Source organism: Camellia sinensis, chromosome 6, assembly GCF_055761805.1.
Source record: "Camellia sinensis isolate YWXY chromosome 6, ASM5576180v1, whole genome shotgun sequence".
NCBI classification, from domain to species: domain Eukaryota; kingdom Viridiplantae; phylum Streptophyta; class Magnoliopsida; order Ericales; family Theaceae; genus Camellia; species Camellia sinensis.
The window spans coordinates 12,602,174-12,674,262 of NC_138966.1; the positions used below are offsets into that span (position 1 = coordinate 12,602,174).

Consider the following 72,089-nt stretch of genomic DNA (forward strand, 5'->3'; position numbering starts at 1 on the left):
AGAAGAGGTAAGGAAGACAAATGAAGAAGAGCAATAGCAGTTTCAGTTATGTGACGATGTTTTCTTTCAACAATTCCATTTTCTACTTGAGTGTATGAACAACTAAGTTGGTGAATAATGCCATTAGATGAAAGATAAGAATCCATTTGCTTGTTTACAAATTCAAAACCACCATCAGTACATAAAATTTGAATGGAAATAGAAAATTGAGTAGCAACATAGGCTTTAAATTGCAAAAAATTTGAATAAACTGTCACGCCCCAAAATTTAGACAATTAAATATTAAAATATGACTAAATCCCAATCAATATTCCATCATCCAAATCTTAGAGGTGAAAAAATAAAATAAACTAAATGCCAACCAAACCATCAGCCATAATTTCATAACTAACCAATACCTCCAACATTAAAGTAACAATACGTAGTCAAAATAACTTAAATAATGCACGATTACAAACCATGCCAAATTATCCCAATACTAAAGTCATAAAAAAATAATAAATACATAAACTAATATCAATCCTAAGCTCAAGAAAACAAAAGAAGTCCAAACGACAAGTCCAACAACTATAGTAATTCCACGTCACCACCGTAGCCCCAACTAATCCTGCAAAGGAAGCTCGACTGCGCTCAAACAGAACGCACCCGAGTTGCCACAAGGCAAAACGGGTCAGTATATAGGTACACTGGTATGAGTACAAGATTAACACCCACGTGTCCACTAGACACAAACAAAAATATATTTAATCCTTGTTACGGGACAAGACAAATAGTTCCATTTGCACCGAGACGAATGAGTAGTTTCTCGAGATACGGTGGCATTTAGTTTCTTGCCCGAACACAACGAAATCTAAATTGCGTATAAAAAAAATAAAAATAAAAATATGGTGAGTCAGCCCTACAAAAAAATTAGTAAGACCCACCATCCTGCAAAAAAAAATAAAGTTAGTATAATTTAATCATAAGCAACTTACTAAAGAAGTATGAAAATGCATTGTTTCATGCTTAAATAATTTGAATTGACTAAAACTCAAAGAATAAAAGTTGCACAGAATCAAATTTCCTAAAAGACTACGTGAACGAATTTAACAGAAACTGAACAGGTTGAGAGAAAAACTTGATAGAAGAACCTAGACGGAATTCAATCGAAAAATCTGAAGCTGAAAACGAATAAAAACTGCCCTAAGATGATTTGTTTTGGAAAAGTTCAAAACATGAAAAGTGTGCAAAATAACGTTTTACTTTAATTTACATGAAACCAAGAAAAATGAGCTCGTTTCGTGGGTTAAAATAGCCTCTAAAATCTGCATTACTAAAATGAATCAAAACTACAAAAATCAAGATTATCCGATTATAAGTTTTAATCGATCTTTATAATAAATAGTTAAAACACAAAAGTTGTCTGGAATCATGTATATATGCCTCTGCTCAAATTTCATAATTTATCGAGGTCGTTTACTATTGTTCAACATGTACAAATCAATACAATTCCTACTATGACAATAAACTCGTAATTAAATTCTTTGTACCTTAACTCTACCACTTCGGCCTCCACTTCCGGCCTACACATATATCCCACGTGCCTCCCATATATCTAACACCGCTCCGAAGCCAAACTTGCACGGGGATATCGTCCCGAGTTTAACTCACACTCCCCGGATGGTTAGGATATACGTACACGCGTAAATCAAAGCACTCGTCTACTCATGAGAACGAGGCAACAATATTATATACACAACATCCCACTCATGAGAATAAACATAACAATGTCAAGCCTAAGACATTCAAATAAATCTCATAATCTTCACTTTTTTTTCATACGCTCTTTCTCACCAATACTCAAATAAAACAACAATCCATGGAGTCATGATGGAGTGTAAAGAATTTATATATGGGTTCCTAATTTATTTTAATTTCATATAACCATGAGTGTGATTACAACCATAAAATAAATCCATATAAAAACCCTAAGCCTTGCATACACAACTAATCAAAATAATTAAAATCAATCAATCATCTAAAAATCCTAAACCTTACATACACAACTAATCAAAATAATTAAAATCAATCAATCATCTAAAAATCATAAACCTTACATACACAACTAATCAAAATAATTAAAATCAATCTATCATCTTTATGTAAATACAAAATCAAACTAACATCAAATAAATAAAAACAAATAAATAAAAACAACAAATTAAACATAAATCAAAGAAAGTGGGTTTTGTACTCACAATATTTTTTAAAGATCAAAAAGTTATTTGAAGAATTAATGAAGTCACCAAAATAAAACCTAATCTTTTTTTTCTTTCCTCTTCTCTCTCCCGCCGTTCCTCTCTCTGTTTTGATTGATCGATCTCTCTCTTACGACTTTCTCTGCTATCTCCCACCGCACCTAGCCCTCTTTTCCTTTTTTTTTTTTTTTTTTTTTTGTTCTGTGTTTTTTCTTATTAGCATCAGCCACTTATATATGCTTAACCTAACTTAAGATTATATTTTATTTTATAATACATATAACCTATTTGACTATTATATTTATATTATAAAAATAGAACTTAAATATAATATATATAAATATAAATATGATATATATTTTATCAATATATAAATATTCTTCTTTTTTTTAAAACCATATAAATATATCAATATTCAAATTAATTACCCATAATTAAATAACACGTTAAATTAATTAAATACCACATTAAATTCTCATGGATCCACATAATTAATAAAGCCAAACATAAAATAAAGTAGTAGTAATAATAATAATAATAATAATAATAATAATAATAATAATAATAATAATAATAATAATAATGAATTACGAAAACTCTAGGTTACTACAATTTATACATCTCAAAAGAATCTCGTCCCGAGATTCGATAGAAAGGAGTACTAAACAAAAAGCTCCGGGTGCACACGCCGAACTTTCTCTTCTAACTTCCAAGTGATATCATTCTCATCCTCGCTCCATTACACTTTAACCAAGTTCACTTTCTTGCGTCGTAACTGCTTTACATCCCGATCTAAAATAGTAACCGGTCACACCACATACGTGAGATCATCATTAATCTCCAACACTTTTGGTGATACTACTTGGGAAGGGTCTTGTACACACTTCCGCAATAAAGATACATGGAACACATTGTGAATCATAGCTAAAGCAGGTGGTAGAGCTAATTTGTAAGCCACATTACCAATCCTCTCGGTGATCTCGTATGGTCCCACAAATCTAGGTGCCAACTTTTCTTTCTTTCCAAACCGCATGATACCCTTCATCGGCGAAACCTTCAAAAATACAAAATCTCCAACATTCAACTCAACCCCATTACGTTTTCTATCAGCGTAACTCTTCTGACGGCTTTGTGCAGTCTTAATACGTTCTCGAATAATGTTTACCTTCTCCATGGTCTTTCTCACCAACTTTGGCCCTAACAATTGTGCATTTCCTATCTTCATCCAACAAGCAGGTGATCGACATGGCCTTCCATACAAAGCCTCAAAAGGTGTCATCCCGATACTGGAGTGATAGCTATTATTATAAGCAAACTTCACCAATAGCAAGTGTTCTTCCCAACTACCACCAAGATCGAGGACACAATCTCTCAACATATCCTCCAAGATCTGATTTACCCGCTCAGTTTGCCCATCTGTTTGAGGATGATAAGCCGTGCTCAAGTCTAAACTAGCACCCAAAGCATGCTGAAAACTTTCTCAAAACTCTGCAACAAACAATGGATCACGATCCGAAACTATAGAAACTGGTGCGCCATGAAGTCGCACCGCCTCCCGAATATACAACCTAGCCAGTTTATCCGCAGTTCGGTGAACACTGATTGGAATAAAATGAGCAGACTTAGTGAGTCGATCCACTATCACCCAAATAGATTCATTGCCTCGCTTAGACCACGGCAATCCATCCACTATCATCCTCGATTATGGATGATGTCCAAACGGTCGTTGGTGTTCTGCCTTAACCTGTTGGCACACATAACATCGAGAAACATACTCTCCTACGTCTTTCTTTATACCTTCCCACCAAAACGTCCTCTTCAGGTCGTGATACATCTTAGTCCCACCAGGGTGAATGGTATATCGGGACCTATGGACATCATCCATAATCTATTTCCTCAATTCAACAATGTTAGGTACACACAACTTGCCCTTGAATCGCAATGCCCCATTTGAGTCCACAGACTAATCAGTAGGACAATCATCGATTAAATCCACTACAAGGTCACCGAGCTTGCTGACGAGAAACCCATCTAAATTCTGCATTTGACGAACTTTACCCAGTAACGTCAGCTGCACGGTCAAACTACCAATGTATGCCCTCTCAACACTCTCTATTGGTTGAACATCATACATCGAAATTAACTCCAAGGACTTCCATTCCTGAATCATCAAAGAAGTTATAATCCCATGTTGTCGACTAAGTGCATCAGCGACCATATTTCCTTTCCCCAAGTGGTAAAGGATCTTGAAATCATAACTACTGACGAGTTCAATCCACCTCTGTTGCCTCATGTTCAACTCTTTTTAAAAAAAGAGATATTTGAGGCTCTTGTGATCCGTGTACAACTCAAAGTGCTCCCCAAACAAGTAGTGCTGCCACACTTTCAACGCAAAAACAACTGCTGCCAACTCTAAGTCATGAGTAGGGTATCGTCTCTTATGAGGTTTTAATTGTCGAGAAGCATAAGATGCAACCTTCTGATGCTGCATCAACACACATTCCAACCCAGTTCCACTCGCATCAATAAACACTACTAACTTTTTCCCTTATACCGGTATAGTTAACACCAGAGCTATAGTTAACCGTTACTTTAACTCCTGGAAAGCTTTCTCACAATCATCTGTCCATAAGAACTTCATATTCTTGCGAGTCAACTTGGTCATGGGTGCTATAATAGTGGAAAACTTCTCTATAAATCTCCTGTAATAACCGGCTAGTCCTAAAAAACTTCTCACCTCTGTAGGGTTCATAGGCTGCTTTCATTCTTTGGCTATAACAACTTTTTCAAAATCTACTGTTATCCCCTAATTGGACACAACATGCCCTAAAAAGCGAACTTCTTTCTCCCAAAAGTGACACTTACTGAACTTAGCGTATAACTGCTGCTCCCTTAAAGTCTGCAACACGACTTTCAAGTGTTCTCTGTGCTCTTCCTCATTCTTAGAATACACTAGGATATCATCTATGAAGATAATCACAAACTTATCTAGATATGGTTGAAAAATTCTGTTCATCAAGTCCATGAAATAGGCAGAAGCATTGGTCAAACCAAAAGGCATTACAAGAAATTTGTACAACCCATACCGGGTCCGAAAAGTAGTAAACGGTATACTTTCCGTTGACACACCCATCTGATGGTAACCCGTTCTGAGATCAAACTGAGAGAACATGACTGCCCCCTTCAACTGATCAAACAAGTCATCAATTCTAGATAACGGATACTTGTTCTTGATAGTCACCTTGTTCAGCTCTCTGTAATCTATGCACATGTAGAGAGTGCCATCTTTCTTGGAGACAAAGATCGCGGGTGCTCCCCACGGGGAGTTACTTGAACGAATGAATCCTTTATGAAGCATCTCTTCCAGTTGCTTCTTCATCTCCACAAGCTTTTTAGGTGCCATTCTGTATGCCGCCTTAGAAATTGGTGCAGTTCCCGACACTAAGTCAATGCGAAATTCTACTACCCGTCGAGGAGGAGGTCCAAGTATCTCCTGGAATACATCCTCAAACTCACGCACCACATCTACTTTACTAATATCCTGCTTAGGGATTTCTACCGAGTATAGAAAACTCATCATCACCAACTCTTCTCCATCGCTAGAATTATGGGTAAGCCATGGCATATCAGGAATATTTATATTTACAGTCCTTCTAGTACAATTTAGAGTCATAAAGTATTTTCACAGCCAATCCATACCCAAATAATTGTAAACCCTTCAAACCCTAGCACAATTAGGTTTGCATGCAAGACTCTACCCGCAAAGTCAATCTCAAAATCTTTACACATCTCATAAAGAGTAACTACCCCTCCTAAGGGGTCTCAACACGAATAGGTCTAGACAAGGAGGTAGTTACGATATATTCTCTTTCTACAAACTGTCTAGATATAAAAGAATGAGAGGCACCAGTATCAAAAAGTACTCTAATGGATTCTTGAAAGAGATTAAAAGTACCTTGCACTTTGTCAGTTCCTGGCATCACTGCAAATGCCCTAGTTGGAGCTGCCTGACCCTGTCGCGCCTGCTGTCTCTGAGGGCAATCCTTGATTACATGTCCCAACTGCTAACACCCAAAACACTTCCTATTAATCGGTTGAGGTACTACTGGTCTGATAGGTGGGAACCCCTCTAACTGAGGTACGGGAGGACAACAACCCAACTGTGGCACTTGCTGCCGCTGTCTTTGATAACCCTGTGGGGGCGGACCACCCTGTCTTTGATAATAGCACACCTGGTGCTGGAAATTGCCCTGAGGCCGAAAATTACCCTGAGGTTTGAAATTTCCCTAACTACCCTGTTGTTGTGGCCTCTGAAACTGTTGACCCCTATGCCTTTGATCATAGGGTCGGTATCTGTTCCCATCCCGCTGCTGGAAGTGACTCCCTCTAGAAGTCTCTCCGACCTTGGCCTTCCCTTTTTTAAACTGATTCTCCTTTTCTTCATACTTTAGTGCCAAGTTAAGAACTCTGTCAAACGGTTCAGCATCAAAGGGAATAAGGGACTTAGACAGGTAATGATTCAATCCTTTAATAAACTTCTCATTCTTCTTCTTCTACATGTCGACCAAGTAAGGGGCATAATGAGACAACTCGTTAAACTTGGTGACATACTCAATCACTGTTCTACCCTCTTGAGTCAACTTCAAAAATTCATCACTTAATTGAGACTAAATAGCAGCAGGAACAAACTTCTGGTCAAAACGAGTCTTGAAATCTGCCCAAGTCGAAGTTGTTAAATCTAGACCCTCCTTCCACGAGTTCCATCAAAATAGGGCTGCTCCCTCAAGCTGATGTGTCGCCAACTCCTATTTTTGGACCTCGGTGAGCTACATACGACCAAACACTATCTCACATTTCTGAACCCAAGCGTCAGCTACAATGGGTCCTCCATCTCCAGAGAATTTTTGACCTCCCAAAGAACCAAAATCTTTGTTTCTCTTCGCAAATGGATCTCCCTACTGACTTTGATTATTGTTCTGCACAATCTGAAGTAATTGATCCATCATCTCCCCCACATTAATCTGCACTGTATTGGTTGCCTCGGTAGCAGTCGCCGCTGCTGCTATCGTCGCGTTAGCAGTTGTGTCACGACCCGAACCCGCCCCCATGGGTTAAGGACATAACCGGCCAATAATCCTGAGATTATCTACGGCCTCAATCCAAACCAGACATAACTCATCAGAGTAAAAGGGCCAAACAGAAGCAAAATTTAAAACTTTGTCCATAGAGCTGTGCTTACATGGCACGTCATAACAAACCATACATATACATATTAATAACTCACATCAGAAAATACAGTGACATAAAGTTCTGACTAGACAGGATCATTCAAGCCTAAGTCAGCCAATCAAAACTATATATAAACGTGTCCAAAGTCCTCGCCAACATGACAAAATAACACAGGATAGCAAAAGGGCGAAGACGAGTCTCGTGTGTGAGACGTAAGGGCTGACTCTTCAAAACCTTGGTTGTTCCACACAAACTTCACTGAGGCTGGGTTTGGACCTCCCTTGGCTCTCCTACAGACACATGAATGAGCGTGAGCAAAAGCCCAATGAATAATATCAAATAAAGAAGTTACACAAATGGTATTTAGAACAACGTACTTCAAACGGCCTTGGGCCCAATTCGTATTTCTATCTAGCTCATATACAAATATAGGTCAAGTGACTGCGGTTCCAAACACATCATACGGTCTCGGGCCCAATTCATTCGTATCATTTATGTCGAGCGGCCTCTGGCCCATTCATTTGTATCATACGGCCTCTGGCCCATTCATTCAAGTCATACGGCCTCTAGCCCATTCATTCATGTCATACGGCCTCTAGCCCATTCACTCATGTCATACGGCCTCTGGCCCATTCATTTATGTCATACGGCCTCTGGCCCTTCCATTCTTTCATTCGTGTCAAACTGGCCTTTGGCCCATTCATTCTATCATTCGTGTCAAACTGGCCTTTGGCCCATTCTTTTGGCATAGCAAACATTTGTCCAGCATTCAAATTAACGAACTTATAAGACTTACACAAAAGTAAGCAATTGGACAAACAACATATTTCAAATATCTTTATTAAGATATTACTCATAGTGATCGACTGAATGATTTGCCTTAGAGCTCGACCCTACACATTCCATGAACACAATGGGTCACAAACAATTCAATTCGTTCTTAATTCACATATTCCTCTTTAGGCTTCTTTCTTATTCTTTTAACTCATTTACAATGCTTAATGCATGTCTAAGAGTACTTAGAAGCGAAAGAGAACAGAAAACGAAGCACAAAAGGCATTTTCAAAATTTCAGAAACGGGTTCCCCCACTCGAGCATGGACTTCCCCGCTTGAGCGGACCAATAAGGTCTAAAAAAGTAAAGGTTACCTCACTTTTACGCTCGAGCGTGAAGTCGGACGCTCGAGCTAAAGGTCATCCTACATAGCTCCCCGCTCGAGCGTGGACTTCCCCACTCGAGCGTGAGCGGACATCATATCTGCAAAATATTTTGGGAGCTCGTATATCCCGCTCGAGCGGTGGTTCCCCCGCTCGAGCGAACATCATAAATTCTGGGTTTTTCAGAATTGTTCCTCAAATCCAAATTTGACCTCCAAAGGTCCAAAACCCATAATTTTGGTTCCCAAACATGCAAATACATTATATATCATGAGTACACAAATAATATGAGGCCAATTACTCAAAATCATGGTTAAATTCTTCAAAATCAATCAACATTTTTATATAATCATGGCTCATGCTTTCAAACCTCATATGAGTTCCATATCTTCAATAATCAAACATGCATGCAATCTTTTAATTCCAATTCCATTTCAAATGGATCAAGGGATGCTTATACACATGAAATTCATCCAAATCATGCTTGCATGTATGATCCTACAACTTAATTTTTCATGATTAACAAACTACATGATAGATCATACAATCCTTGTTTATTTATGATAATTCTATGCATGCATGTACATTCTAGCTTCATTTTCAACTAAATCTTTGCCATGAGCTACCAAATCGCTTGAATTCACAAAATCACAAGTTTAACTCATGAATTAGGGGTTTATTACTCACCTAGGAGCTTCAAACACTCAAGATCTTGGAGTTTAACTTCACATTTCCAAGCCTTGAGCCAACCTTGTACAATTCTCCCCCTTTCTCTCTCTATAGCCGGCCTCTCTCTCTCACTAAAGTGTAAACTCAGATTTTTGAACTCAAAACAAATGAGTGTGATTGCAAGTTGGCCTATTAATAGGCTCCTTTAATCAAATCACTTAAGATTAAGTAATGATGCTTTAATTAGCCATTATAAATCTGATTATTTTGATCCAAATCAATTTTCAATTAAATTTTACCGTAGACTCTAAAAATTACGCTAATCATAATGGCGTAGTCAATTTCGGTTTCTGTGGCCGATAAGGCCTTCAATTTAAATTCCAAAGCAGATAATCAAACAAATATTCCTACGGTGAAAAGATAGAAATTCAAAACCACATATCAAACACATAATCACATTCATAATAAGGACCAATTAGCATAATACGGAACAGGGTTATCACAAGTTGTTTCTTCCCCTGTGCAATTAGGCTCAACGCTTCTCAAATTATACCTTTCAGCCATCACCTTCAAGTTAAACACACAAAAAGAATTCGTTCATAACTGTTTAGAATAAACTCAACCACCAAACTAAACTAGCTAATCCATGATTCCACAATTCGAGGATCACCTAAACTCTCACAAGTCTAGGGTAACCTAGAGCTCTGATACCAAACTGTACTCACAATATTTTTTTAAGATCAAAAAATTATTTGAAGAATTAATGGAGTCACCAAAACAAAACCTAATCTTTTTTTTTTCTTTCCTCTTCTCTCTCTCGCTATCCTTCTCTCTGTTTTGATTGATCGATCTCTCTCTTACGATTTTCTCTACTATCTCTCGCCGCACCTAGCCCTATTTTTCTTTTCTTTTTTTTGTTCTGTGTTTTTTCTTATTAACATCAGCCACTTATATATGCTTAACCTAACTTAGGATTATATTTTATTTTATAATACATATAACCTATTTGACTATTATATTTATATTATAAAAATAGAACTTAAATATAATATATATAAATATAAATATGATATATATTTTATCAATATATAAATACTCCACTTTTTTTTTTAAACCATATAAATATATCAATATTCAAATATACCAAATAGAACTTAAATATAATATATATAAACGTAAATATGATATATATTATTATCAATATATATTTTTTTATCTTGATTTATATTTAATTCGTTATTTTTATTTATTTATTTATTTCTATTTATTTGATGTTGAATTGATTTCGTATTTTTATGTAGATGATTGATCGATTTTAATTATTTTGATTAGTTGTGTATGTAAGGTTTAGGGTTTTTAGATGATTGATTGATTTTAATTATTTTGTTTAATTGTGTATGTAAGGTTTAGGGTTATTAGTTAATTGATTGATTTTAATCATTTTAATTAGTTGTGTATGCCATGTTTAGCGTTTTTATATGGATTTATTTTATGGTTGTAATCACACTCATGGTTATATGAAATTAAAATTAATTAGGAACCCATAGACAAATTCCTTATACTCCACCATGACTCCATGAATTGTTGTTTTGTTTGAATATTGGTATGAAAGAGTGTATAAAAAAAAAGTGAGGATTATGAAATTTATTTGAATACCTTAGGCTTGGCATTGTTATGTTCGTTCTCATGAGTGAGATATTTTGTTTATGTATATTGTTGCCTCGTTCTCATGAGTAGACGAGTGCTTTGATTTACGCACGTACGTATATGCTATCCATCCGGGGAGTGTGGGTCAAACTCGGGACGATATCCCCATGCCAGTTTGGCTTCGGAGCGGTGTTAGGTATACGGGAGGCACATGGGATATATGTGTAGGCCGGAAGTGATGGGTCAAAGTGGTGGAGTTAAGGTACAAAGAATTTAATTATGAGTTTATTGGTATAGTGTGAATTGTATTGATTTGTATATCTTGAAAAATAGTAAATGACCTCGATAAATTATGAAATTTGAGAAGAGGTATGTATACGTGATTCTAGACAACTTTTGTATTTTAACTTCTTATTAAAAAGATCGATTAGAACTTATAATCGGATGATGTTGATTATAGTAGTTTTAATTCATTTTGGCAATGCAAATTTTAGAGACTATTTTAACCCACGAAACGAGCTCAATTTTATTAGTTTCACATAAAATGAAGTAAAATATTATTCTGAACACTTTTTATATTTTGAACGTTTCCAAAAAAATTCATCTTACAGCAGTTTATTTTCGTTTTCAATTCTAGATTTTTCGATTGAATTTCAGTTAGGATTTTATATTAAGTTTTTTTCTCAACCTGTTTAGTATTTACTAAATTCATTGGAGAAACCCCTTAGTAAATTTGATTCTGTACAACTTTTGTTATTTGAGTTTTGGTCAATTCGAATTATTTAAGCATGAAACGGTACATTTTTATACTTCTTCAGCAAGTTGCTTATGATTAAATTATACTAACTTTATTTTTTTTTGCAGAATAGTGGGTCTTACTAATTTTTTTATGCATGGCTGACTCAACATATTTTTATTTTTATTTTGTTTATTTTATAATCAATTTATCTTTCATTGTGTACAAGAAAGAAACTAAATGTCACCGTATATCGAGAAACTACCCATTCGTCTCGGTGCGATTGGAACTACTTGTCTTGTCCCGTAACAAGAAGTAAATGTATTTTTGTTTGTGTCTAGTGGACACGTGGGTGTTAAATCTTGTACTCATACCAGTATACCTGTATACTGACCCGTTTTATCTTTTGGCAACTCGAGTGCGTTTTGTTTGAGCGCAGCCGAGCTTCCTTTACAGGATTAGTTGAGACTATGGTGGTGACAAGAAATAACTATGATCGTAGGACATGTCATTTGGACTTCTTTTGTTTTCTTGAACTTAGGGTTGATATTGGTTTTATGTATTTATTATTTTTATTATTATTATGACCTTGGTATTTGATAATTTGGTATGATTTATAACCTTACATTATTTAAGTTGTTTTGACTAGTTGTTGCTACCTTAATGTTGAGGTATTGGTTAGTTATGAAATTATGGTAGATGGTTTGGTTGGCGTTTAGTTTTTTTTGTTTCGTCTCTAGGATTTGGATGATGGAATATTGATTGGGGTTTAGTCCTAATTTAATATTTAATTATCCAAATGTTGGGGTGTGACAGTTATTTCTTGAGCTTAGGGTTGATATTAGTTTATGTATTTATTATTTTTTTATGACTTTAGTATTGGGATAATTTGGCATGGTTTGTAATCGTACATTATTTAAGTTATTTTGACTACGTATTGTTTCTTTAATGTTGGAGGTATTGGTTAGTTATGAAATTATGGTTGATGGTTTGGTTGGCGCTTAGTTTTTTAGTTTTTTTTTTTTTGTTTCACCTCTAGGATTTGGATGATGGAATATTGATTGGGATTTAGTCCTATTTTAATATTTAATTGTCTAAATTTTTGGGGCGTGACATAAACCTTACTCTTGTAGTGTAGAGGATAAACCCAAGTGAATTGACTGAAATCATCAACAAAGAGTACATAATATCTAAAACCATTAGGTGAGGCATCAAAAGGAGCCTACAAATCACTATGCACTAAAGAAAAAGGTGCATTAACAAAGGAACTTGAAAGCCTAAAAGGCAATCTAGGAACTTTGGGCACACTACAATGTGTACAAGTCATGGTATTATTAGACTTAACACTAATAGGTAAACGTTTGCTAATATGATAAAAATTCAAAGAGGAAGGGTGTCCCAATCTTTGATGCCAATTATGAGGAGAAATAGAAGTAATGTATTGATTAGCAGCTTTAATATCGTCTTGTGAAGAAGACCTAGGTGAAGACTCAGTGAACTAATAAAGGCCATGAAGATTGGAACCTCCATGAAGAACCTAATTCTTGTGCTTGTCCTGAATCACAAAGGATCAAAGGAAACAACACAATTATGATCTTTAGTTAATTGTTGAACACATAACAAATTAGAGGAGATTTATATTGTAGTATTTTGGGGATTGGGCATATATATATACACATATATACTTGCATAAATAATTAATTTAATTTAATTAATTAATCATACATATTATATATATATATATATATAGCTTGTAGTGCTTGTGTGATTGTGTAACAGTACTGTTGCAAATAAGCAAGAAAGTTGATGCTCTGATTTAGTTAATGGGTTGCTGGAGTTAATAAAGGGTTGCTAGAGGTGGTAGGTGTTGTGTGGGTTGTGATCATGTGTGGTAGAGCTCTAAGATTTTGGTACACCTTAGTGACTTTTGGGTTTAATAGGTGAGTTTTTATTTTGAGGAATACTTATTTTAAGATTTTTTGATGTGTAGATAAGTCTTTCTTATTATTATTATTATTTAATTCAAAGTATGAGTGATTATTTCTTCACATTGTGTTTAGAGACTATACATTTTGGAATTCAGGTGAGTAGTTGCATGATGACGGCACTATACATTGTGTTTAGGGTATTTGTTATCTTTTCATTTTGGAATTCGGTTCATCGAGGTCTCAAAAGATTTGGCTGTACCATCACTTCTTGGATTTTTCATTTGCTATAGGTAAACAGAGCATTAATAAACACAAACAAATAGTTCTTTACAGTGTTCAATTTCAATTCATTTCATTTCAATGTCAATGTATATTGGTTCAGATATGTTCACTTGATATCACACACTCACACATGCATATATAATGTCCCTAATTCTTACTAGGACATCCTATAGCTCATATGGACTCGTGTGTGTGGTAGAACACGTGCTCTGATACCACTCTGTCACGACCGAAACCCGCCCCTATAGGTTTAGTGCCGTAACCGGTAAGTAATCCTGGGATTACCAAAAGCCTCTGAACAAATTAAACAATATACCGGGGCTAGCGAAAGCAAATATATACATACAATGTCCATAGAGTTGTGTAGATATACATGGAACAGAAATTTAAAACTTTATATACATATCAGTAACGTCATATATACATTAGTCTTACGTCACCACGTTACCGATAAACCAAAAGTCGAGTTCAGACTTAAACAAAAGAAATACAAAAGTCATAATGAAGATCATAAAAGTTGACCACATCATGGTTCGGGAACCTCCTCTGGAGGCACTGTGGTTGACTGACCAAAAATAACTCTCCAGGCAGCAGCTTAGGCCTGGTCACGCACCTGCTCACCTACATACATAAATAATACAGTGAACTGGAGCTTAGTGAATAATAATAGAGTAAAGGTTTTAATGAATGATGTCCATAGCAAATTTAGAAATCAAAATTCAAATTCAAAAACAGATTCATATTCATATTTGTGTTTAGAGTTCATATATTCCATATAAACATACGTGGTACATCCATTAGCACTAACAAATCCGATAACTCATAAAGCAACAGCCATATAGGCATTCCGATGACACATGTGCACAGAGACGTTTTCAAAGACCCATAAAGGGACGACCATAAAAGCATTCCGATGACTCATAAAGGGACGCATATCATATGGTGTTAAGGATGCCACGAATACATTTCAGAAACTTGGACAATCATTCATTCATATACAAAACAGAGCATTTCGGAAAACTGATCATTTCATATCATAATGTTCAAAAAATACAAAATATTGAACATAGCTTTACAGAGTTATTACTCACAGATAGCTCTAATAGCAGATCAGACGAATCAAACAGCTAAGGCACGCAACCTACACAAACACATTATTAATACACATTGAAACACAAATTCAGAAAATACTTAACTTATTTATTTTCTATCTTGGTGTGTTTCTAATCCTTATCCTCATTATTGTGTCTTAATTAAGGCTTAGGAATACCTAAGATGCAATGAGGGTTCCAAAATATGAGTTGTAACACTTAGTTAGATTTTCAAAAATGGGGCAGTCCGCTCGAGTGTAACATCAGTCGCTCGAGCAGTCTGCAAAGTTTGTAAAGTCCTGGTTACATGATTTTTACGCTCGACCGTCGCTTGAGCCAAGGACTGAGTAAACAAAGTCTCCGCTCAAGTGCAACTTCAATCGGTCGAGCGATCTGTAAAACTCTGCAAAACTTCTAGGAGCATGAATTTTATGCTCGAGCCAACTTTTGTTCACTCGAGCTAAGGTGCAAAACAAAGGGTGGTCACTCAAGCACAGCTTTGGTCACTCGAGCGGTGATGCAGAAATCTAGAATTTTCAAATTGCAATTCTGAGTTCAAAACCCTATTCCAAAGCATCAAAACACATCATGTTGGACCAAAACGTAGTAAACTTTGAGAAACTCATGGTACATGATGAAGTACAAACTATTTCGCAAAATCAAGCCCAAAAGCTTTGCAAATTACATCAAAATCAAACTTGAAACTTTAAAAATATAACATGTATGACTTCATATGAACTTCAATCTTCCAAAACATGATCAAATAAGGTAAAATGATGGAAAAGAGGATGAACTCTCAAAACGAAGTTCAAATTGTTGCATGCATGAGAGAGTTCTTAGAAAACATGCTCAAAATGCAATGAAATGCACATGCATGCATGAATTGATTCTCAATTCCATTCTTTAGCTCAATTCTCATGTTAATTCACCTATTTCACTTGATTCCAAGCATTAACCAACTAAATTACAAAACTAGAGGCTAAAATTCTTACCTAAAGTTTTCAATTCTTTAAGGTTTAGAGATCATCTTAAGCAATTTTCCAAGTCTCCTAGCAAATTTCCTTCCAAACCCCAAGCTTGATCTCAATTCTCTTAGTCTCTCACTCTCTCACGTTTTTCTCCTCAATGGATGATGAAATGAGAGTGTATCTATGGTTTCTAGAATTCTTTGGCCTTATATAGGCTCAATTAGTGGAACTTAATTAACTTGAATTAAAGATAACTAATTGGGCTAATTTTATTCTAATTATTCGATTCCGAATCAGATTTCAAGTAGACCTACCATAAATTCTAAAATTTCCAAACAACACATAACCCAAGTCAATTTTATGATCAGATGCCGATAAGGCCTTCAATTCGCATAATGAAATAGAAACATAGACAGATATTTCTACAACAAATAGATATAAATGCAAATAACATATAACACATGTAATTAACGTAGAATTTCATCTTAATTACGTATTAGGCCTTCTTAATCAAAGATTATAAGCTAATCACAAGTCAGGGTTGTTACAGTCTTCCCTCTTAAAGAGTTTGGCCCTTCAAACTCGAATTACCTTCGTTTTGGAAGAATATTGGATCCAAAAGGAATAAATCAAGATATATCTTCCTCATCTCTTCTTCGGTCTCCCATATTGCATAAGTTCTTCTATGATTTTGCCAATTAACCTTCACCAATGGAATCTCCTTGTTTATCAATCCCTTGATCTTGCACTTTACAATTTGGATTGGTCATTTTTCATATGTGTAGTTATCCTTCAAAAGCACATGAGTTGGTTCAATAACATGATGTGGATCCCGTAAATATTCCCGAAGCATAGAAATATAAAACACATTATGCATTTGCTCCATAACCGGAAGTAGAGCCACTTAGTAAGTCACAGGGTTGATTCTCTCAATAATTTATATAACCTAATGTATCATGGTGCCAACTTTCTTTTTATCCCAAATCGAGTTTTCACTTTCATTAAAGTCACTTTGATTAACACATTATCACTGATTTCATATTCTCTATCTCTCCTCTGAACATCCGCATAACTCTTTTGGCGACTTTGGACAATTTTAAACTGTTGATGAATTAGTTTCGCTTTTTCAGTTGCTTCTTGCACAAGTTCTAGTCCCAACAACGGTCTATCGCCTACTTCGGCCCAGCGCCTACTTCGGCCCAGCAAATCGGAGATCGGCATTTTGTACCATACAACACTTCATAAGGAGCCATTCCAACACTTGAGTGATAGCTGTTGTTGTACACAAACTCGGCCAAAGGCAAATAGGTTTCCCAATTTCCTTAGATATCCAATACACACATTCTGATCATATCTTCTAAAGTCTATATCGTTCTTTTTGATTGGCTATCTATCTGTGGGTGATAAGCACTACTCAATCTCAATTCAGTCTTCAAAGCTTGTTGCAAACTCTATCAGAATCTTAAAGTGAACTTAGGATCTCTGTCAGATACAATAGATACTGATACACTATGCAATCTCACAATCTCATTTATATAAATGTTAGCCAATTTTTCCGCATTATAAAGAGTTTTCACAAATAAAAAGTGAGCAGACTTAGTTAAACAATCAATAATGACCCAAATAGAATCCATACCTCGAGAAGAGCGAGGCAATCCAACAATAAAGTACATCGTAATATGCTCCCATTTCCATTCCAGTATTGGAAACGGCTGAAGTAATCTAGCAGGTCGTTGATGTTCAGTTTTTACTTATTGGCAGTGCAAACTTTAGCTACAAAATCAGCAATACACTTCTTCATTCCAGGCTACTAGAAATTTTGTTTCAAGTCATGGTACATCTTTGTATTCTCCGGGTGCATAGCAAATTTGGAGTTATGAGTTTCAGTCATGATACGCTTCCTCAATTCAGAACAATCCGATACACAAAGTCTTCCTTGAAATTTCAAAACGTCGTCTTCAAACACAAATCTGGGCCTCGATTTTGAACCAATCTCATCAACCATCTTTTTCATAAATTCATCTTGTAATTGTTTTTCTTTAACTTCCGCAACTATGGTCAGTTAGAAATGACAGCTAGAACTCCACCATGTTCACGCATAACCACTTCAATTTCATTTCTTTCTAGATCACACAACAATTCTTTCTGGCTAGTGAGAAAACATGACAAATTCCCAGTAGACTTTCAGCTCAAAGCATCTGCAATTGTATTTGCCTTCCCCAAGTGGTACAGAATTTGTAAGCATAATTTTTAATTAATTCAAGCCATCTTCTTTGTCTCATGTTTAATTCTTACTGAGTAAAGAAATATTTCAGGCTTTTATGGTCAGTACACATTTCACAAGTCACTCCATACAAATAATGGCGCCAGATTCTCAAAGCAAAAACCACAGCTGCGAGTTCAAGGTCATGAGTTGGATAATTCTTCTCATATAGTCTGAGTTGTCGTGAAGTATATGCAATTACCTTCCCATTCTGCATTAACACACATCCCAAGCCTTTGTATGATGCATCACTGTAAATCTGAAACCCATTTGTTCCATTAAGTAGAGTCAAAATTGATGCAGTCACCAGTCTAGTCTTCAATTCTTGAAAGGCGGACTCTCTTTGATCATTCCAATCAAATGGTATATTCTTCTGTGTCAACTATGTCAATGGCATGGCAAGTTTGGATAAGTCCTTTACAAATCTACGGTAGTAACCAACAAGTCCCAGAAAACTTCTAACTTCAGTCACAGTGGTTGGTCTAGGCTAGTCCACAATAGCTTCAATTTTCTGTGGGTCTACTGATATGCCATCCTTGTTGATTACATGCCCCATAAATGTCACACAATCAAGCCAGAATTCGCATTTGGAAAATTTTGCATAAAGTTTCTTTTCTCTTAGGGTCTGTAACACAACTCTCAGATGTTTTTTATGTTCTTCCCTGCTTTTAGAATAAATCAATATATCATCAATGAACACAACAACAAACTCATCAAGAAATTGTTTAAACATTCTATTCATTAGGTCCTTGAAGGCAGTTGGTGCATTTGTTACCCTAAATGGCATTACCAAAAACTCATAATGCCCATATCTAGTCCGAAAAGTGGTTTTCTCTATATCTTCTACTTTAACTTTCAATTGGTGGTATCGGGATCTAAGGTCAATTTTTGAAAAGACTTGGGCTCCCTGGAGTTGGTCAAACAAATCATCTATTCGGGGGCAGTGAATATTTATTCTTAATGGTCACTTTGTTCAATTCACGGTAGTCAATACATAGTCTCAAAGACTCATCTTTCTTCTTGACAATTAGGACGGGAGCACCCCAAGGTGAAGTGCTCGGTCAAATAAACTTCTTGTCTATCAATTCTTGAAGTTGGACTTTCAATTCTTTTAATTCAGAGGTTGATATTCTGCATGGGATTTTAGAAATAGGCTGTGTCCCAGGCATTACATCAATGGTGAATTCAATTTCTCTATCTATCAGATTTCCTAGCAAATCATTAGGGAACACATTAGAAAATTCATTGACTACAGGATGTTTTTGACATTAGCATTATCAGTAGTCATATTCAGAACATAACACAAATAACCCCGGCAACCCTTTCTTAACAATTTAGTAGCCTTCATAGAAGAACGGAGGAGGGACTATATCATTCCCACATAACATAAACTCAGACAAATTGGGTGGTCGAAATACAACAAATTTATTCACACAATCGATGGTAACACAATATTTGGTCAACCAATCCATACCCAAAATACAATCAAAATGAGTAATGTCCAAGGGCAGCAAATCAACATATAAGAATACATCCCCAACCATGATGTCATACGCAGGATACACATAAGCACATAACATAGAGCCTCCAGATGGTGTAGATATAGAAAGCAAATAATTCAGAGATTCTAAAGGTCTAGTACACTTTCGGGAAAAAGCATGCGATACAAATGAATAAGTGGATCCTGAATCTATCAACACATATGTGTTTTGAGCACAAATAGGGAGTATACTTGACACCACTGATTCGGTGTTCTGCACATCACCGAGCACAAGTACAAATACTCGTCCCTGCCTTAAGGTTTCTTTCCCAGTGTTAGCTCTTGTATTTGTTCTTGATGCAAAAGTGGATCCAGCCGAACTTGCTACTGGACGGTTAACATTTTCAGACCCGACAGGATAATCTCTCATCGTGTGGCTAGTTTTACCACACCTAAAACAGGCACCCCGTTGCTCGATAACAAATACCCTTATGTTTCCTACCACATTCTGGGCAAGTTGGTGTAGATCCACTACTCTGACTTGAGCTGCTAGTAGATCTCGTGTTTTGCTTCTTGTTCGTAACAAATGAACGACCCTTTCTGAACTTGTACCATCTTTTTCCTTTCTATTTAGTTATTGGAGCTTTTGTTTGTTTTATTATAGCCAAGTTGGCTTCAGCCATTAGAACTCTATCAAGCACATCCATATATTTAGGCAATTTTAAGACACCGACCAAATCAAACACGTCTAAATCCAGCTCTCCTTAAATTTTTCAAGCTTACTTATAATCTGTGTCTAACATGTGTGGGGCAATACGGGCTAATTCAGTAAACTTGGCCTCATACTCGGCCACTAACATATTGCCTTGCTTGAGTTCTTGGAATTTGGACACCTTGTGATCTCGAAAGCACTAGGGAAAGTACTTTTCGTAGAAAATCGCTTTGAATTGATCCCAGGTCATGGCCCTATTGTCATTGCGGATAAGCATCCACCAACGATGAGCTTCTTCCTTTAAAGTACAAGTAGCCAACAATACCTTTTGAGTTTCGGAGCACGAAAACACCTCAAATAATTTTTCAGTTTTTAGTATCCATGTTTCAGCCTTTAAAGGTTCAATTCCACCCAAGAAAGTCATGGCTTCATTTTATTGAATTTCTAAGTCAAGCTAATGATGTCATTGTTTACGGGTTCTACTTGGATTGGAAGGGGCAGAGGAAGCAAAGGTTGTTGTCTTTGTCATTGCATCATTGCTTCTGTTAAAGTTTCAAGCATTCGTTCCATTCAGTTCATCCGGGTCTCGGACGATTCGGTTGTACCATCACTTCTTGGATTTTCCATTTACTATAGGTAAACAGAGTACTAATAAACACAAGCAGATAATTCTTTACAGTGTTCAATTTCAGTTCATTTCATTTTAGTGTCAATGTATATTGGTTTCGATATGTTCACTTAATATCACACACTCCTACATGAAAATGTAATGTCTCTAATTCTTACTAGGACATCCTATAGCTCATATGGACTCGTGTGTGTGGTAGAACACATGCTCTGATACCATTCTGTCACGACCTAAACCTGTCCTTATAGGTTTAGTGCCGTAATCGACCAGTAATCCTATGATTACCAAAGGCCTCTAAACAAATTAAACAATATACAGAGGCTATCGAAAGAAAATACAAACATACAATGTCCATAGAGCTGTGTAGATATACATGGGACAGAAATTTAAAAATTTATATACATATTAGTGACGTTATGTATACATTAGTCTTACGTCACCACGTGATAGATAAACCCAAAGTCGAGTTCAGACTTAAACATAAGAAATACAAAAGTCATAACGAAGTTCATAAAAGTTGACCACATCATGGTTTGGGAACCTCCTCGGAAGGCACTGTGGTTGGCTGAGCAAAAACAACTTTCCAGGCAGTAGCTTAGGCCTAGTCACGCGCCTGTTCACCTACATACATAAGTAACACAGTGAGCTGGAGCTCAGTGAATAATAATAGAGTAAAGGTTTTAATGAATGATGTTCATAACAAATTTAGAAATCAGACTTCAAATTCAGAAACAGATTCATATTATATTCGTGTTCAGAGTTCACATATTCCATATGATCATACGTGGTACATCCATTAGCGCTAACAAATCCGATCACCCATAAAGGGACGGCCATATAGGCATTCCGATGACTCGTATGCACAAAGACGTTTTTGATGACCCATAAAGAAACGACCATAAAGGCATTCCGATGACCGATATGGTGCTAAGGATGCCACGGATACAGTTCAAAAAGTTGGATTCATTCATACAAAATAGAGCATTTTAGAAAACTAAACAGTTAAGGCACGCGACCTATACAAACACATCGTTAATACACATTGAAACATACATTCGGAAAATACTTAACTTATTTCTTTTCTATCTTGGTGTGTTTCTAATTCTTATCTTCATTATTGTGTCTTAATTAAGGCTTAGAAATGCCTAAGATGCAATGAGAATGCCAAAATATGAGATGCAACACTAAGTCAAAATTTCAAAAACAAGGCAGTTCGCTCGAGTGTAACATCAGTCGCTCGAGCGGTTTGCAAAGTTTGCAAAAGTACTGGTTGTATGATTTTTACGCTCAACAGATGGTCGACAGTCGCTCGAGCCAAAGACTGAGTATATAGGGTCTCCGCTCTAGGGCAACTTTGGTAGCTCGAGCGATCTTTAAAACTCTACAAAACTTCTGGGAGCATGAATTTTATACTCAAGCCAACTTTTGTTCGCTCGAGCTAAGGAGCAAAATAAAGGGTGGTTGCTCGAGTGCAGCTTTGGATGCTCGAGCGGTGATGCAGAATTCTGAAATTTCCAAATTGCAGTTCTGAGTTCAAAATCTGATTCCAAAGCATCAAAACACATCATTTTGGGTTAAAACTTAGTAAAACATTAACAAACTCATGGTACATGATGAAGTACAGACTATTTCGCAAAATCATGCCCCAAAGCTTTGCCAATTACACCAAAATTAAACTTGAAACTTTAAAAATATAACATGTATGACTTGAAATGAACTTCAATCTTTGAAAACATGATCAAATAAGGTAAAATGATAGAAAAGAGGATGAATTCTCAAAACTAAGTTCAAATTGTTGTATGCATGAGAGAGTTCTTAGAAAACATGCTCAAAATGCAATGAAATGCACATGCATACATGAATTGATTCTCAATTCCATTCTTTAGCTCAATTCTCATTTTAATTCACCTATTTCACTTGATTCCAAGCATTAACTAACCAAATTACAAAACTAGAGGCTAAAATTCTTACCTAAAGTTCTCGATTCTTTAAGGTTTAGAGATAATCTTGAGCAATTCTCTAGGTCTCGTAGCAAATTTCCTTCTAAATCCCAAGCTTGATCTCAATTCTCTTAGTCTTTCACTCTTTCACGTTTTTCTCCTCAAGAGATGGTGAAATGAGAGTGTATCTATGGTTTCTAGAATTCTTTGGCATTATATAGGCTCAATAAGTGGAACTTAATTAACTTGAGTTAAAGATAACTAATTGGGCTTATTTTATTTAATTGTTTGGTTCCAAATCAAATTTCAAGTAAACCTACCATAAATTTCTAAAATTTCCAAATAACACATAACCCAAGTCAATTTCGTGATCAAATACCAATAAGGTCTTCAATTCGCATAATGAAACAGAAACATAGACAGATCTTTCTACAACAGACAGATATAAATGTGAATAACATATAACACATAAAATTAACGTAGAATTTCATCTTAATTACTTATTAGGCCTTCTTAATCAAAGATTATAAGCTAATCACAGGACGGGGTTGTTACAGTTTTTGTATTGGCTGCCCCTTTCTTAGTGTATGTTTTGCACAGCCTGAATGACAAGTGTGTGAACTGATCAAAGTTGAATGATAATTAGTGCCTTAACTGCTGCTGTCACAATTTATGTCTTCATTAGTGATAGACAGCTATGTGTGTGTGTTTTGGTACTTTTTTTTTTTTTTTTTTCTTTCCAGTTTTTAGTTTAGGGATGGACACAACAATAAAAGCAAGAATGTCAATTTTTGAGTCTTCACTGTATTGTTTTGACCAATTTGAATTTGGAGTGACAAATTGTGTGTGCAATTCACAATCATTTCCCAACTTCTGTGTCTTCATTGGTGATGGACTGCTATGTGTGTATGCTTTGGTGCTTGTTCTTTTCACTTTTCAATTCAAGGATGGACACACAGTGAAAGCAAGAATGTAACTTTAGTGCCTTTATTGTATTGTTTTGCCCAATTTGAATTTGGAGTGACAATTATGGTGACAAATTGTGTGTGTGAGTCACAATCCTTTCCCAACTTCTGTGTGTTTCCTCTGTCTATGTGTGAGTTACAAAACACAAAATAATAGATACAACATCAATAGGTCACCAAACACACAATTTTCATCTCAAAATCATATTTTTCCTCTCAAAATCATATTTTTCCATTAACAATAATTCACCTATTACATATGATTCATAAACAAAATACAGACTCCATTCATTCTTACATTACCATATAACTTGTAACTTTACATTACAAACCATATTCCTACAACCAACCATGACATAACCAAGCAAATCCATAATTTCCTCTCTCTTCCAGTCCTTCTCTTCAGTTGTGCTTCCATCTTATTCAACTTCTTCAACAAACCAGGAATGATCTGCATTGCCTGATCGCACATGGGTGGGTCTACCCAAGTAAACTGATTACAACCATTGTTAGGGGAACTAAGAAATCTCCTCCCAGGATTTGCATCAGTCCATGATGTGTGTATCAACCTTCTTCTTTCACAAACATTACAAAACATCTCATCCACACCGCTTGCGTTCCATCTCTCTTGATTTCTTGAGCTTCGATTGGTTCTCATTTCTTCTTTTCCACTGATTTCGTTGATGCTCTTTTTTTTTTTTCCTTCTATTTTGCATTGGTCCCTGTTTTTGTGGGTTTAAGGGAATACAAAGAGAAGATTAGGTTTAGCCAGTATAGGGGGCCACGTCACCCATTCCGTCCACTTCCTTAATGAAAATAGATGGCAGGGGTGAAATTAATAGGAATTTACATAGTATGGGGGTAAAATTGAAAATACTAAAAGTCTGGGATGTAATTGAAAATCATGTCAAAGTATAGAGGTAAAAATGATTTTTTCTCTTTTGTTAAATAAGAATTTTTGACAATGGGGTATTTGCAATTTTCTAAACTTCAGGGGACAATTTGTATTTTAAACAAACCTAAAGGTGTGTATTTATAATTTAGTTTTTTTTTTTCAAAAAAAAAAAATTCAAAATCAGGATAATGAAGGATAATTTTCTTGTGTCCAATACATACCATATGCAACCCTACCACAAAATTACGTTAGTTTATATGAACTTACATAAGTAATCTCACAAAAATGCGCAAGTTGAACACAAATTCGCATAATCACGCAAGTTTTTACAAACTTGCGCGAATTTTTGTTTAACTTGCACATTTTTATAAAATTACATATGTAAGTTCATGAAAACTTACGTAATTCCGGTGCACATTACACACGCCACACCCATGGCCGAACACTACTTCCACGGTCGAACATCCAAAACTCCATACCCAAAACTCTCATGGCCGAACACCACTTCCACCGAAACTCCATGTGCGAAGAAAACGCCCATACTCGAGCACCAAGATCCACCGCCAAACTCCTTCCATGTATTGACCACTCATCGAACTTCTATGCATGAAGAAAACACCCATACTCGAGCACCAAGACCTACCAAATGGAGACTGAGAGGGTAATTTTGATGAAAATTGGGCCGAGCTATGGGATGGACATTATGGCCCAAAGTACGAAGGGTTGGGTAAAAAGACTGTAAAATTACTCCGGCCCAAGAGAGGTAAAAGATTACTCCGGCCCAGTAGAAATGTAAAGTTATTTCGGTCCGGAAGCAACTTGGAGTTAGGCCGGTTTTAGAGTTAGTCCGGTCATAACGTATTGTGGTTAGAACAGTCAGAACCTTGCTACTCGGTAGCCCGATCTGAACACGCCATGGATTGAACATGAAAGGACTGAGATAAGGAGTAAAGGGAAGAACCGAACTAAGTATAGTCCGGCCTACTCTGCGGCTCAGCATAGCCAAGATTGCTTCGGTCATGATGGAGTTCGGCCATGGTAATAACCATCTCACTTGGTTTAAGCAGTGAGGGGGGTGTTGGAGGATAAGGATTATCCTTCAGGAGGTTAAATCCTAGGAGGACTCTGTGTGGAGGAATAGAAGTCCTACTAGGATTGTGCCACGCGAAACCTATAAAAGCTCACAAACATCACCTTGGAAGAGGTAACACACAACTTTGCTTTCTGAATACACAGAGCTTTTGTCTATTTGTCAAGTTTACTGACTTAGACATCGGAGAGGTTTCTGGCACACACCCGCCGGCTAGCTCACGTTTGTGTTTTCAGGTAATAAAGCGACGACATACGGAGGAGAGTAGACTTGGTCAACAGGATTATACGAGAAGATTTATTTCTTTCCCGTACAGAGACCCAACATGCTTTGAGACCGCCAGAGAACCCCAAAGAATGTCCATGAACGCGCATCCAAACTAAAGAACAAAACAACATCATAAACAAATCTAGAGATTAGATTGGAAGAGGATATGGTGCAAAACTATGGAGGGTTCAAGTTTATAAAGAAGAAAAAAAATGCGCACACACAACAAGTAGCTAGGCCAGTTGACTGCCATGGTTGACGGCGACTGGCCGACCAGTATGAGGCCTGGAGTACAGGTTTTTAGAGAGAGAAAGTTGTGAAAGAGAGAGAGAGAGTTTGAGGCTTGGGTAGCTCTTTGGGCATGAATTTGAAGAAACTTTGAGGCTTAAATGTTTGAGAACTCATATGAAACTTTAGAAAAATGATATTTTATTGAATTTTCATACAAAATCTAATACCTGAATTTTCATTACAACATTATCTACACTTTTTTAGACTATGGGGTTGTGAAAATACCATCCTGAAGAGTAGATATCACCCTTGATTGGGTGTCATAGGTTTTTTTTACCGTTAATCTTTTTTAAGGAAAATGATTGGTGGCCCTAAAAAAGTTGACCCTAATACCCCTAATTTCCATTTTTGAAAACTGTTTTTTTTTTTCTTTCTTTTTTCCTTTTTTTTTTTTTTTTTTTTTTACCTAAAATGACATTTCGGGGCATTCGAGCCCCGAAGTCTCGGGCCCTCAATCAGCGCTGCTTTTTTAATTGCACTTCTTCACAAGGCACTGCGAAAATGTCAAGGAACAATTATTGATCATTCCAAAAATTGAATCAACATAGTAAAAATGTGCATAAGGTTACAATGGACAAAACTCGATAGTGCTTGAATAAAATAGTTTTGGATAAATTACACTGACATCTCTTGAGGTTTATGTTTAATATAGATTACTCCTCACGTTTGAAAAATTACACTTATTCTCTGTCAGATTAAAATGACATATTTGCTACTTAACCTTTATACATATAAAATAATAAAATAATACTGATATTTTGTTCATGTCATTTTAAGGAAAATAACAATCATTTTCTTTAGTTTAACTCACAAAAAAATTGAGTTTTTTTTTTTTATTTTTCATGTTTTTTAATTTTTATTGAATTTTTTTAATATTTTAAACAATTTTTTTTATTTTGTAGATACACTTAATCTAGATATACTTAAAAAGTATAATATTTTGTGATTTTTTTTTTAAATTCACCAAATACAAAAAATATAAAACTACAAAAAATTAGTAATACTGCAATAAATGTGAATGACGGTGTTTGGTAATAGTATAATGAATGTGGGTAAATAGATGTGAAAGAAAAGTGATGGTGGAAATAAAAATGAAAAATTCTATTCATATATAAAAATTTATACAAAAAATATCATAAAAATATTGTGATAGTGATATTGTAAATATAAATCATGTTTATGATGTGTTTTGTTTTAAAGTAAAATGTCACTATTAAACTATATTATTGTGTTTGAAAATTTTATATAAAATTTATATTTATATATCACTACTCAATAAGAATATATTCAGTTAAAATTTAATGATAAAAAGTTATAGAATATAGTCATAATGATAGGAAGAAAAAATAATGGAAAAAATGACAAAATGGTTATTTAGAAAATTTTAGGGCATGACATTAGCAATCCATAGGGTAATTTATAATGAGATTATAAACTTTTGGGAGAAAAATATAATTTTTCAAACGTGAGGGAGAAATCTGTATTAAAAAAAAACTTTAGAGGGTGTCAGTCTATAGTGTATCTATATATTGAGCTTATTATTAAGTTGTTTTCATTTTTTTGTAAAAAAATTATACATTTTTTGACCATTTTATATAACACATCTTTATTGCAATACTCAATATTATTACACGATGCTATATTTGAGTCAACTTGAGGTTCTACATAAACAATTGTCACAACAGTATAATAAATTTATTAAATTGAACTAATCACTAAATTAACACCTAACACATGTAAGGAATTTATATCGATAAATTTGAACAATTTTATACTTGTTTGATAATTAGTTAAATCATTGATTCATATATATCTGAAACATTTTAGAATTTATTGGATCATTGTGACATCCACAGTAAAATCAAGATCCAAGAATTTCATATAACTTTGGTCCTTGTTTATTCTATTGAGATTTACTTAAAAAGATAAGATGCATGCAGAAATACGCATATTAAAATAATGATAATGCCTTCAGATTACAATCTAATTTTGAAAAGGCGAATAAAACAACAGAGAGGGAAAACGAAAACACCAAAACAACAACCACCAACAACATCAATAACATCACTTTTTAGTTTTAGTAGGATAAGAAGCCATTTTGTTGATACCACATATCCCCTCAGCTTTTCCTGTGTTTCTCTTCATCCTTATGTATCCTTTCTCTCCCCATTTTGGTCCCCATGAATTCTTCACTATTATGTAATCCAATCCCTTGGCCGATCCATATCCAACGGCTGTCACTCCATGGTCCAGCTCGGTTCCACAGTGCCCGTCAAACACACCCTGCAAAATCAAAATTCCATGCCTCTCCCATAAATGAAGCACCAAATTAATGTGGAATGCTCGACTATTTATGCATCTATGCATTAGCATATGCACAAGATAAAGGATGTATTGTGTCATCCGTGCACAGTAACTCACAACAGCAAAAACATTTACCAATTGCAAAAGCTTGCGACAACGATGCTTTGGAAAAGTTTTTGCCAACCAGATTCCACATGTCGGCAAAAGCAAAGCCTTTGGTTAAGTAATGTTTTGTTGCAAAGACCACCACTAAGCCACTAAATAGTTAATGGGGTCGGAAAAAATGGTTCCAAATAGGGCGATTCTGATGCATTTGCCAACACAATGTTTGTATTAGCAAAATTATCAAAATACTCAGATTTTTTACAGCAGAATAAAAACTTTGTTGCCAAAAATTTTTCCAATCAAATTCACCAACAAATTCGATTTTTCATTGCCAAGAACTTGTTTTTGTCTATAGAAATTTCCTTCAGTTGGAAAATCTTGTCGCCAAAATTACAAATTGTCGTAGTGACTATATACATGAATGTGAGAGAGTTTGAGAAGGCTTACCCCACTGTAAAATTGGAAATCTCTGCCAGAAGCCTCAATGGCGACACTGAGAGGCTGATTTGCAAGTGCCTTCAAGAGGCTCCCTTCATTGTTCTCCGGCACATCATGGTACCCACTAATGGTCACCACCTCCGATTGTCCCTAATATATTGGATTTAATGGGGAAAAAAAATCATTAACAGTAAAATACAGAGTAGAGGACATAATAGGTTTTTTGCTTTTAACATAATACGGGATTATGGATGATAAAATGCACCATGTAATTAATCCTATACCAAAAAAGAAAAATAAGCCTATCCAAAACTAAGAGCACTTCATAAATCTTGTGATTGTGACCATTGTCATTATAACATTAGGGCTCGACACCTCTGTGGAAGTCCAAGCCCATTGACCCGTGCCATAGTCTATTAATTTGATTCGTTAATCTTGATAATTGTAATTATATGATTTTATAACCTAGTTCCTTTAAAAGATAGAGAAAAATATAATTCTAAAAATGGATTGTCAATTTTTTTTTTTTTTTTTTTTAAGACAGATGTGATTAAATTTGTTACTGGATTGAACCATTAAAATAAGGTTCGTGATAAAGTTGCATTCTAAAGATTATCATCATCAATAATTACTTTACCTTCTTCTTATCTTCACAAGTGCCTTCCTCCATGAGGTAAGGGTAGTCATCCTCCTTGCGAAGGCCACCATTAGCCATAATGAATTCAAAAGCGTAATCCATGAGACCACCGTTGCAGCCATGGTTTTGGGTAGTGTCGCAGTCAATAAGCTGTTGCTCTGAAAGAGATGTTAAATTTCCGGTGGTTATCTGGTTTATGCCCTCAACTGCAGCCACTGTTGAAAATGCCCAGCAACTCCCTGCATTTTCATTCATTCCACCGTTTATACATACAAATTGCACATCATATGTTGATTGTAATTCTAGCTGGATCAATTTCAGCTTTAAGTTTGTCAAATTGTGTTAATTAAAAATAATAATGCCGTTTTGGAAATTAGAATAAATATCCATGGGCAAAATAATTCATCCATTATATTGAAAATGATTGAGAAATGGTCTATTCTCTTTAGAATGGGGCTTTTGGAAATTGGCACTGTGAGAAATTAAAAGGTAAAATTAATATAATTGAAGCCATAGGGCCCAAATTAACACAATGAAAAATTAAGGGACTACATGTATAATTTGTCCTAATTTTACGTAACAATATCAAAAAATGTATCAGATATATATCATAAATCGGTTGTCAAAATCAAAAAAGAGTTTTATAACAGTTGAACTGGTCATATCTAGACATAAATCAGAAACGAGTCGACACTTCTGGCATCGACGAATATCCATGTAATTTTCATGACAAAAATATTTAAAAGCATGGACTCATGTACTTTAGTTATAAAATTCATTTATATATATATATATATCATCTTTCGCTGGTATTTACTTACCACATGAACCTTGGTTCTTGACTGCAGTGACAGCTCCATTTTTTCTCCAGTCCACAGACTTTGGCAAATCCACAACATCTCTGTAAGTGAATTCTTCAAAGGACCCTCTGTTTTTAGGCAACTCAACCTTGAGCCCAAGATACGTCTTTTTGAACTCTTCATGGCTCAAATCTGCAAACTCATTCAGTCCAAGCCAGTAGTTCACAATATTCTTGTTCCTCTCATCAATGTGCTTCAAATTATCCTTGAACAGCTCAAACCTATGCAACTTGTCTTCTAGACTTTTGTAAGCTTTGCCATGTTTGGCCATCCATGATTCAAAGAGATTAATTAGTCCATCTATGGATTTCAAGTCATCGGGCGAATAGCCTACGATGGAGAATTCACGAGCAAAAGCCAAAGAGGTGAAGAGTGAGAGGGAAAATGAGAAAAAGAGCAACTTAGAAGAAGATGGAAAGGCCATTACAATTAGGGTTGTCAACAACAAAGAGGAGGAAAGAAGGATCAAAGACAGTGAGATGAAGATGAGGTGGGTGATGGGTGTGGATTTATATAGGTTATTTTGGGAATATTGCTTTCAAGTAAAGTTGTTGAATTATTATAGTTTGTGTAATATACTGAGTCTTTAAGGTTGGTTCTTTTGCAGACTTTGAATCCAATCCAAGTATGTCCCTGTGAGGCTGTGATCTTGATAATCTAATATAGATGACGAAACATATAATGGTGTTGGACTATACACTTTGCCAATTTTTTATTTTTTTATTTATTTTTTGGATTCAATTTGTCTCCGGTCAGACTATCCAGTCCAAGCTGCGCAGTCTCATTTTGATAATATGGTACGATAATATTTTAAGTCTCTCTCTATAATTCATCTACACACAAAACAAAAACAAAAACAAAAAATCGATTTGATTTGATAATTATAACTACATAATTTTATAATATCTTAAAAAAGCTTCATTATGCCAACAAGCTAGATTAAGAAAATGATGAAAATGATCACAATACATCAATTAACTAGTCAATCTTGTATACTCTCTGCAGGAGTGACAAAGTTCATGTAATTTCTCACTGGGAATTTTATTATTTACGTATTCTAAAAGAAAAAAATGGATAGCAAATGTATCATTACTTTTAGTTGTTTAATTTAAAAAATAATTAAATCTAAGTCATTGAATATAGTCACATTGGATCGTAACAAATACAATTTAAATCATAATAGGATATATATATATATATATAACCAATGAAATTGTGTTATTATTATTATGAGGCCCATTTGGATTGATGTTTTTTGACTAAAATAGTTAAAATGTCAAAATACCCAATCACACCACTCTCTCTATTCTACACGGTTTTTTTTTTTTTTTTTGGTAAAAAATTTGAAAACAAATTAAAATAATAAATTCCCAAATAAGCCATTAGTTATATTTTCATATTATTATTGGGTTAATTGTGTCGTGTCGTGTCATGGTAATAGGTTTAGTTTTAATCGTATGTATCGTGTCACCCATTGATTGACACAATTACTAATAGGATCATGTTAATAATTGCACATATAACACGTTCATTGAATAGGCCATATTCCTACTAAAAAGCTTATCTTTCCATAAGTCCTGTGAGAAGTTTGTTGACACATTTACCCTCAATATTAGTTGTTAATATCATATATAATAGTAAAACCATATATAGAAAATTGAATGTTACCATAAATTATATCTATATAAACGTAACGTAACGTGACACCTACATAAACGTAACGTGACACCTATACGTAACGTGACACCTACACGTAACGTGACACCTACATAAATGTAACGTGACACCTATGATCTATGGTAACATGCAATTTCCTATATAGAAAATTGCATGTTACCATAGATCATATCTACATAAACATAACGTAACGTGACACCTATATAAACGTAACGTGACACCTATGATCTATGGTAACATGCAATTTCCTATATAGAAAATTGCATGTTACCATAGATCATATCTACATAAACGTAATGTAATGTGACACCTACATAAACGTAACGTGACACCTATGATCTATGGCCACATTCAATTTCCTATACCATAGATTATATCTACATAAACGTAACGTAACGTGCACTGCTGGAAATCGGGCTTTTAGTGGCGTTTTAAAAACGCCGCGATATCTATCAAAAATGCCGTTAATTCATTTTGTGGCGTTTAGTACCAAACGTCGAAGCTGCGGCTGTCGCTGTAGCTTTGCGACGTTTTAAAAATGTCGTGATATTAGTATAGGAGGCGTTTTAAAAAACGCCGCAAAATGTCCCACTATACACACGCTGACGTCACCAACGATATTTAGCGACGTTTTTGAAACGCCGTTGTATCTGTGTAAAAAATATGACCGTTACTATTGAGGGTTTAGGAGGCGTTTGTAGAAACGCCGTCATATCTTTTTTTTTTTTTTTTTTGGGTGAGATTGTGCTAATTTTATTTGATTAAATTAAAAAGAATACCTGTAAGAAAATATTGAATTTGGTTTCTCATTCAATTAATAAAAAAATACTTGTAATAAAACTAACATACAAAATATTAACTCCCATTCAAATACCTGTAATAAAACTAACAGATAAAATAATAACTCCTATTCAAATAACAAATAAAGCATTAATTCAGTTTCTCATTCAATTAATATCCAATCACCATTACCCACAAAATAACATATCCAAATCCAAAAATCATGTTTTAACATTGTCCATGTAGCTTTTGCCAGAAGGAAACATACTGGGTTGTCTCCTGTCCTTAAGAAAGAAAGAGGAGGCTCTTTCCCTATTGCCTGTTTGATAAAAGTGTCAAGTGAATCATTCCCCTCTGATTTCATAGCATCTGGGGTGCCACTGGGCCTTAGTTTCACAACTGGCATCTATACCAGCCTCTGGGTTGGAAAATGGCACTGTAGGAAAAAGAAAAAACATACCAACGTTTCCAGTCCAACCATTTTCAACTCATTTTCCATCACACTCTCATCGGGGATTAGCACAACATCACCAACCTGGAAAAACAGTACACCTTACACTCAATTATATTGAACAATGGAATTGATGAACAACAATAACAAAGAATAATGTAACCACTAAACCATTTACATTCAATTAGATACCATTTGTTCACTTGGGTGAAGGATCCTCAGGACACAAAAAACCATGTAACCATTACCTCTCATAACATTGTCTGAATAAAACAAGATATCTCACAACAGTAACAGGTCTCTTAAGCTCACCATCATGCCACATATAGTAGTGTTCATTAACTCTATATGAATCTATATAACTTAAAATATAAACAAATCACAAAAGATCAAGGATCCTTATGCTACCTTTTTTCCAATAAATAAATAAATAAATCCAAAAACAACCAGCACATCAGCCATTGTTGCTGTCAATGTCTTATCTTCACCTTTCAAGTTATCACACTCATTTTATATGGAAAGAAAACAACTATGTCAGGGATATCACACATCGCTAAAACATCAAACATGTGTTCGCAGACAGGCTGACAAACACACACACGCGCACACAGCACAACTGAAGAGGAAAATGTTTACCTGACTAATATCCTCCAGAAAAAACCTTTCTAATTCCCCAGAAAGATTTCATAGACCTAGCCGTTTTTGAATGACTTCTCAAATGTGCATGTTCTCAGCATAAAGAAAACCAGCAACAAATGTGAGTGTTCATGTGAGACTATATGATGAGGAATAATGCAGCTGCAGTTGCCTTGCCTAATAATGCAGCTGTCTTGCCTAATAATGCAGTTGCAGTTCATTGATGCAGCTGCTTTGCCTAATAATGCAATTGCCTTGCCTAATAATGCAGCTGCAGTTCATTGATCAGCAAAACTCATGACATCAATTTTGGAAGACAAATGTTCTTGAATAACTGAGGATTCTCAAGAATGTGTTGTCCATGAAAATCACAACAAAATCAACACAACATACAAGCACTTGCTGAGAACATAAAGATATACATACTTACAAATTGCTAACTTTGTCCTGACTATTTCATCGTTATGAATTTTAATACATCAAACAACCATGTAATTGTAGTGTAACTTCTTTTCATGATATTTGCATTTTATGTTGTGATAACCCAGAATGAGATTCTCATTCTGCCTTAATATTCCAGCCATCCAAACATAGTTGAGAAAGCTCAAAAATCATTATAGGACATTCAAACATATTATTCCAGGTTAACACTATCTCAGAAAACTCAAAGGGTGATTAATTCTAAGGTTGACTTTTTATTTTGTAAGACCATATGCTTGTAAGTCATGCACTGAACAGACTATACATTTCAACATATTTTGAGAAAATATCTTTGACAAAATCACACATCTTCTTCACACACACACACACCTAAACAAACCCACACAACACAAGCTCTTCTAAAAACATAAAAACCATAAACAGAGAGAGTGTGGACAAAAACAGTCAAGCATAGCAGTCTAACCATGGCAGTCATGAACAGTCTAGCACCTAAGCATAGCATTCTTGCATCAAGCAGACAAAGTTCGACAAAAACAGCAGCGAACTGTCAAATTTATCTAGTGATAGCATGCACATTGGACTAGTTGCAGTTGCAGCTCATGCTGCTGCTACTAATAGCTGTTTCACTAATGCTGCTACCTTACAAATCAATTGAACATGAACCACGAACTAGTGATATTAGTACGTTTACCTTGTTAGTTCTTCTTCTTCTTCTTATTCTTCTTCTCTTTCTTTGAAAGGTGAACCTATATTTAATAAGAGCAAGTATTGTAATTAATAAGATATGTTATTTGTCAAAAAAGCTTTGATTAAATGATTGCTCACCTCTTGGGATGAAAATGCATGAGATTGTTGTTGATGTGACATTGGTCGAACAGTGGGATGACTACTAAGTGAATCCACAACCTATCATTCAATAAGAGACTTAAGTTGTATATTAACTCTAGGCAATTTAAAGTAATAACTAGTAAGAATAATTAAAATACCTGCTGCCTATGTGATGGGTTTGATGGTGCAACAACTAGATCAACGGGCACGCCTGCAGCTTGCAATTGAGATTCCAAAAACTGAATTCGTGACTGAAAATCTGTGCGTATAGCCTGAATTTGTTTCTCCATTACTTCATTCATCTTCGACTCAAACTGCATTTGATACTGATGAAGTTGCTTTTGAACTTGTTCTTGAACTTGAGTTTGGAAGAGACGATTCTGCTCTTGTGACCGCCTATATCCACCTCCAAAAACATCAGTGGGTGACGGTCCCAATTCAAACGTCCGAACACGGCCAGGTCGCTCTTGTCCCATAACTTGTGTGAAGATTTGCTCCTGTAATGCTGCAGGGTCAGTAGAAGATCCCTCTATGTGCTCTGCTAACTCATTCATTTGAGTCTGCAAGTTTGAATTCAATAATTAGCCTCCAATATAAATATAAATCATATTAAAAGTCCAAAGATAAAGTAGTATCACATACCATAACCTCATTAACTGAATCACTATTTGACGTCCCATCTTTCATGTATGCGGCCATCCACACTTGTGACCGACGAGCAGGAACCCCATTGTTCTTTTTTGTCTCCTATAAATGAAAGACAACCAAAATCTTAAGATAAATAAGAAAATTAAATAATTAAGCAATTAAATATGTGAACAAGTTAAGTAAATAAAATAAACAAATAAGCAAATTAACTCATTGAACACTAAACATATATTTATCTATTGAAAAGGCCATTTCTCTTTGACATTTTCCTATGATACCTGGTGTGGGTAGCTAGTTCTGTATATTCTCCTTGGATTTTTTGGGGGACTATTTTAGTATGATTTCTTGATTGAGTATTAAAGCTAGAACTATTGCACAATGACTATAGAGAGAACTTTGAAACCATAGTTCCTATTATTTATATTTTATTAGACCAGGACAAGCTTTGGACATTTGGAGGACATGGGTTCATCTATGTCTATATATATATATATATATATTTTGTTAGCTTGCTAGGGAAAATCAGAATTCCCACCCCAGAACTAGAAATAACAAAAGTTAATAAATAGAAAGGTCAACACTTGAATATTGTGTTTATTATTTTATCAAAGAAAGCAATTTTTTCTTAAAAGAACTTAGTAAAATGAACATTTCTTATTCTATGGATCATAAGAGTGAAAATAATTTCAAATCATATTGACTAGTCTGAAATAGTATGTAATGGAAATAATTTATTTTATATCATAAATGAAAATATCTGGAAAGGATGAAAAGATGCCCCTATTGTTGTGAGTAGTAATTGAACAGGTTGGTTTGGCAACATCCTTGTGGATGGATTTCATGATGCAGGTGCTTGGAAAATGAAGCAATAGGGATGATGATGACAAGTCAACTAAAATTTATTTAAGATGTTATAAAAAATTAACAAACTTTGAGACAGCGTAAGCAAACTTTGAGAGAATAATTATACCTCCAGTCGAACTACTGAGAAAGGCTTTCGGCCTGTTCTATGATGCAATGTCTTCTTCTTCCGGATTTTTCTATTCTTCTTACTTGATTTCTGTCAAATATGAAATTTATTTAAGATGTTATAAAAAATTATCATATATAAACATTTTTTCACATAAATAAAATTTTACCGATGCACTCTGAGTGCCCCAATAGTAGACCAAAGCCCGCCACTGATCCTCATGTACTCTATCTGGTCGATGAGCCAACCTTTCTGCATCATTCTTGAAGGGTTTGTATCCTATTGTTTTCACTCGACTTTTCCAATCTCTCCATTTCTTTCCAAATGAAGCCATTATTGTTCTCTTCATGGATTCATCTGCATCCGTATGAGCCTGCATTACAATTATAGACACTTGTAATATGCAATGTCGACTACACTTGTAATATGCATTTCATATGGAATACAATTGTAACTTATTTCATATTAAATATCCATATATACCTTTATCTCCCTCCATATGTTATCTTTGTTTTGTTTTGGAACATAATGCCAAGTCATAAAAGTGAGTGGTGCAAGACTTTCATCTCGTGCCAAAACGCCCAAATGTGAAGCAAGGGATGTGTGTCCTTCAACTATTTGATTCAACTCATTTGGAACAACTTTTAAAATGCCATCTTCACTAGTACCCCATTGACCATGCACATATGTGGGACCCCTTGTCTACTTTTGTTTGGCTTGACTTGAGCTAGGACCTACAAAACAATAGTAGTAAGCTTCAAATTTCAGTTGAATATCTGAATTATGCTTTTAATTTCAATAAATTTCAACATATCATACCATGGGGTGTTAAAATTCTGCTATCCTTGCTTCTATACCACACATTATGCTTTTAATTATCCAAACTCAATTTTTTTAAAAATAACCATGCATTATGTATGATAGATAGGACTACAAATCTAACTCAAAAACACCATAAGAAAATATCAAGCAAAGTTGATACATACCAGCTGAAACAGAGCCATGTGATGTACTACCGCTACGTGATGTGGTAGGAAGACTGCCTGGTGGATGCCATGATGCTGGTGGATCGGGTATGACTTTCATCTTGAGTGTGGTCCGAGTCTCATCTGAACTAGAACTACTAGAGCTTGATTGCTCACTTTCACTAGAAGAATGGTCGAAGCTAGAACTCATAGATAATATCTATAAAAAAACTACAAACATAAGAGTGAGGACATGATAATCTATAAATATCTACTGCATTCAAAACAAAATAAGAGTACATGAAAGGTAAAAATGGCCATTTAAAGAAAGGTACAAAGGTAAAAAAGCAAAGATTTTATTAATATGAATATCCATACAGAAAACACACATGTAAAAGTGAATATGCGGCCAATTACAATATCAGATCAGTTCTTCGTCATCTTCAAATTGTGCCTCTGTCGATGCTTCAAGAGGTCCAATAGTTTCATCAACAGTTGTTCCATCAATACCTTTCCTAACCCAATCCATGTCTTCCTCACAAGTGAAGGAAGCTACATCTAACTCTTGATCACCAAATCTTTCCACTTCGTTGTGATGTAGTCCTTCATCAATAGTTGGTTGTTCTCCACACACCTCATACAAGTCTCTAGGTTTCATCTTGAGTACAACATTTCAATCTTCATCAACAGAATCATTAACATAAAAGACTTGTTGTGCTTGAGATGCTAGGATGAATGGCTCATCACTGTCTTGTTTCTTCGCATATAACAAGTGATTGAAATTAACAAGTGTAAAACCAAAATCATCCTGCTTGAGTCCCTTATTGTTATCAATCCAGTTGCACATGAATAACATGTATCTATGGTCGTGTGAGTAATACAATTCAATAATATCTGTCACATATCCATAGTACGCTACATCACCTTCCACTGGATTAATGTCTTTCGCACTTGCATAGCTAGAAGTCTTTGCCTTCACCATAACCCCACTATTCTGAGTTTTTCTTCTCAACTCACAACTCTTAGGATGATACCTAGTACCATTAATTATATACCCATTAAATCTGGTGGCCTTTTGGCTGGGTCCCAAAGCCAAAATTTTAATCTCTTCTGACAACACTACATTTTCAGTAGCTAATAGCTCAGCAACCTATTTTTCAAAAAAAGTTATCAATATTAAACATCAATTAACAACTTCAAAAACATAGAAGCACATGGATTGCAAAAATATAGAAGACTTGTGCTTAACATGCACTTACATGAGAATTGAACCATTTGGGAAACTCATCATTGTGATGACGATCCACATCATAATCTCTAAGACGATGATGTGACCGCTTAATAAATTCACGATGTTCCCTACACAATTAAACTACTTGTAAAATGCACGATAATTATAGTTGGTATAAATACATTCACAATGAGACGAAGGTTGCATCTATCTTACTCTCGATATGGGACAACCGCAGCAATGTTAAATAACATATACCGATGAGCCTGTACCCATGTTGTGTTATCAAGAACAAACCCTTTTCCTTTTCCTAAAGCCCGCCCCATTAATATCTCAGGACTGTCACTAACATCGCAATTCCTTAACGGTCGATGCAATTTCGACTCAACATCATGCAAGTACCTTGAGCAAAATGTCATACATTCTTCGACCAAGTATCCCTGTGCAATTGAACCTTCAGGATGACTTCGATTACGCATGTATGATTTAAGTGTCATAAGGTACCTATAAACAAAAAGATGCATACATGACTTCCAAGTATAAACAATCAAATATATACAAAATGGACATTGGAGTAGATTACACACCTTTCTATAAAGTACATCCATCGATATTGCACTGGACCGGCAATCTTCGCTTCCTCTGCTAGGTGAATGGGTAAGTGCTCCATTATATCGAAAAATGATGGAGGAAAAATTCTCTCAAGATGGAAAAGTGTAAGAGCGATTTGGGACTGAAGAGGATTTAGACCATCCACCTCTAGGGTTTTGAAACACAAATGCCTGAAGAAATTGCTTAACTCAATTAATGGTTCAACCACTTTCTTCGGTAACAAATTTCTCACTGCTATTGGAAGTATTTGTTGCATGAGTATATGGTTATCATGACTTTTCAGTCCAGATATGCTCTGCTGTTTGAGGTTAACCCGACGAGAAATATTGGATGCGTAACCATCTGGCACTTTGATATTCTTTAGAAGTGTGCAGAATAGACTTTTCTCTCTATTGTTCATGGCAAAACATGCAAGAGGCAAATAATACTTGTTCCCAACCCTTTTCTGAGGATGTAGTGCCTTCCGAATTCCCATATCTTGCAAATCTCGACGAGTATTTAAATTGTCCTTCCCTTTCCCATCAACATTTAATATTGTCCACAATACATTATCACACACGTTCTTTTGAATGTGCATCACATCAAGATTGTGGCGAATCAAATTATGCTCCCAATATGATAGCTCAAAGAAAATACTCTTCTTCTTCCAATTATGACCCGAGCCCTCATTTTCCTCCTTTTCTTTCCCCTTTCTATTCCGTTTGCTAGATTGTTGACGCTTAGAATTCAATTTGAACTTAGGGCCTAGTTGTTGTAGCACATTAGCCCCTGATAACCGAGTTGGACATGATTCGAATTCACAAGTGCCATCAAAAGACGCACTAGCTTTCCGAAATTTGTGACCCCCATTCAACCAGCGACGATGCCCCATGTAACATAATTTCCTTCCGTTCTTCAAATATCGAGAACGAGTATGTGTGTTACAACAAGGACAAGCTAAAGCGCCTTTCGTGCTCCACCCAGACAAAATTGCATAGGCAGGAAAATCATTTATAGTCCACAATAACATAGCATGCATTCGGAACATCTGATTAGTTTCCGCATCATACGTGTCAACACCGTTTTCCCACAGTTCTTTCAATTCATCTACTACAAGGCTTAAGTAGACGTCAATATTATTTCCAAGTGAAGAAGGACCATCGATGAGCAATGTCATCATCATATGAGACTGCTTCATGCACAACCATGGTGGCAAATTGTATGGCATTATAATAACTGGCCAACTGCTATGAGAGACATTCATTGCCTTGGATGGAGCTAAACCCAGTCTGACATTGCGAGGCTCACTCGCAAACTTGGGATACAAATTATCAACATTTTTCCAAACTGGAGAGTCAGCAGGATGTCTCATTTTGCCGTCATCAATTCGGCCCTCTGCATGCCATCTCATTAAAGAAGATGTTTTGGATGACATAAACAATCTTTGAAGCCTTGGAATCAATGGAAAGTATCTAACAATCTTATGCGGAATTCTTTGTTGCTTCTTCTTAACATCATTCTCCTCCCCCTCAAACTGTTTGTATCTAGGCATATGACACACTATGCAATCATCCATACCAGCTGTTTCCTTCCAATATAGTGAACAATCCCTTGGGCATGCATGTACCTTATGATAATCAAGGCCCAAGTCCCTAAGAAGTTTCCTTGTTGCATAAAATGACTTTGGCAAAGTTTCACCCTTTGGGAACGAATCCTTCAAAAGCTCAAGCAACATCGTGAAAGACTTGTCACTCCATCCACTAAGGCACTTGATGTGCAATAACCGAACAATAAATGAGAGCGTTGAAAACTTCTGACACTCAGGATACAACTCTCTTTCGGCCTCTTTCAATAAATTGAAGAATTTTTCGGTTTTCTCATCTGGACCTTGTTTAATACCAAAACTTGCTGCCTCGTGAATAAAGTTTGGTGGAGGAAGTCCAAATCCTTCGTATAGCATTTCATAAGTTTCATCACCATCGTTCGAATCAGTTTTCCCGACATTCACATTGTGCGGCACAGGCGATGACAAATTCTCCCCATGAAAAATCCAACTGGTGTAACTTGGAAGAAACCCGTTGATCATTAAATGTTCCCCTAACAGGCCTTTCTCCACCAATTTGACATTACGACACCGTTTACATGGGCATGTGACTTCATTCAACAACGGCTTATTTTCGCATGCAAATTTAATAAATTCCTTAACCCCTTGTATGTATTCCGGGTGCAACCTATGCTGATTTATCCAACTTTTATCCATCTGACTCCGTCTTACACTACAAATGTCACTGCCAAATCAACAAAGTTTAAAATTACGATTCCATTTTAATTAATCTCAACCTCAATTAAGTACCTTATAATGCATGTGACATGACATCATTCACCTCTAACTGGTCTCTAATATGTTGGTTCGTCCTACTTTCCCATTCAGGAATGCACGGTCTATATTGTAAAAAGCAGTTCATACCGCTTTGTTCATCTCTAACAAAATTTCGGCAGCATCTCCCCATGGTTCTCCAAATACACGACATAGACTAGGTGTACTGCTACACCTTGTCTAGTATGCACTCGGAGAACACAAGGAGTTGCTACACGAAATCTTTACGAGATGGACTATCAGCAGTAGAACTACTAATTACAATACAGACTTGTGCTCCTGAATTGTCCAAACTGGACAATCCAAGAAGAGCTTCATCAAAGATGACTAGGTATCTCTAATAAAGATTCTTGGACGGGTCTAAGGCTATTTATGCATGCATGCACCATTAATGATTGCATCCCGGTAGTGCAATCTAAATTAGTACTATCAAGCATACTAGAAGCATATCTAGTATGAAGCATATTAATGAAGAAACCAAAAGTTTCTACAATGCTCTTGATAGATTATTATAGATTCAAGAAATACATTGCTCTCTCAAATCCATCAATAATAGAATAATTTTGGCAGGAACTCATGGATATGGGAAGTTCAAACCCATTACCCAAACCAATAACTGTACCAAAGCTCGAATACTTCTGATGATGATTCAAAAAACACCAAAGAGCAGCCACCAAATGAGGAATCACATTCACAATCACAATCACAACCACAACCACAATCATATGATAGAACAAAATTATTTTTATCAACTAAAAGCACAACATAAGATGTGATAAGAAATTGCTTTGCTTCTAAATTAATGCTCATACAAGGACACATAAACTACCAAAGTCAAACTCTTGGAACTCAAGAGAAAGTGAAAAATCTATAAACTTAGTCATAGTTTTGATGAACATCCAATGAGAAAGACAATCATAGTTTCTTGAAAAATTCAAAACCCAACATAAACATAAACGAGCTACTAAAAAATAAAGCACAAAAAATAAATGAATTTTTTTCTGAAGGTAATTGAGACCAACCAAATTAACAATTCACAGACAAAATCACCCAATTATCATATTCAAGGGGGCAATCCATGGTTAATATCACAATAATTGATCATTACGGAAAAAAGATTCATCAAGCACTATATATATACACATATATTTCACAAAAACAAAGATTATAGGAGAGTAAGATAAAGGAATTGAGATAAAATAAATTAGTAACAATTAACAAAATCAAATACCCTATGAAGAGACTGGCACACCTTTGCTGGCAAAACATTGACAAAGAGAGGATTAAAAAGAAAAGAGGATCAGAATGAAAGTGTTTTTTTATTGAACAAAATAAACCTATAATTTCTAACATCATAATGAAAAGTCTAATTTTAGTTCAAAAATCATAATGAAGAGTGAGGAAGGGCATTGTTACCTCACTTACTTATGACTTCAAACAAACAGGGCATCAATGAAAATGATAATGGGTACTCATTAAAGAATGAGCAACTGTTGTATTCAATGAGCACAGAGAGTCAGTTTGTTTTCTACTCCTAATCCTAGGAAGAGCCCAGAAGTCATGCCTCCATACTGAACTAATAAATGAACAATGCCTAATTTAATATTAATGAGTTTTAGAATTGGAGAGAATAATTATTAACAGACAGGACGCCAAATTTGGCCTAGATCAACTAGCCCAGAAACCCACCTAAACTGATGGAGCAAAAGAACAAACACTCAAAGTTTAATCATAATGTTGATAGCAAAACAACATTCCCACTGGTACACTCATGTGAGAAGATTGTCTAGCTCTCTAATTTCCAGCAAGCTCAAAAGAATATATTGGTCCAAGCTCTTAATGGTGTGAATCAGCTCAAACAAAATGGTATGCATGTTTCATCCACTTGTCACTCATCTCATGATATCACTTGTAGGAAGAAAAAATAAAATAAAATGGCGTTGCTAATAAATGTATTGACTACTCTCTTAGTAGGTTTTGAATTTTGTACCTACACTTGTGAACCTCAAAGTCTTGGATTAAGGATGGATTAGCAAGGCACATTCTGAAGCTTGGCTCTCCAATGAATTTTTGGTATCTCATAGATTGAAAAAAAAAGTAAAAAAAAATTATTCATATCATTATTTATAATAAATTAACCCTAGTTTATAAAACAAAAACATATAAAATAGGAAAACTAAATCAATATGAAATAGGGAATGTAACTATTGTAGCATATTCTATTCTAAACCTACATTTTTCTAATCAACTATAGATTTCAAAATAATAAAATTATGATTATGAATTTCCTAAAATCTCGGCTACATCATTCTCCACTATTTGAAAAAATTCATCATCTAATTTCTGTTGCTTAAAATCACTTGGCATGATTGCGATTATCTGCATCCACCTTGTATTTCAGTTTAATTTTCTCAAACTTAAATTTCAAAAAATCTTCAAAAATTAAATCAAATTGAATACTTATGCTCTGTTTGAGTAAGTGAAAAATATTAATCAGAGAGCTAGACAATTTTAAATGTTAATCCCGAATACAAAGGAAAGCAAGCATTGCCTCTTACAGTTCAGAAACAGAGAGCTAGACAGTCTTCATTTTTCCCAAAAACCAGAAATAGAGCGAGACAGAGAGAGAGAGCGAGTACCGATTACAGTTTAGAAACAAAGTAGACTATTCAATGGAGGTTGAAATGCGAGTAATCGAGGGGTCAGAGTTCAGATCTGAATCTTCGAAATCGCTTCAATGGAGCTTCGAAATCGCAGGCGATGGAGCTTCAATCTGAATCTTCGATGAAGCTTAGATCTGAAACTTCGATGGAGCTTCGATCTGAATCGATCTGAATCTTCGATAGAGCTTAGAGAGGGCTGAGAGAGAGAGACAGAGATCTGTCCGTATGTATTAAGGGTTGAGAGAGAGAGAGAGAGATCTGTCCGTATGTATTAAGATTCAAAATAAGGTTTCGGAGGTGCGTGCTATTGTTCAAAAAAAAAAAAAGAAAAAAAAAAGAGGCGCGTGTGGCTATCGCATTCGGAGGCATTTTTAAACGCCTCCCATTATAAAACGGTATCGTTTTGTGAAATAGAATAGGCGGCGTTTTATAAAACGCCGTTAAATACTAATAACAGTGACGTTTAAATAAACGTCGTTACAAAAACGCCACCAAATTCCCTTTTTCCTGTAGTGGTGACACCTATATAAACGTAACGTGACACTTATGATCTATGATAACATTCAATTTTCTAAATTTCCTATATAGGAAATTGAATGTTACCATAGATCATATTTATATGAAACGTAACGTGACACCATTATAAACCAGCAACAATTTCACATTCAATTTAAAAAAATAAAAACTCATTAAGTTTACGAAACGCAACGTGACACGTCATATTACGTTTATATAGGTGTCACGTTACGTTTATGTAAGTGTCACGTTACGTTACGTCTATATAGGTGTCACGTGACGTTACGTCTATGCAGGTGTCACGTTACGTTACGTTTATGTAGGTGTCACGTTACGTTTATGTAGGTGTCACGTTACGTTACGTTACATTTATATAAGTGTCACATCACGTTACGTTTATGTAGGATCTTGTGGAATACATTCACATCTAAATAGGACTTAAAATTCTATAAAAAATTATATAAGACTTAACCTACTATAAATATCTGAAAAATAACTTATAAATAAGTCTTCCTAAGTTTTCCTCTTTGAATTTATGCCAGCCCGTTCGCCCAATCTCTAACTCCACCTCTAACTCATTATTCTATTTGGGCTTTTCTCAGTGGCGGTAAACTCTATTCCTCCAAGACCCATCCCTTTTTATGATAAAAAGTACTCATTAATGGATAAATTTAGTGAAACCTTTCCATTCGATCGTTATTTGGTGAAAATAATAGTCTAATTTATTTTTTTTCATAAATCCCTTAAGAAGAAAACACAAAATTTGAGTAAGGATAAAATAATTTTTTTTTTCTTGGACAATATTCTTAGAGTAACATATTTCTATGAATCAGAGTAACATATTACTGTCAAATAAAGTAACATATTATTGTAAGATAGAGTAACATGTTACTTTCAAATAGAGAAATTGTCAAACAGAATAACACGTTACTATTACTGTTTACATCAATTTCAACAATAATAATTTTTAAAAAAATAATAATTTCATAGTTGACATGAATCTTATAGATAAATCTTAATAAGAAAATTCTATTAATATCTTAATAAATTAAAAATATTAATTTTATTAAAAACCGACATATTTATCAAAAGTTACATTATTTGAAAGTTTAATATTTTGATAATAGTGATATTTGTTAAATTTTTCAAAGAAAATTTTTTGTACTTATGCTTAATGTATTAAAATTTTATTATGAAAGGGTTTTGACCAAATTCTCTAATTAATAAATGAAATAAAACATTATATTTCTTTTTTAAAAAAAAAGCATTGAATAATTTTGTGGCAGCAAAAATAAGATAGGATTAGGGGTGTAAAAATGGTCTGAGACTCGTGGGTGACCCAAAGCTTGTTTGTGGCTCGAGGTGAGCCCAATTCGTTTCGGCCCGGTTAGGCTCGGGCCTGGGCCCAGGCCCCGGCCCAGCCCAACACAACACCTTGGGCCTAGGCCCTTCATTTGAGACCCAACCTGGCCCGACCCAAAAAAATTTAGGCCTTGCGGGCGACCTAGCCCTAGTGGTCAAATTTCAAAAAATAAAAATAAAAATCAACTTGCAATGGTTAAATAATTAATAAAAATAAATAACTAAAATATTGGTTTTGCAAAAATGAAAAAAATAAAAACAACACAACAGTCAATGTCATTTCCTTGCAATGAATAAAGAATATATATATATACATATATATATATATATATATTTATTTCAACATGTTACCCAAAAAGTAACCTAAGAGAGAGGTGAATTAGATTTCTACAAATTAAAATAAATAATCCCCAATAAAAATTACAAACTAGTACATCAATTAGAACAGTAGGAAAATTAGATAATTATCACAAATAATATCAGATAAATATGGCAATTCATGCAAGAACTCTGATGTTCTGTATGTATAGTAGAGTTCACTTAGTGCTCTGTTATGTCTGACATGGTCCATTTCTTTAAACTTTGAAAATTAGCCGTTGCAGTCGGTCATCCGACCGAACGACCGCCAGGCCAAATTTCCTTTTCTGACAAAAACTTGTCCGGCTGGCCGATATATCTGTCGGCCGGCCAAAAGACCAATATATCTGTCGGCCAGCCAATAATAAATATGAATGAAAAATATATATATTCAAGCAGTCATATTATTGTTTACTGCAACGGTATAATATATATATATATATATATATTATAAATTTACTTCACTCTTTCAAACTACTATAAATATCCTCTATTTTTCAAAATAAATCTCACAAATAATTCTCTCTCTTAAACTCTCTCAACTTCTCTTAAACTCTCAATCTCTCTCAACTCTCAATTAATTTTGAAATGTCATCTCTAAGTGACAGTTGTAATTGTGCAACAAGAAACTTTTATCAGAAGAAGTTAATTTTTGTATCACATTCGCCAGTCGGTAACATTAATTAGTTTAATTAAAATTTATTAGTTACTCATTTTTTCATAAATTATTTGTGCACATCTATTAATTATTATTTTTTACTCATTGTATTTACAAACTATTTAAATTTATTGTTAATTCTTATATATTATTTTACTTACATTACTATGGATCCTAATATTCCTAATGTTTATGCCAGTGTTGATACATATACTACACAACATGAATCTGTTGATTCTCCTTTTAATATCCATCTTCCAACAGATGGATCATCTAGTACTATTTGAGAACATTTTGAAAAAATATCTATAAATAATCCTGATAGTACAATTACATTTAAAACAAAATATAAATATTGTGCACATTTACTTAGTACTGCATCTGTAGGGGATACGAGTCATCTAAAAGGCATGCTAACAAACATTTACAAAGCCAGCAACCTGATATTAGAAGTCAAATGCAATTAAGGGCTTCATCAACTAGTAATTTGCAAACATTTTCATATGATCCTATACGTGCACAAAATTCTGTAGTTGATTATATTATTAAAAAAGAACAACCATTTATTACTAGTGAATATCCCGATTTTACCGAAATGATTCATGAAAGTTTTGCGTCGCAATATCAAAGTTTTTCAAGAAATATTACTAGAAACAAAATTTTAAAGAAATTTGAGGATGTTAAAAGTGAATTATTTGACATTTTTAAAAATTTGAATGGATGGGTTTGTTTAACATCTGATCTGTGGTCAAATCATGATTTTTGATTATTAATGTATTACTACACATTTTATTGATAATGATTGGAAGTTAAATAAAAAAATTATTTCATTTAAATTAGTTGAACTTCCATATAATGGTCGATCGTTTGGTGTAGAAATAAGAATGTATTATATGAGTGAATTTAACAAAATAAAATATTTATGATTAATTTAGATAATGCAACATATTATAATCAAACTGTAGCCCATTTAAAATCAATTTTATAATTACTTGTTGATGGTGATTTATTTCATATTCGTTGTTGTGTCCATATTTTAAATTTGATTGTTAAAAAAGTTATGCATGTATATGAGACTTCTATACTTGTAATAAAAAATGCAATTGTTACTATTATGTATTCTGCTAATCGAATTTTGGAATATAGAAAAATTTATCAACAAGAAAATATGTCTTTTAAAAAATTAATTTTAGATGTAGATAGTAGGTGGAATTCAACATATAGTATATTAAAAATAACTTGTAAACAAAGAGGAGCAATAGATTTATTTTTTGCAACAATATCAATAGCAGGAGTATTGACTCTCACAGCACTTAATTGGCGCCAATTAGTCTTATATAAAGATTTTTTTAGAAATTTTTAATACTTCAACAAAACTATTTTCTTAAATATATATATATATATATATATATATATATATATGTGAGTAGATTTCTGACCACACTGCCAAATTAGTACTTAACTGGAGAGTACTAACAGAATAGATGACGCCTGAATGACCTGTCACAGAAAAGAAGAGATTCCGGCGGTGGTTCGTCCATCCGGGGGCACTCCAACGATCAAGTCAGTAAAATATCTCTCAAAGATAACCAATTGTGCTTAACTCACTAGACAGAGCATAAAAGACATACCTTAGACCCATAGCGGTGCCTCCCTTTTATAGCCAACACAATCTTAGTCCCAATAGAAGCCTAACTCTAATGGACTTAAGATTACTGCTAATCTTGGACTCCCAGTAGGATTAGGATAAACTTTCTAAGAGTCTTATCTTAATCCAAACTGAAGTCCTTTCTCATTCTAGGACTCTTGTCCGTTATCCGCTTATCTCAGATTCCGGTATTCTCGCAAATAACCTCGGCCTAACCGAGATGATCTCGGCGTCATGACAAGAACACGTGGCACCTCAGCTGTCACTTCGGTGACACCTCGGTCACGTATTGTCACTCAAAAATTATATCCCCACAACTGCCCCCTAGGTTCTATTACCTCGACATCCTGAGGTGATGGAACCTATATCATTTCTTTTAGAACATCGGCTAAGCTTGCTCTATCCTTTATTACCAAGGTCATCATTCGTCAGCTCTACACGACCAGGACCTGCAATCTATTTTCATCAATGCTTTGAGAACTAATAACCATGTTTGTTCAAGTTATTTGGCCGAGATCATCCTCCTAGCCAAGGTCTTGGCTTTATTTAAATCAAGAACTCCAAGAGTTTCAACACGCGTATGAGCTGTCACGCACAATATTTCAACCGTTTCTTCCACGCATCCTTTTCTTACAGGATTGTACCTGACACGTGCCATCAATTTGCATCGTTCGTGCGTGCGTCGTCTGACAAGCACGTCGCCCTAAGCAATTGATTGCAGTTTTGCTGCCATTTTGTGGTTTTTAATCAAAACCATTTCTCTCTCTCCGTCCCTTCACTTTTTGCATTCTCATCTTCGTACTAACTCTCTCTCTCCCAAATCCACCATTGCTCCAAGCTCTTTTAGCTCTGCAACTTGCTCCGTTCCTCTCCTCCGGCGTGATTTTCACCGCCTCGGTGCTTTTGCAACTGTTGTCTGACTTCGGCGATCCTCACACCGGCCTCATTTTCTTTGGTAAGCCATTGTTCCTCCTGGTTTTTAGTCCTTGATTCACTTCGAACTCTGTTGTATTTGCGTACTTGCTTATGTCTTTGATCGTTTAATCTGTACCTCGATTTCCACCATGTGTTTGAGCATGTTTGCTTCGTGATTCTGTTTTTACCCAATCCTTTCTTGAATACTCACACTGCTTATATATCTATTAATTTTTGCCACTGTTCTTGGCCTCACACTCCTGCACAAACTTTTATCACTGTGTTCTTGACGATTCATCACTATTCTTGATTCTGAATCACATTCATGTTTTTGTTTTCTATGTTTTTTTCTAGATTCTTGCCTTCAATCCTTGTTTGCCCAGTCCTAGGTTTGGGATTTGTCGTAGAACTCACGAATCTTAGGGTAAACTGAACCGAATTCCCCTTTGATCCACGAACATCCTTACCCCGGCATATATTTAGGTTTTGTCCGAGGTCCCTCAAACCCTTACAAAACACTTCCTTTTGAAAATCCAACTCCTCCAATTAAGCCGACATTATGGGCATGTGGAAGCATAGGGTAGACACCCCAACTAAGTTAAAGTACTTTAGGCAGGAGTTTTCCATCGCTGCCGACGTCCACCTCAGGTTGGCCAGGGAAGAGGACTTCATTATGCCCGACGTGGACCTCATGCCTTTCCCTGTAAGCCTTTATCGAGTGTGGACTTAGGTTTCCACTTGACACCCTTTTCCGAGAAGTCCTCTACTACTACAAATTGAACCCAATGCAACTTGCCATCAACTCTTATCGAGTTATCAGCGGTATAATCGCCCTAGCCAAGAAAGAAAATACTAGGGTTACCCTTGCCGACATCCAGTACTGCTACACCATGTGTCGCCTGAAATCAGAAAAAGGCCACATCTATTACCTCAAGCCGAGGTCCACTGAGTACAAGATCATTGCCGACCTCCCAGACTCAAACAAGGGTGCTGGAGATGATTACTTCATCGTCTTGGGCAACTGGGAGTTTCAACTAAACGATGACCTCCACCTTTATCCCCTAAGCCGAACAGTTTTCAGGGAATGAGATGGTAAGAGCCAAGTGTCACCTTTCCTTGCCTCTCTTTTTTTTTTTTCAAGTTTTCAACACTTTGTTCTAATGTCTGTGCTCTTCCTTTTGCAGTTCTTCCACAACCACCAAAGGGCTTTCGCAAGTCTTTCTTCCCCAGCAAGGACTTGAAAAAGCTATTGGATCTGCCAGTCCAGAGACGGAGAGCCCCCTTGCTGCTTAACTTCATTCTGACTTACAAATCAGTGCTTCCCGACGTCCCGAAAAAGAAGAAAAACAAATCTCCTCCGTCCGCCACCACACCTCTAACAGCTTCATCAATTCGGCCAGATCAGGGGTCAACCTCGGACCTAGCTGAGCAACTATCAACCTCGGCTCCATACCTGATCCCTCCATCTCAACGCAAACGCCGACGTCGTACTGCAATTGCTGCCGAGATGGGTCGCAAGAAGGCAGTTGCAGAAGATCTCTTGGTCGACATCCCTACTACTGTCGATGCTCAACCAGCATCATTTCAGCCTCAACCAAAGCCAAAGCTCAAAAGGCTGAAGAAGGCTCAGCCAAAGGCAACGGTGACTCAGATTGATACTGAGGACACCTTGCCAATTTCAAAATTGGCTAAGAGCGAAAAGACCCCTTCTGCCGCCGAGAAAAGGCCCGTCGAGGCCGAACCATCCCAAATAACTCGATCAAAAAGGCCGAGGTCATCGTCGGTCACAACCTCAGGGTCCATAAAATCAGATGCCCCCTGGGCCCCTCCCATCACCATAGAAGACAAGCCAGTCAGAGTTGGTGATAGTGTGACTGACCTTGAGGTCGGCGTCGCCCTTTCTACAGCTTTGCTCTTTCCAAACAACCTTAACCGAAACGCCGAAATGAGCGAGTATGAAAACTTCGCTCTGATACTCCAGCATTCCGTTCAAGTAAGTCTTTCGCACTCGGTATTTTTCCTTTCTCTATTCTTTCATACTTGGAGAATTTTACTAACTTTTGTTCTATTCACTTTCTTTCAGGCGATCTAGCATGCCCATTCCTTCTCAATGCAAGCTTTCAAAATGAGGAAGGAGTTGGCCGACAAGATAAGGGAGGTCACCGCTTTACAGAAGTCCCTCAACAAGGCCAAGGACAAGATGAAGACCTTGGAAGATCAGGCCGAGGCAGCTATAAAAGCTCAGGACGCGGCCGAGGAAAAAGCAGATGTTGTAGAGGCCATTAATAAGGTTCTTGAGGCCCAAAAGAAAGAGGTTGAAGAAAAGATGGCCGAGGCCCAAAAAGAACTTCAGGATGCCTTGGCCACAAAAGAGGCCGAGATCAAGGCCACTGATGAGAAAGCGTATGCTGAGGGGGCGGCCGACGTCAAGGAGGACTACAAAAGCCAAGTGAGGCAGGCATACAACAAGGGTTTCACCCTTGGTTGGATGGCTACCCTAAAAAAGCTTGATGTCCCTGAGGACTCCCCCCTCAAGAATTCCGACGTCCTCCCCCTACCATTCCCCCTACTCCAAGCCAATCCGAAGACGATTTGAACTCTGAGGAGAAAGCCTTGGTGAGAAAAAAAAAGGAAACTGGGGCCAAGTCCCCTATTCTGAATGAGCAAGTCACAGACTTGTCTCAGGATAAGGAGGGTGATGTCTCTAAAGATGCCTCCTCTTAGAAGACAAACTCCGAGGTGCCAATTGCCGAGAAGAGCGTCGATCAAACTCTTCAGGAGATTGATGCTAAGCTCGTGGCTAAGAAGGCTACTGAGAAGTCTTCCCAACTGTCTTCTGGGGATGAGACACAACCTGCTGCTGACGCCGAGTAGTTTATTTTGATGCTTTCTTCTTTATTTCCTGTACTTTGTACTTTGTTTTTCTTCCTTTTGGAACAATGTAACTTTAATTTGGCCGACGTGCCACTTTTGTAATCAGAACAATTACTTTTCAATGTTAGGCCGAAGTGCCCCCTTTCCTTTCTGAATGCATTCTCTAATCTCTTCTTTGAATATTTGTCTTCTTTTTTCTGCTCTTGTATGACTCTTATACTTAGAATATGTTGCATGTCTTCAACGTACACCTTAACTGTGTAATCTTCTTGGGGTGATATACCTCGGTTATACAAACCAACGCTTTTATCTCGACAAATACGCAAGTACTTCTTTCGTTTCAACCTTGGCTTAACTTGTAAATTTTTTCAAAAATTTCAACAAGTGTTTAAACCAATCTTCCTTTAACACAACCTCAGTTTACCTTCAACTTGTAAATTTAAAATTTCAACAAGTGTTAAACATGACCTCGGTTTAACTTTAACTTGTAAATTTAAATTTCAACAAGCGTTAAACATGACCTCGGTTTAACTTCAACTTGTAAATTTAAAATTTCAACAAGCGTTAAACATAACATCGGTTTAACTTCAACTTGTAAACTTAAATTTCAACAAGCATTAAACATGACCTTGGTAATTTAAATTTCAACAAGCGTTAAACATGACCTCGGTTTAACTTCAACTTGTAAATTTAAAATTTCAACAAGCGTTAAACATAATCTCGGTTTAACTTCAACTTGTAAACTTAAATTTCAACAGGCATTAAACATGACCTCGGTTTAACTTCAACTTGTAAATTTAAAATTTCAACAAGCATTAAACATGACCTCGGTTTAACTTCAACTTATAAACTTAAATTTCAACAAGCGTTAAACATGACATTGGTTTAATTTCAACTTGTAAACTTAAATTTCAACAAGCGTTAAACATGATATCGGTTTAACTTCAACTTGTAAATTTAAAATTTCAGCAAGCGTTAAACATAACCTCAGTTTAACTTCAACTTGCAAACTTAAATTTCAACAAGCGTTAAACTAATTTTAGCTTGTAAATTCCACATTCCAAGAACTATTTTCCAACTCTCTGCCCCCTGATGTGAACTTAAGTTCCACTTGGGTTCTCATTATGCATGTATTCCAGAAACATCGTCAAGTATTTTATCAGTCACAAGTGTAAAAAATCAAGCTAAAACTTTATTTTTACTTCGGCTAATAACAAAGAACAAGAAAGTCTAATGATAGAAAAATTTCCGATTGCAAGTATTCCAGGGTCTTGGCAACTCTTTGCCTTCGTTATCTTCGAGCCAATATGCCCCATTTCCCAATACCGAGATGATTTTAGGGTCCCTCCCAATTCGGGCCAAGCTTGCCCTTTCTGGGATCCTTCTTGTTGCCGACGACCTTTCTCAGGACGAGGTCACCGACTTGAAACTCCCTTGGGTTGACCTTCTTATTATAAGCTCTGGCAAGCTGCTGCTGGTATGCCCCCAGCTGAATTGCTGCTTTTTCCCTTCTTTCTTCTAGCAGATCCAGATCTCGGGCTAAGAATGCCTCATTGGTCCCGTTCTCTACTCCCCGAGTTCTGATCCCGGGGATGCCGACCTCTAGTGGAATGACTGCTTCTGTGCCACAAGCCATGGCAAATGGGGATTCCCCCGTTGATCTTCTCGGCGTAGTCCGATATGCCCAAAGTACACTGGGTAACTCATCCATCCACTTTCCCTTTGCTACTTCCATAACTTTGTTGGACGCCTCTGCTTGACCATTGCTTTGAGGAAAGCTTGGGGTTGAAAAGTAATTCTGGATTTTGAACTTTGCACAGAAGCTCTTGATTAACTTATTGTCAAATTGTGTTCCCTTGTCTGTAACTATTGCTCTTGGGATCCCAAACCTGGTGATGATGTTCTTCCATATGAAGTTCTTCACATCCACGTCCCGAATCTTGGCAAGGGGTTCAGCTTCTACCCACTTAGTGAAGTAACCTGTTGCTACCAGCAGGTACTTCCTTTGCCCAGTTGCTTGAGGTAGTTTTCCGACAAGATCCATGTCCCATTGGGCGAACGGCCAAGGACTGGATACTGGGTTTAAGTCTGCTGCTGGTTGGTGTATCAATAGTGCAAACCTTTGGCACTTTTCACACTTCTTGACATAGGTCTCTGTATCTTTCTGCATGTAGGGCCACCAGTACCCTTGTGTAATGGCCCTATGAGCGAGTGACCTGCCCCCAGCTTGGCTTCCACATATTCCTTCATGTATCTCGTATAGAAAATCTTCAACTTGTGCACGATGCACACACCTCAGAAGGGGTCCAGTAAAAGATCTTCTGTAGAGATGTCCTTCTGTTATCAAATTGAATCTTGCCGACTTTAGTCTGATCTTGTGTGCTTCTTTTCGGTCATCTGGTAGTTTTCCATCTCTAAGGAATACTATTATTGCATCTATCCAACTTGGTCTCATCTCCACACACATTGTTTCGCGTTGTGCGTTTAGTGGTTCTATGCTTAGACCTAGCAAGTAGTCAACCATTATCGTTTTTGCCTCTCCAGGCTTCATTGCACTAGCCAGGTTGGCCAGAGCATCGGTGTGGCTGTTGTTATCTCGGCTTACCTGCTGTAGTCGGCAATTTTGAAATAAGGCTACCAGTCTGCCCACTTTTTTTTGCATAGACGGACATCCTTTCATCTCGGGCTGCATATTCGCTTGTTGCCTGGTTGACTATGAGTTGGGAGTCACAGAAGACTATTACCTCGTCGGCTTCCATAGTTGCTGTCAGCTTTAACTCTACGATTAGTGCTTTGTATTCTGCCTCATTGTTTGAGGCTTTAAACCCCAAACGAATGGATTGTTCCAGTATCTGCCCATCTGGCGATACTAATACTACTCTTGTCCTGCTCCTTGTCGGTTTGAACTCCCATCAACAAATGACCAGAATGAGTCGCTGATGTAAATGTTGCAGGGCCTTAGTTTCTCTTCCTTCTTTTGTTTGGCTGCCCCTTGCTGGGTTCTTTCTTGCTCACTTGGTTGTTGCATACCTCAGCTCAATGGAGCCCGATGTATGGCGGCTTCTGGTGTGAATTCGGCCACAAAGTCGGCTAAGACTTGGCCTTTGATTGCTGTCCTGGGTCTGAATTCCAGGTCATATTGGCCCAAGGCCGCTACCCATCTGGCTATTCTGCCTGTTAGATCTCCCTGCTATAGCACTGACCTCAAAGGATGCTCAGTCAACACCACGATTATGTGGGCTTGAAAGTAATGATTCAGCTTCTTGGAAGCCATTACTAAAGCCAATGTTAACTTCTCCAAGGGCAAGTACCTGGTCTCTATATTTGCCAAGGTTTTACTCACGTAGTAAACTGCCCTTTTCTTCTTTGACTACTACTGCACTCACTGCATGCTCTGAAACTGTCAAGTATAGAAACAACTCCTCTCCAGGTACTGGGTTTGAGAGAACTAGAGTTGTGGTCAAATACCTCTTCAAGTCGGCCAAGGCGGCTTCGCACTCCTCGGTCCATAAGAAGTATGTGGCTTTCTTTACTAGGCTGAAGAAAGGTTTACACTTGTCAGAACTCCTGCTTATGAACATATTCAGGGCTGCAGCCCTTCCAGTCAACATCTGCACTTGTTTTGTCAATGTCGGGCTCTTTAATTCTAAGATGGCCTTTATCTGATCTGGGCTAGCCTCAATGCCCCTTCTGGTCACCAAGTATCCCAAGAATTTACCAGATCCAACTCCAAATGCACACTTCGATGCATTGAGTCGGAGTCGATATATTTTAAGGATGTCAAAGACTGCCTTTAAGTCTTCCAGATGATCCTTAGGTTCCATGGTCTTCACGACCATGTCGTCGATGTATACCTCTACTGTTCGGCCAATTAGGTGTCTGAACATCTTGGTTACCAATCTCTGGTAAGTTGCTCCTGTATTTTTCAACCCAAAAGGCATCACTCTGTAGTAATGCATCCCTTTTGGGGTAATAAATGCAGTCTTCTCCTCATCTGGGGGGTACATGGCTATCTGATGGTACCCCTTGTAGGCATTCAGAAAACTCATCCTTCCATGCCCTGAAATGGCATTCATCAATTCGTCAATCTTGGGTAATGGGAAACTGTCTTTGGGACAAGCCTTATTTAGGCTGGTAAAGTCCACGCAGACCCTCCATTTACCATTCTTTTTCTTCACCACCACTGTATTTGATAGCCATATCGGGTAATTTACCTCTCGAATGGCTCTGGCCTCTAGAAGTTTGTCTACTTCCTCTTTCACTGCCTCAACATGTATCAACGTCGGCCTTCTTGCTTGTTGGATTACAGGTTTGGCTGACCTGTCTACGTTCAGTTTATGGCAAGTGACCTCGGGGTCAATGCCAGGCCTCTCGTAAGGCGTCCAAGCAAACACCTCAATGTTTGCTCTCAGGAATGCCTCCAGTTCTTTTTCTTCTTCCTCGACTAAGCCCGAGCCGAGAAGGAAGAAGCGCTCCTCATTCCCTTGCTGGACAAGGATTTTCTTCAAGGCTTCTTCACTCTTCTTGGTTGGCTTTTTGCCGACGTTCTCTACGACTTCCACGTCCTCGTCTTCGATCTCTGCTGTTTCTGGTTCTCGTATGTTGCAGGTGGATTTCATTGCTTCCATGGAGCAATTCTTTGCCTGGAGCTGATCCCCTCTGACCTCCTCTATCCCATGCTCTGTTGGGAACCGCAATAACTGATGCAATGTTGAGGGAACTGCCCCCATTGCATGCAACAATGGCCTTCCCAAGATAGCATTGTAAGGGGAGGGTGTGTCGATTATGGTGAACTCTGTTTTTATCTTTTTGGTGCCAGCCTGCACCTCCAAACTTGTTGCTCCCAGTGGCCACATCGGCGTTCCATTGAACCCAACCATTGGGCCATTGGACTGCTCCATATCATCTGGGTGAAGGCCAAGCTCCTTGTAACACCTGACATACATGATGTCACAAGAGCTGCCTTGGTCAATTAGGATGCGCTTCACTTGACACTCCTCAACCTAGAGGGATACTACCAAGGCATCATTGTGTGGATGTTGTACCATCTCCAGGTCTTCTTCAGTAAAGGACACCACTGGTCCCTAACTCTTGTCTGCCCTAGGCCTCTTCTTCCCGACCTGATACACATGTTGTAGGTGTTTTACCTTCTGGATTTCCCCTCTGATCTCATTCTCATTCACCTTTGAGTGAATCACATTGATTACTCAAGGCTCGCCTGCCTGTGGTTGTGGTGCTGGTGGGGGTGGTGCTGTTGGTGCCTGGGGCAATCTTACATGTTCTTCCCTTGTCATGGCCTCGTCTACCAGATCCCTTAAATAGCCCTGTTTTACCATGTCTTCCAGATGTGTCTTCAGGGCTCTGCACTCCTGGGTCAGATGTCCAGCTTCATTGTGGTAAGTACAGTGCTTACCAAGACTTCTTTCCATAAATTCTCCTGGTACCCTTGCTGGTGCTCTGTAATAGGGTTGGTTTCGAATTTTCTCCAAGACTTTGTAAACCGAGATTCGAAATACAGTTGTGACGGCCTGTGTTGCCCTTAGTCCTATCTCCGATTTGTTGTTACCACCATCACCTCGGCCTCGCTTCGGCGAGCCGTTCTTCTTCTTTGGTTTCGGCGCCTTTGTCCCCGACGTGTCCTCCTCGGCCCTGGCATACTTTTCTATCCTGGCCATAAGTTCCCCCATGCTTTTTGGTAATGTCTTTGCCAGTGATTTTCGGAGCAGGCAATCATCTTTCAGGCTGTTTTTAAATGATACGACAGCCACCTCTTGGTTGTATTTTGGTATTCGGTTGAATACCTTATAATACATTTTGGCATAGGCCCTCAGTCTTTCGTCCTCGCCAATTTTCAGAGCCATCAGGGTGTCTACCCTCAATGGCTGTAGTTTGTTTGTCACGAACCTGGCCACAAACATCTCGGCCAGGCCTTCCAGGTTTTCACAGTTCCTTTCGGCAACTTGTGAAACCAGTCCGATACGATTTCCCTGAAGGATGAGGGGAACACCTTGTAGAGCAACGACTCGTTCCCAGTGCACAATGCCATCGAGTTCAGGTATAAACCGACGTGAAAGTTGGGGTCCGACTTACCGTCGTATATTTGTAACCTCGACATACTGAATCTTTTCGGGGCCTCAAATTTGTCCAACTCTACCGAGAATGGTGTTCTCGGCTTAACCGGTGAGGTTACCTCAGCATTTTGTTGGTTCTTCTTGAGGTAATCCCTCAAGTCCTCTTTGGTCCGCCTAGGTGCTCGGCTATCTCCGGATTTCAGTATCTTCGGTGCATTGTTGTCTGTGTCATTGTGAGTCCTCTTGGACTTTTCTTCATTAGTTGCGTCGAAGCACAACTCCTACCCTTGAACATGCCGATGTTCTTTGGGGTCAGCTTCCTTGGTATGATGCGTCCTCTGTGAATCTCCTCTTCTTGACTCTCCTCGTTCGACCTCCCTTGAGGGCCGATGAGCGTGTTTCTCGGTTCTGGTGTGCTGGGGGACTATAGGGATTGTTTTCTGTCCATCTTTCCAGGCATCTTTCTTGGTCGTTGGAATCGGTATACCCTGTAGTGGGAATGGTGGCTGCATGACTTTGTTCTGCATCATGAAATTGACCACTGTTTGTAGGTCTGCCAATTTGTTCGCCATGGCCTTTACCTCATTGTCCCTCCGTAGGCATCTTTCTTTCCATACCTGGAGGTCATCCTCGCTGTAATACCCGCTTCGATCCGTTTTCTTGGGTACGTTGCCCTCTTGGCCGATGTTTTTTCCTTCGTGATTCTTATCGTGAGTCTCTTTGTTGCAGTTGTCCTCTTCGACGTCAAGGTCTACAGGTTTTCCACTCCCAGTAGAAGTGTCATTCCCAACCTTCTCTTTTTGTCCGTCGTTGGCCATCTATTCTCCTTTCTTTTTCACAGACGGCGCCAAATTGTGTGAGTAGATTTCTGACCACACTGCCAAATTAGTACTCAACTGGAGAGCACTGGCAGAATAGATGATGCCTGAATGACCTGTCACAGCAAAGAAGAGATTCCGGAGGTGGTTCGTCCACCTGGGGGCACTCCGACGATCAAGTCAGTAAAATATCTCTCAAAGATAACCAATTGTGTTTAACTCACTAGACAGAGCATAAAAGACATACCTTAAACCCATAGGGGTGCCTCCCTTTTATAGCCAACACAATCCTCGTCCCAATAGAAGCGTAACTCTAATGGACTTAGGATTACTGCTAATCTTGGACTCCCAGTAGGATTAGGATGAACTCTCTAAGAGTCTTATCTTAATCCAAACTGAAGTACTTCCTCATTCTAGGACTCTTGTCCCTTATCCGCTTATCCCGGATTTCGGTATTTTCGCAGATAACCTCGGCCTAACCGAGATGATCTCGGCGTCATGACAAGGACACGTGGCACCTCGGCTGTCACTTCGGTAACACTTCGGCCACGTATTGTCACTCAAAAATTATATCCCCACAATATATATTCGTACTTCACTATTTATTTTATATATGCTAGCGGAAATAATTAAAGTTTTTGCAAAATATACAAATAATGAATATTACTATGCAAGTATTATTACTTTAATAAAAGCAAAATTTGATATCATTTGTCTCATATTTTAGGTTTAGCCATAATAATTGATCATATGTGTAAAAAAATTGATTTATAAGAATTTTTAAAACATATTTTCGTTGATCAAACACAGTTTGCGTCTATTATGCAAACATGCAACAGATTATTTGAAGAATACAGAGCAGCTGCATCTGTAAATATACCTACACACATTATACTAGCAGTCTCATCTCGAGACGGGAGATTAAGTGTTTTTTCAGTAATAAAAAGTAGAAGAATATCTCAACATACAAGCGTAAGTAGTTCTGAACAACAACGTTATTTGGAAAGCCCGTCAATAGATGATCCCGATGATTTTGACATTTTGGATTAGTGGAAGCAAAATGAAACTATGTGGCTTGTGATTTCACAGATGGCCCGTAATATACGAATCGTTCATATTTCTACAATTACTTCGGAAACAGCTTTTAGTACAAGTGGACGGGTGCTGCGCGATTACCGGATGAGGCTTTCACCCCAAATAGTTGAGGCATTGATGATATCCAGAGATCATATGCATGTGCTTATAATAAGACAAAACTATAGTGAAAATGAGTGATTTCAAAATGATTTTGAGCAACGCAACTGAAATGTTTGTCTCCTTTGATGATTGATCAACAATTTGTTTTTTACTATTTCATTTAATTTTTTTTTTTTTTTTGTTGAGATGGAGTATAACGCAAATGATTAGTAGGCTAATAGGTGCCAACCTAGTTGGGATGTACTTGACCTATAGTGATATAATTGCTCTATCATCATCAATAATTTACACTTATTTTATTTAATAATATAAATTTTTGTAATATTTTATTTCATTTTGAAATAAAAATTATTCATTCAATAAATATTATACAATTAATTTAATATTGTAATATTGAAAGTTTCATTTTTATATATATATAAATTATTCATTTCGAAAGAAAAACATTACATAATTGCATACTTTTTTAATTATAAGTTTATAATTAAAAAAGCATAAGTCATACATAATTAACTTTAAATGCTACCATGAAACATAACCAAACAAAAATGCCATTAATCTTAATTAAAATACTCTAATATAATTTTTCTTTTATTTTTTATTCCTAATAAATAATCTACATAGAGAATGCATTTATCGTTTGTTTTTCAAAAAAAAAAGGCCCGTCTAGCTGTGACCCGAGCCCTAGCACTAGCCCTAGCACTAGCCCAAGCCTAAGCCCGTGGCTCAAGCCTAGGCCCTATTATTAGTGGGCTTGGATCTAGGCCTCACTTTTTAACCCGTGGACAATCCTGATAGACCAACCTGAACTTAGGCCCGTATGAATTGGGTCGGGCCAAGCTATTATTACTTCTTTAGAAATAATTTGAGATATTTTAAATACGTGTATTTTTTTAATTTTTATAAAATGATATATAAAAAAATAAAGGGCAAATTACATATACCTCCCTCGAGGTTTAGCTAAATTACAAATACCTTCTTGAGGTTTCGAAAATTACAGATACACCATTGAGGTTTATATTTTCATAACAAATTGTCCCCTGAGATTTATATTTTCATAACAATTTGCCTCTTAATTTGTTATGTAAATAGTACATTCAGGGAGTATCTGTAATTTCTCAAATTTCAGAGGGGTATTTATAATTTTACCTCGAAGGGGTATATGTAATTTGTGTAAAAATAAAAAAGAAATAAAAGTTGATGTGATTTAAAAAAAAAAAAAAAAAAAAAAAAAAAAAAAAAAAAAACTTATTTAAAGAATGACAAATGGTGGGGAAGGTGAGTCCCTCTCTGTACTCGAATTCATTATTGAACTCTGATAGTTAGCCGCCCTCCGTTCCGCACTGTGGTGTGGCGTGTGGACACTGTTTCAATTTTCGTACACAATTTTCGACAACTACTAGTAATCAAATTCAAAAAGAAAATGTTAGAGGTGTTGGAATTTCTATCAAATATTTGAGAAATTTCTCATATAAGGACGGAGACTTCACATTTATATGGGATTTATTTTATGTGTGATATGTGGTAAAATATTTGATAAAATTTTTGATATTTTTAATATTATTTAGTGGTGTTTTGAAAAATTAATGAAAAATTAACTTTTTGAAATTTTTGTAATTTTTTAATTTTTTTATGTAAAAAATAAACAAATAATGTAACTTAAAAAAATCAAAAAATTAAAGCTCTATTTGATAGAGCTTTTAAATTTTAATTTTGTCTTTTAGTTTGAGTGTGTTGGTCGAGTATAGTTTTAGAAAATTAATTTCACACTCACTTTTTAAAATACTTTTTAAAACACTTACTTTTTAATATTATATATCATATCACTTAATTTAAATTATTTTTAAAACTCATAATTAAATAAATTTTTCACACTTAAATTATAATTTTAAAATTTATAAATTTAAAATACAACTCTATTCTCATATCATAATTTTAAAATTTTTCAAACATAACCTGAGTTGTTATTAGCTGGCAGCCTGGCTCTCAATCCAAAACCGCGCCGTGTTCCTGTCCACACGTGGGCATACCCATTTCACGGATTCCCAGGCAGCAACTGTGTGTGGGTGGGATGGGACCCCACTTGTCCTCAATTCTAAACAAATAGTTCAACAAGATACCGTTTAACAACATTTACGTTTTAATTTTTTATTTTTATTTACAAAAATTAAAAAAAATTAAATAAAAATTTATTTGATAAATTTTTAATTAATAAATCAGTGATTTCAGTTTATAAATTTGACCAAAAAATAAAAACTCAAAAAATATATTTCCGTTTTGAGTTTTGAATTTTTTTTTTTACCACCCAACACTAGCCATCACCCGCCACTATTTTCCATCATCGTCTTCCACCACCACCATTAGGGGTGTGCGCGGTGCGGGTCGGTGCGGTTTGAGAGAAAAATAGAAACCGTATAGCGGGTGGCGGATTGATAAAAGTGTCACTAGAATTTGCCATTTTCCTTATCAAAAACCGGCGGTTCGATTGGCAAATAATGACGGATATGCCTTGGCGGTTCGGGCGGATTGGCGGTTTATAAAAAATATAGTTCAAATTACAAAACTTAAATCAAAAAGTAAAAAAAAGACGAGAGATACCGTGATGTTAAGCATCTTGCGAAGCTTTCTTCTGATGCAGCAAGTGTAGCAACAACATGATAATATCAACGACTATGCCATCAGTTCATTGCAAGCATCTGTGGAGGCTACAATGATCAAATACAATACATATCATTTAGGGTTTACAATATTTTGAAAATGTTTACTGTTGAAAAGTATTTAGATTGAAAAGTAAGCTGATGCAAGTTTGCAACATGGCCAGAAAAAAATAACATTGAAAAGTGAATTAGAATTCAACTTTATTTTGGATTACTGACATCTTGAATTCCCCTCGAGCTGTATTGAAATACTATATTCTAAGGTATAGAACAACAAGCAAACTTAAGTAAAAAAGAATTTTTAGAATCTTATAAAACATGATTTAATAGCGGTGCGGGTCGGTGCGGTTTGGAAGAAAAATAGAAACCGGCGGATTGATAAAAGTGTCACTAGAATTTGCCATTTTTCTTACAAAAAACCGGCGGTTCGATTGGCAAATAATAACGAATTTGCCTTGGCGGTGCGGTTTGGTGCGGTTTTGGCGGTTTTAGCGGTTTCGGCGGTATTATGCACACCCCTAACCACCATCGATCATCCACCTCCCACCACCACCTACCACCACCACTCACCACCCACCTGCCACCACCACCCGCCACTAGCCACCGCCCACCTGCCACCCACTCGCCGCCACCACCACCACCACCACCACCCACCTGCCATCCACCCGCTACCACCACCTGCCCTCTACCCGCTACCACCACTCATCACCTACCTGCCACCACCATCCACCAACCACCCGTCACCCATCCGCCATCACCACCCATCACGCACCACCTGCCACCGTCACTCACCCACCCGCCGCCCGTCACCACCCACTACCACCCGCCATCCACTTGCCACCACCTCCCACTTGCTATCACCCGCCACCACCTACCACCACTCACTTGCCACCACCACCCGCTACCACCACCACCACCACCACCACCACCACTACCCACTCGCTACCACCCACCATCCGCCACCGTCACCCACCCACCCACCCACCCACCCACCCACCACCACCACCACCACCACCACCTGCCACCGTCACCCACCTACCCACCACCATCCGCCTGCCACCACCGCCGCCGCCACTACCACTACCCACTCGCTACCAACCACTACCCGCCACCGTCACCCACCCACTCACCCACCACCACTATCCACCCACTCACCCACCACCACTATCCACCCACCTGTTACCATCCACTACCCACCACCCACCGTCACCACTTTCCACCACCGTCTTCCGCCGCCACTTGCCGCCACTTGCTATTTCTCACTTTTTTTATATTTTTAAATTTTTTAAAACGTTTTGTCAATTACCAAACGCGTTTGTAGTTTATGTTTTTCTAAAAATAAACCAAAAATAAACAAAAATCAGTTTATAAAATTTTTGTAAAATATAAACTGAAAACGTAAACGTTGCCAAACAGACCCCAAGTGTTTGGGCATTGTGCTTGTTTGGTCCCGGTGTTAAAAATAAGATATACATTCGTCTAATTTTAAAGTTTTAATTAAATTTTAATAATGTGGTAAAGAATAAAATAAATGAAAATAAATAAAATCAAAACTAAAATACTACATCACAATGAGATCTACTTTCATTAGAATTTATTTATTAGAATTCTCAATTATTTTTTTTAAAATAATAAAGAGAAAATTGCTATTTAGCTATATTTTTCAAAAGAATTTATATATATATGAAATTTTTTTTAAATTTAATAATTAAATTTTATCATTGATATTACAAAAAATAAATAAATAACTTTTACACTGACATGTTATTTCTCCAAAGATAAAAGAGTTATTTTGTTCGATTTTCTATAGGTGATGAAAAAAAAATTAGTTGCTTTAATAATTTCAAAGTCCCATCAATATACCAGTGAAATTTAATTTAGAAAATAGTCATCATTACTTCATTATTTTGTGATAAAAAATTAATAAAATATCTAAAATTATATAACATGATTTTCTATTGGTCCTGACCCAATATTCGAAAAAATAAAAATAAAAAGGCCTGGCAATCCGATAGATGCCCAGCTCGTCTACGATCCTGTGCCCTGTATGGGCCACAAGGATTCAGAATTTGACCCGGCCCGGGATTTTGGCGGGTCTCGACAGGTGGACAATTTTAGTCCCCTACGCCTACAGAAGAGCTATATCCCACCACGTGTTTAAAGGCAGAAAGAAGCCCTGCAATTCACCGCCTGCCCTGCCCTGCCCTGCCTGCACCAAAATAATTTTCATATTGCGTGTGTTGCCTTGTTATTATTATTAATTAATCAAAACCAAAAATATTATAAATTATGATAAATTATTTTGAATTTTGTTTTAAAAATAAGTGTGTAACGTAAATTTAAAATTAATAGAATGTGAGGGATACCTATAATAAATATAAATCATTGATTATACTTTCTGAATAATTTTTTAGATAATTTTTAAATTTATAATATTAGTGTTAATTAAAAGGGGCTAACACCCTGCCCTGTCCTGCCCTGCCCTGCGGATTCATGCAAATTTCGTATATCACAAAACTTGCAGTGGAGTGGGGGTAGTAGGTGCATCTAATTGTTCGATTTATTAGGCCTACTCAAATACTATATACTCTAGTCCTACTCCTAGTACTAAATTTTCTACGGGGATTATAAAATTGTGAACATGATCTCACTGTTAATGTAAATTGTAAATTGTGTAAATTACCACACCACCAACTTCACCTACCATTTCCACTACCACCCACCACCTCCACTACCATCCACTACCACCACTCACCTACCTCATCTACTCCCAAATCCTCTCCTATATAATAGCTTGTAATATACAAAATATACACAACAATCTCGTAATACATCAATCAATAATATACATCAATTTGTTTTACATGGTATCAGAGCAAGGTTAAAGATCTTGGTGTTCTTCGCCTTCTGGCGGGCGGGCGGCGACCTTGCCTTGACCGCCCGCCGGATCTCACCCAATTCAACCCTCTCTCTCCCTCTCGACATACACACACATGCACTGATCTCTCTCTTCCTTTTAATTTATTCTCCGAGAACTTCCCTCATCTCCCTCAATCCTCACCCCCACGCTCTGTATATCATCATTCTCATCCATATACATATACATATACATATACATATCACTATCTATCTATCTATGTATGAAAATGAGAGGTCGTGATCGGATAAATCCAGTCCTACCGGACGAGTTGATCCTCGAGGTCTTCCACAAGCTGGACTCCAAGCCCAGCCACGACGCCTGCTCTCTCGTTTGCAAGAGATGGCTCGGCCTCGCTAGGCTGAACCGCACCACCATCCGAGTCGGATCGAACTAATGTCGGATCGAACCAGTTGCAGAACATTCGCAAAAGTTGCCAGTCATGCTCAAAAGTATTTTCTCCGGCAGGCAAGCCTCAACAAGAAGAAGCGGCGTTCAAGCCTCTTCGACATGGTTTCAAGTAGTAACAACTCTGATTCCAAACCATGTGATGCTATTCTTGCTCAGTGTCTTAGCATGAAAAGCTCATACCATGAAGCTCAACATCATCTTACCGGACTGCTCTCAATCATCACCTGGGTGGCTGTTTGGATCACCCAATTCACAGCTGAAATCATCAGCTGCTGCAACAATTCAAACAAAGCCCATTAATTCTGCAAATTCATCTCCTGATTTGGAGCTCAAACTGGCAGCTCCAAGGCCAACAGATCAAACAAAATCATCATCATCTATCCCCCTCCTCCAGGGAAATGTGGGTTTGATTTTCACCAAACACTCTCTCTCTGATGTTTGTCCTCCACAATGGACAACCAGCCACATGCCTTCTCTCTCTCATCTTTTCCACTTTCCAACCCACCATTCTGTTTTTTTTTTTTTTAATCACCCCACTCTCTCTCCTCCCTTTGCATCCACCGCCCAAAATTCCCTTGTTCCCCACTTCCTTTATTTTATATATATATATATATATATCTCTTTAAAAAAAAAAAAAAACTTCCCTCCTCCGTTTGATTTCAAACTCTATTATTTTTATTTATTTTCTCCAAACCACTTTCCTTATTTCCCCCATCTTTCATTTTTAACTTCAAATATATTTTTCTTATTTCTTTTCTTTATTTTTCTTTCACATTATTTTTAATCTTTTTCCAATTCCATTCATCCCATATAGCTTTGCACACCAACCATATTTTATTCATCTCCGGGATCAACCCCGATCATACTTTTACACCAAAAAAAAAAAAAAAAAAAAAAAAAAAAACAACAACAACAACAAACCACCCACATCCACAGGCAGGATTTTCTTCTCTACTCTGCCGCCGGTCTTTTCTTCTTGCCTCCGTCCTGAGCGGCCCTTGACGGTGTTGCCTCCGTGCTTCCTAGACCACCAAGCAAGTTTCCTCCTCCCTGCTCCTCCACTACCGCATATGGTGGACCTCCAAATCGGAACATCACGGTGGCCTTCCGCTTCAGCTCCTTGTTTTCTGCCCTTAGCACGCTTATCTCTGCTCGCGTATCCTTATACATGCGTTGGAGCAGAGCCAGCTGGGAGTTTAACTGCTGCACCTCATTTGTCCTACTTTGCAGCCGGTGCGACAGATTTGTAACCGCCGTCATGGTTTCCACACATGACTTCAACGTATACTGATTGGCCTCCACATCCGACTGCACCGCCATTTTTTGCTCCACCGACCGCATCGGAAAGTTCAACGGAGCAAACTCCGGGGCACTTGGTTGAGGTTCCAGTGCCACCGCACCAGTTTTCTCTCTTGTTGACTCGTTGAGGTCTGGAAAGAGGGTGAGCAGACCGCGGGACGACGAAGCCATTTTCTGGGCAACAGAGTGTTCCAGAATATCTCTCGCAACAGAGTGTTACAGACTCTCTCTCTCTCAGCACAACGAAGAGTTTTTCAGCGGATTTCGCAGGTTTTTTGCCTCTGCCTCGGCCTAGGGCTCCGTCTTGGTTAAATAGCCGAGGCAGCCACGCGCATCGCGCGCCTCTTGACGCCCGACAAACTGGCACGCCTTTTCATGGCACATCTTTTGATAAAGTGGGCACGCCTTTTGAGGGCACGACTTTTGAGGGCTCGATATATATCTACATGTATATTTTTTTTTGGGCAGCCTATCTACACACTCATACAGTGTCTTCTACACCGGTCAGCTTTATCAATCCCTTTGTTTCAACCTCAAATAGGTTTCTCTCTTCACACCTATTTGAGTTTGAGGGGGGTTATACACAGTATCATGTATAAGTCGCTCATGGCGCACTGTGCACCACCACAACCTCTTCTACATCGGTCCGACATGACTCCATAAACTGTCTTCTACATCGGTCCGACATGACCCCGTAAACTGTCCTGCTACATCGGTCCGACATGACCCCGTAAACTGTCTTCTACAACGGTCCGACATGACCCCGTAAACTGTCCTGCTACAACGGTCCGACATGACCCCATAAACTGTCTTCTACATCGGTCTGACACGACCACACAGTGTCTGCTACAACGGTCCGACATGACCTCGTAAACTGTCTTCTACATCGGTCTGACACGACCACACAGTGTCTGCTACAACGGTCCGACATGACCCCGTAAACTGTCTTCTACACCGGTCCGGCATGACCTCGTAAACTGTCCTGCTACAACGGTCCAATATGACCCCGTAAACTGTCTTCTACAACGGTCCGACATGACCCCGTAAACTGTCTTCTACATCGGTCTGACACGACCACACAGTGTCTGCTACAACGGTCCGACATGACCCCGTAAACTGTCTGCTACAACGGTCCGACATGACCCCATAAACTGTCTGCTACATCGGTCTGACACGACCATACCGTGTCTCCTATCCTGTTTTATTTTTCAGTTTATTTTTCTGTTTTGTGACTCTCTCCAAACTCAAGTTGGCTAGTGCCTATCCTCCTTGAGTTTGAGGGGGGCTGTTAATGTAAATTGTAAATTGTGTAAATTACCACACCACCAACTCCACCTACCATCTCCACTACCACCCACCACCTCCACTACCATCCATTACCACCACTCACCTACCTCACCTACTCCCAAATCCTCTCCTATATAATAGCTTGTAATATACAAAATATACACAACAATCTTGTAATACATCAATCAATAATATACATCAATTTATTTTACAACTATTCTGATTATGCTATTCCTACTATCTTCGTGTTTTCAAATTATTTGGTAATCTTGATATTTATTCAGCATTATTTGAAAAATTACATAAGTTTCTTTCGGAAAAATGACTAAAAGTTAAAGTTAATTTTTAATCTATTTTAAGTTATATCATTTCTATTTTTTTACACGTTTTAAAAATAAATAAAAAAAAATTACAAAAAATAAATTAAAAAAATTAATTTTTAACTAATTTTCCAAACAAGCCCATAGTGATTTTAAATTCATGCTTGACACCATCATATGTGTTAGAACTTAAGTTACCGAAATTTTGGAGGCATTTCAATCCTCTGTTATTAATTGTAGGATTGATAATTTACTAATCAAGTGGTCATCTCCTTCTGCAGATAAGACAAAGTTGAATACAAATGGATGTGCTTGAGACGATCTGAGGGAGAGAGGCTTTGTAAGACTATTCAGAGATGAGAAAGGAATATGGTTGTGCAGGTTCTACGGAAAACTAGAATCTTGCTCGAGCTTAGAAGCGGAAGTTTGGGACATTTATACAGGCCTTACAATTGCCTTTGAAACGGTATGGAGTAGACGAAGGAAGGCCCTACTACAACACGTCATGAGAGAGGGGAACATGAGTGTTTGGTTTCAGTTACTTTTTTATTTTTTATATTTTAATGTTTTTAATGATTTTTTTTAATATTTTAAGTATTTTTTTTTAATTTTTGGACATACTTAACATAAATACACTTAAAAAATATAATATTTGTGAAAAAAATCTTTAAAAAATACACTAAATGCCAAAAAATACAAAAAAAAAAAAAATTCAATTCATTTTCGTATTTTTGTGTATTTATTAATTTTTTAAAATATTTTTTCACAAATATTTGACTATTTTAGATACATCTAAGTAAAGTGCATTTAAAAAAGTAAAAAAATTACTTAAAATTTAAAAAATATTTAAAAATAAAAAAACATAAAAAAATAAAAAACTCAATTTTCAAAAAACTGAATTCAAAAAACTAAAACCAAACACACTAAATGGTCTTACAAAAATGAGAGATGAGCAATTGGAAGTTTGGTGGTGATGGAGGTGTTGGTATTTTTTTTATAATAATATTAGAAAAATATATAAAATAAAATTAAATAGAAAGAATAAAATAATATATTATTATTATTATTATTATTATTATTATTATTATTAAAGAATGAAATATAAAATAAATTACAGAACTAAAAATATAGGAATAAAATAAATTACATTGGGAAATATATTACAAGATGGATTTACATGGACATACAAAATAATATATAAGAAATAGTTTAAATTTAAAATTTTGAAGAACAATAGATAAGGGATGCAAACCGAAACTTGTGATATACACAGTTTTCTTAAAACAGATTCGCCACCTCATCGGTGGGTGCCAGAGATATATCAGCGTTTGTCTTCCAAGATACGATAGTCGAAAGCAACTAGAGCAGAATCACCTTCTGAATAGTTTTGACAAATTTGATAACGTTAGTATTCTTTCTAACAAGAACTAAAGAATGGACTAGCAAAAAAAAAATAGGAAAAAAAATTTCTTTGGTATAAAAATGATCTCCAACTTTATTATCTCAAAACACTATCTCATTTTTTACCTCAAAAACCTCTTTAAAATTATCCTATTAAGTTGGAGGAGAAATGCCTTTATTTATACAATTAGAAAAATTCTTAACCATGAAGGTTAGCATCATGAGGGCCATCAAAGGCCATTAAGTCATTAGGTTTAGAATTACAAAAGTTCAAAACTTCAAAAACATTATAAAATCATAATGT

General features: G+C 36.7%; 3 protein-coding genes across 3 annotated transcripts; all 3 read right to left on the reverse strand.

The window, feature by feature from the left end:
• Nucleotides 1–28,406: 28,406 nt before the first annotated feature.
• Nucleotides 28,407–31,453, reverse strand: XCP2 (xylem cysteine peptidase 2). The gene is made up of 4 exons (XM_082873315.1): nucleotides 30,781–31,453; nucleotides 29,960–30,198; nucleotides 29,332–29,472; nucleotides 28,407–28,758 (listed from the first exon to the last, which is right to left on the reverse strand). The coding sequence occupies exons 1-4, from the start codon at nucleotides 31,241–31,243 to the stop codon at nucleotides 28,540–28,542; spliced, it is 1,062 nt and encodes a 353-aa protein (XP_082729441.1). The 5' UTR covers nucleotides 31,244–31,453; the 3' UTR covers nucleotides 28,407–28,539.
• A 3,213-nt stretch (nucleotides 31,454–34,666) lies between these two features.
• On the reverse strand, nucleotides 34,667–36,427 carry LOC114287618 (uncharacterized). The gene is made up of 3 exons (XM_082875920.1): nucleotides 36,275–36,427; nucleotides 35,791–36,192; nucleotides 34,667–34,765 (listed from the first exon to the last, which is right to left on the reverse strand). Exons 1-3 carry the CDS (start codon nucleotides 36,329–36,331, stop codon nucleotides 34,667–34,669), a joined length of 558 nt encoding a protein of 185 aa, XP_082732046.1. The 5' UTR covers nucleotides 36,332–36,427.
• Nucleotides 36,428–38,888: 2,461 nt separating this feature from the next.
• On the reverse strand, nucleotides 38,889–43,139 carry LOC145793171 (uncharacterized). Its single transcript, XM_082875921.1, has 6 exons — nucleotides 42,943–43,139; nucleotides 41,515–42,325; nucleotides 40,034–41,352; nucleotides 39,663–39,950; nucleotides 39,475–39,574; nucleotides 38,889–39,365 (listed from the first exon to the last, which is right to left on the reverse strand). The coding sequence occupies exons 1-6, from the start codon at nucleotides 43,137–43,139 to the stop codon at nucleotides 38,889–38,891; spliced, it is 3,192 nt and encodes a 1,063-aa protein (XP_082732047.1).
• Between the last annotated feature and the right edge of the window lie 28,950 nt (nucleotides 43,140–72,089).

What these genes read in the sequence shown, in the direction of transcription:
- LOC145793171 (XM_082875921.1), bottom strand. Translation starts at nt 43,139, where the DNA reads ATGATTGTGGTTGTGGTTGTGATTGTGATTGTGAATGTGATTCCTCAT. An exon ending in GATGGATTTGAGAGAGCAAT is followed by an intron (nt 42,326 to 42,942) that starts GTATTTCTTGAA and finishes TTGATTTGGCAG; the next exon opens with TGACATTTGTAGTGTAAGAC. An exon ending in TGGATGTACTTTATAGAAAG is followed by an intron (nt 39,951 to 40,033) that starts GTGTGTAATCTA and finishes TTTTGTTTATAG; the next exon opens with GTACCTTATGACACTTAAAT.
- XCP2 (XM_082873315.1), bottom strand. Translation starts at nt 31,243, where the DNA reads ATGGCCTTTCCATCTTCTTCTAAGTTGCTCTTTTTCTCATTTTCCCTC. An exon ending in CAAGAACCAAGGTTCATGTG is followed by an intron (nt 30,199 to 30,780) that starts GTAAGTAAATAC and finishes ATGAAAATGCAG; the next exon opens with GGAGTTGCTGGGCATTTTCA. An exon ending in ATTTCCAATTTTACAGTGGG is followed by an intron (nt 28,759 to 29,331) that starts GTAAGCCTTCTC and finishes TTGATTTTGCAG; the next exon opens with GGTGTGTTTGACGGGCACTG.
- LOC114287618 (XM_082875920.1), bottom strand. Translation starts at nt 36,331, where the DNA reads ATGGCCGCATACATGAAAGATGGGACGTCAAATAGTGATTCAGTTAAT. An exon ending in ATTCAGTTAATGAGGTTATG is followed by an intron (nt 36,193 to 36,274) that starts GTATGTGATACT and finishes TCAAACTTGCAG; the next exon opens with ACTCAAATGAATGAGTTAGC. An exon ending in ACCCATCACATAGGCAGCAG is followed by an intron (nt 34,766 to 35,790) that starts GTATTTTAATTA and finishes TTATGTTCTCAG; the next exon opens with CAAGTGCTTGTATGTTGTGT.